At 45.5% G+C, this 65,203-nt stretch overlaps 3 protein-coding genes and 1 non-coding gene across 5 annotated transcripts; 2 read left to right on the forward strand and 2 right to left on the reverse strand.

Annotated features, from left to right (window-relative positions):
- Nucleotides 1–17,394: 17,394 nt before the first annotated feature.
- Nucleotides 17,395–22,266, forward strand: LAMTOR5 (late endosomal/lysosomal adaptor, MAPK and MTOR activator 5). The gene is made up of 4 exons (XM_038379692.2): nt 17,395–17,579; nt 18,826–18,887; nt 19,832–19,949; nt 21,377–22,266. The coding sequence occupies exons 1-4, from the start codon at nt 17,545–17,547 to the stop codon at nt 21,435–21,437; spliced, it is 276 nt and encodes a 91-aa protein (XP_038235620.1). The 5' UTR covers nt 17,395–17,544; the 3' UTR covers nt 21,438–22,266.
- LOC119846266 lies at nt 21,827–44,612 on the reverse strand. 2 transcript variants are annotated; one of them, XR_006276433.1, is made up of 4 exons: nt 44,111–44,612; nt 43,385–43,501; nt 24,929–24,970; nt 21,827–24,145 (listed from the first exon to the last, which is right to left on the reverse strand). It is a non-coding gene; the product is annotated as an uncharacterized LOC119846266 (transcript). The 2 variants fall into 2 exon arrangements; XR_006276432.1 differs by lacking the exons at nt 43,385–43,501; nt 44,111–44,612 and having other exon boundaries at nt 21,827–22,237; nt 24,092–24,142; nt 24,929–25,322.
- SLC16A4 (solute carrier family 16 member 4) lies at nt 24,139–38,194 on the forward strand. Its single transcript, XM_038379689.2, is given in 10 exon segments — nt 24,139–24,662; nt 25,310–25,425; nt 27,647–27,779; nt 28,606–28,729; nt 28,731–28,747; nt 29,368–29,529; nt 30,216–30,803; nt 31,789–32,000; nt 33,264–33,357; nt 37,239–38,194. Coding segments are annotated over 10 exon segments (1,614 nt in total). The 5' UTR covers nt 24,139–24,646; the 3' UTR covers nt 37,391–38,194.
- Nucleotides 44,613–50,570: 5,958 nt separating the features above from the next.
- Nucleotides 50,571–58,062, reverse strand: RBM15 (RNA binding motif protein 15). Its single transcript, XM_043500230.1, has one exon. The coding sequence runs from the start codon at nt 57,983–57,985 to the stop codon at nt 55,076–55,078; it is 2,910 nt and encodes a 969-aa protein (XP_043356165.1). The 5' UTR covers nt 57,986–58,062; the 3' UTR covers nt 50,571–55,075.
- Nucleotides 58,063–65,203: the final 7,141 nt, after the last annotated feature.

Consider the following 65,203-nt stretch of genomic DNA (forward strand, 5'->3'; position numbering starts at 1 on the left):
AATATTAAAGATGTGGTCGTACCGTGGATTTATATAGAGGCAACATGATATTTTCTGTCTTATTACTATCCCTTTCTTGACGATTCCCATTCTGGTCGCTTTTTTGACGGCTGCTGCACATTGAGTGGCTGTTTTCAGAGAACTCTCCACACTGACTCCAAGATCTTTCTTGAATGGTAACAGCTAATTTAGACCCCATCATTGTATATGTATACTTGGGATTATGTTTTCCAATGTGCATTACTTTGCATTTATCAACACTGAATTTCATCTGCCATTTTGTTGCCCAGTCACCTGGTTTTGTGAGATCCCTTTGTAGCTCTTCGCAGTCTGCTTTGGACTTAACTATCTTGAGTAGTTTTGTATCATCTGCAAATTCCAATCTCAATTTACATTGGTGTAAATCCAGAACAACCCTACGGAGTTCAACAGAATGACTCCTAATTTACAGCAGCGTGAGATAGGAATCTAGCCGAGGATCCACAATCCTTTGCAATCTCTGCTCCACTCCACTCTCTCCTCACTGTGTAAAGGCCTTTCTAATGCAACAGCATCTTTCTCCTTTAACCCCTTGCCTGCACTCGTCACTTGGACCCGCCTCCCATTGTCATTAATATTTATTGTTAGTATTGCAATAGGGCCTAGATGCCCCAGGCAGGTCCCATTGTGCTAGGTGCTGGAAAGACAGCCCTCTTGCCCCAAAAAGCTGACAGCTTGACACATCAGGGCTAATTATTTTCTGCGAGGGAGATTAAAAGGATGGGGCCAGATTCACCAGTATGCTCTGGCTGAAAACTGCTGTAATCCTAGTTTACCTGGCCAGTTCGGCCTGGTTGGAGTAGCACAAAGCAGGTGGAGTGGACCCAGTAAATCTGAATTATTGAGCCCAAGTCTTCCCCGGGGTAACTCAGTTCATACTGATGGAGGAACTTGGCCTAGGCTGTTGGAATGAAGAGTCAGATGGATGGACAAAGCAAGTGAAACAGAATATCACTGCAGCTCACTCGGTATATTTCAGCTGGATTTTTCCACTGGGAGCAGAACTCCTTCCTGTGAGACTATCAGCGAGATGCTGAATTGTCTGTCTGTCTATTTAGTCTGTGGTCTAAAAATACCCTAGCAGTTTTCTGCACTGGAGTTCAGTCCTTCCTTTTAAGCGGCAGCTGTTCTAACTCATCCTAGTGCTTCAATAAGGCCTAACTCACATGGACCCCAACTAATTACTTCCAACCACAAAGAAAACAAGGCAGTAATGGCCTGGCCCAGGGAATGACCTGAAATCAATCGCTCCGATTTCTCCCCTCAAGGATTCCTGTGGGGCTAAGAAGACCTGGGTCCTGAACCGAATCATGCAACTGAGATTTGTCAGTCTTTTTTGTTCCTCTTGTTTCTTTCAGCTATTTTCTGGTCCTAGATTCCAAGGCCAGAAAGGACCTTGGTGACTCTCTAGGCTGACCCTTATAACACAGGCCATTGAACTTCCCCCAAACTAATTCCTAGAGCAGATCTAGGTGCAGCGTCCTATGGAAAACCTACATAAGGGGACAAGTTGCTCAGAAAACTCAGCAGCTTTGAAGCCAGGAAGCTTCCAAGGCAACATATCACTGGAGAAGCCAGTCTTGCGTGCTCACAGAAACCATGGCCTTCCAGGTGCCTCTAGAGTGGCAGGGAAATCCCATGGACTTTGGGTCATGCTCTATGGTGCTACCCTCTTCCCACCCAGCCCTTTCCCCTTTGCAGCATGGCTCTCTCTCATGTTGCACTGATTTGCACTTCTACATTGAGTCACATATTCATGTTTTCCATGGCTCATGCAGTGACCTATTTCAACACATCATCATCTAAATATGAGACCAGCTGGGGTGACATTTCCCCAAAGGCTGACTGTCAAGCATTGCCTTTTCTCAGCGGGTGGGGAGGGATACTCAGAAGAGTGAAGGAGAGCCCGGACCTGCTGCTTCTTGTACTCCCCGGTGTAAATCAGGAGTAACCCCACTGAGGTCCATGGAGATGCATCATTTCAAATCAGTGTCAGTAAGATTAGGTTCAGGCCCGCTCTTTTCTATTGGAATAAATACTCACTTGGGTCCAGCTAGCGACAATTGTTAGAGAGAAGAAGAGGGCTTGCCAACCCTAAACATTCAAAACTCATGAGTCAAGACCCCCCGCCCCCCAAATCATGAGAGTCTTTAAAAGTAACGTTGGGTTCTTTTTATTTGCCTTCTGGTGTTTGGGGCCTTTAGGAATCATGTTTTTCCAGCTTTTTCCTCTGCAACCAGAAGAGCGAGAAACATTCATTTAAAAAACCCCAAATGGGAAGCTGAGATTCTCATGTAATCACAGGGCTCCAGGAGCTGGTGATTTTAAAAAAAACAATCAAACATTGTGAGACTTGCAATAAAATCATGAGAAGTGGCAACACTAGAACCTGGGAGGCTGATGGATTGAAACAGTAAACGTGGACAATGTGAAAGGAAACATGATTAAATTAGACACAAATGTGCATCTCCCCTGCTGCTGCTGCTCCTCCTCCATTTTTGCACTGGTTAAGCACTTGGTTTGACTCCCAATGAACTCAAGGGGAAGATTGCCCCAGAGTCTTCTTTCTGAGGATCTCAAAGTGCTTTACCCACATTTTGTTCCAGCCCATTCCATTTCTTAGGCAGCATCCATTACCGGGGTATCCGAGTGCTTTCCGGTGATATAACTAGCATCTGTCACATTAAAGTCCTTATTCTCAGCTGGGTTCAAAGCAGCATTGCGCCATTAAAATCAAGGACATATTGGCAGCGTCACTGAAGTCAGTGGACCTACACTATTGACACCAGCTGAGGCTCTGGTCCCTTAGCACTTAAACCGGAAAGTCCCAAAGAGGGAGGTAAGTTTTATCATAAGGAATTGAGTCACCAAGGATATGTCCGCATAGCAGGCGGGAGGTGTAATTCCCAGTGCAAGTAAACATACACAGGCTAGCTCTGCTCTAGCTAGTGCCTAAAAATAGCAACACGGCCATGGTAGCACAGGCCCCAGCTCCAGCTAGCCAGCCGGTACATACCCAGGGGGTTGTACTCAGCTGGCTAGCCCCAGCTGCAGCTTAGGCTCTGGCGGCCACGCTGCTATTTTGAGGTGCTATCTCGAGCGTGTCCTCTACCTGAGCGTGGCATCACGTCTCCCAGCCGCTACACAGACCCACCCAGAGAGGTTTAAGTGACTTGCCCAAGATCACCTAAGCAAATCGGTGCCAGAGCTGGAAACAGAACCCAGGAGTCCTGACTCCCCTTCCTTTGGCTCAGGACTTTCCAAGCGTTTTGCAGGCATCTCTTGCCTTAGAGATGGCACGAGACAAAGTGAGTCAGTTCTGCGATGTCTGCTGTTGGAAAGCAGTGCGAAAATTGCACCAGCTCTGCTGATGGATGGCATTTCTCAAAACCATTTTAAAAAATTCCTTAACTTCCCCTATAAATAACATTTTAATTTTCTCCTCCGACAAGCCAAGATCTATTGAAATGACTGTAGCAAACGCCTTATTTTGTATTTCTGAGGCTCTCTCTAGTACTCTCCATAAATCAGACTCTTACTTTCTTACAGTGGCTTTTTGAGAGGTTCCTGGTGGGCAGAGGGGAGCCTGATCCCTCATAGAGGTAAAACATTTCATGCTTAGCAATTGTTAGAGTGCATATTTCATGATGGGCTAAAACCCTCAGAACTCAAAGCCACAATAGTTGGATCTGAGACGCTTAGGGCTCACTTAGATTGTAGGCTTTTTGGGGCAGGGACTGTTCTTTTGTTATGTTCATACAGCGCCTTGCATAATGGTGCCCTGATCCATGGGAGGGGCTACTAAGTGCTACTGCACTACAAATAAATACTATTACTAAGAATGGTCACTCCAAATAAGACACCCTTCCCTGCTTGCTGAGAACAATGGGCCTGATTTTCAGGTCCTCTGTTCGGCGCCAGGATGGAGATGGAGTAGTAGAGGTAGCTTGTAGACTTTTTTTTTTTTTTTTTCATTCTAGAGCTATTAAGGGACTGCTCAAGTCCTTCAGCATAAGTCACGCAGCCTCAGGTCTGCTTTACCTTACACTCGGCTTCCCAGAAGACCTAAGGCTTCAGCCAGCACAGACGAGAATGGGGAGGAAAGAAATTACCATTATCCCATGTGGGGAGAGTCCCCCTCCCCTCACTCCTGATCTTCCTGCAGCTGCTCCAAGGGAGGAATGAAGAGGCTGGTTTTACTACAAGGTTTCCAACTGGAGTGACAATGTCCCATCACTCCCACCTGCTAGGCTCCATGCAACCTCTGGGGTGAAGAGAGACCCGCAAGGAGTCCCCACTCCTGCCTTTGAGCTGGGGGCAGTGCTTCATTTATGCCAGGGCTTGCCAGGGCTAAGCCCCGGTGCCTCTAGGCTTGGCGGTTCATAGCCCCAGCACCTCTGGGCTTGCTACATAAACAAATGAGAAAGGTGGGCTCATTTAACAATGCAATAAATGAGAGAGCAGCATCTCCAAGTTGGGCTTCTTGCAGAGATAAGTCACCTGTGCAGTGGATCAAATCAAAATAACTTACCACCATTTAAGGCCAATTTTCACAGCTACTGCTGCTCTAATGTTCTTTCATTAGAGATTATTAGCCTTTATTGGGCATGGTGGTTTCCTTTTTCCTTTTCATCTGAGGGCACAAACTCCCCTCTACTTCTTCCAGAGAGTTGTCTGCAAGTTGTCACAGCATCAGGAGGTGCAGATGGAAATAGGAAATGCTGTGAAACCAGCCATACCCTGTCCTGGTCTCTATACCCCATTGATATACATCCCCACAAGTGTCCACTTTCTTTAGGTTCTCTTACAGGGCCAGATCCTCTGCTGGTGTAAATTGGTACAGCTTCATTGACTTCTGTGGATCTCTGCCTGTTTACACCAGCTAAGGATCTGGCCCGTTGTTACAATTTTATGATGAATGTTATAGCTGCAACCACAGACCCCAACTGAAATCCAGGCCCCATTGTGCTAGGCGCTGTATAGACACACGAGGAGATGAGCCCCGACCTGGAGAACATACGATTTAAATAGAGAAAATGGACAGTGTCTTGTGTGGTCCAATATTTCACATGCTGGCCTGGGAGTCAGGGAGCCTGTGTTCTACTCCTAGCTCTGCCACCGGCCTGCTGTGTGACCTTGGGCAACTCACTTACTCTTTCTGTGTCTCAGTTTTCCCAGCTGTAAAATAGGGATAATGAGACTTCTAAAGTGCTTTCAGTTCTGTGGCGAAAGAGTAGGATATATGAGCTTGATATTGTTATGGGATATTGCATTTCACAAACGGCGAGCTGAAGCACAGATTGATTCAGTGACTTGCACAAGGTCACACAGGGAGTTTGTGGCAGAGCAAGGAATTGAACCCACGTCTCCTGAACACCATGCTAGTATTTCAACAAGATTAACCTGCATTGCATGCCCAGGTGCTCCAACTATTGACCTTTACCTGGACTACACATCACTGATATCTGAAAAACAAGAACAGAGGTTTGGGTCTCCAGTTGTGACTTCTTAAATCGAGGAGAGGCTGGTGCTGAGGGATGAACAATGATAATTCAGAGCACATGTCAAGTGCTTCTCTTCCTTGTTCTCCAGCTGCTATTAGCGTTCAGGCTCTTAAAGGATATTCCGGCTCTAGGACAAATGAAGGGACTTTCTCCAGGGTGATTGACAGAAACCAGCTTCTGAATGGCAGAAACATAGTGTCACAGTTACGCACGACTGCTCCCATGGAGTTCAGCACCATGACAGGAAAAGTGTAGCAGAGTTACCGGGGCTGTTCAGAAGACGAGAAAGCAAAGCTTGACCCTCACCCACCGCAACTGTCAATGGAGCCTTTGAAATAAAGACGCTCCCTGAACTGCCCTCGGGGAAATCTACAGCAATGGGAGGATTGTAACCCACACACAGCCCACCCCAGCAGTACTTGGCTGGAGACATTATCCGGCCTTTGATGGAACATGCTGATAAAAGTATGGAGCTTTTGTCCCGGCCACTGCTGATGGAATCACGTGGTTCTCCTCCGTAAGATGCTTGTCTGACTGGCTTCATAAAGCCATTCCCAGGATAAAAGAGAAGGTTTGTGTTTTGTTTGTATATATAGGGCTAAAGGCCTCAGCTGTGATCGGTGCCCATTGTGCCAGGCGCTGTACAAACACACAGTGAGAGACAGGGTCCTACCCGCAAAGAGTTTACAGTGGAAATAGACAAACAAGGCGAAGCAACATGACACAACAGTTTAGGACAGGAAGTGGAGAAAAATACTGTTTCCTACTGAAATTGCAAAGGGGTTTTAGGGCAGCAGGATATAATCATTTCAGTTATAATTTGGCGAGGATGGGGGATTGTTGGTGTGTACAGTGCAATCAGCCTAAAACACCAATTAGGACTGAGGTCCTATTGTGCTTGATGCTGTACAAACATGGGGACTCCTACTCTCACATAAAAGGCTCTGGGATCTTTAATGTCCCCCAACAGCTGTGCTAAGATTTTTGGTGCTCTAGCAGCTGGAGTTGGCCATGAATAGATAAGCCAGAAGCTGCAATTCCAATCACTATCCCCTGAGCCATCTGGTCCCTCTGGCTTCTCTTCCTGTGGAACGGAAGGTGATTGTTTGTTTTTGTGTTGTGTTGTTGTTTCTGACCAGTGCACTGCCAGGGTTCTTTTCTGTCTGGTGCACCTCAGCTGCCGTGGGATCTAATCGAAAGGTATGTCTTTGTTGCCTGAGGGTACAGAGTCTTCTTTGTTTCCGCCAGAAATATTTAGTCATGAGGCTTAGCCACATAGAAACAAACGAGCAAAAATTTGCAGCTGAAATATGATGATCTGGGGTTGATGCAACCTCCTCTTTGCCACCCCACCCTCAAGGGGAACTATTTGCCAGAAGGGGCCATTCAATTTCCTAATTGGAGCTCCTGCATAATACAGGTCCTTCAATTTCCCCCCTGCCCCCCGGATCCCCCAGCATTGAGCCCAATCACTTGTATTGGGCTAAAACATCTCTTCTGGAAAAACATCCAGCCTTGATCTGAAGCCTTCATGAGATGGAGAATCCACTGCTTCCCTTGGTAGTTTGTGCCAATGGGTAAATCACCCTGCCTGTTAAAAATTTGTGCCGTATTTCCGGATGGATTTTGTCTGGCTTCAGCATCCAGCCATTAGTTCTTTCTCCCTGTGCTGAATTGACTGATGGGCTCCTCCAGTTCAGTTTACCCTGTACTATTTAGCACATGAAACTGGCAGCTAGGGAATTGGGGTACAAAGCAAATAAAACCTCCCTCGTGCCTGGGTTGGGTGGTGTGAGGGGCGGCCCATCCTTAGGTGATGCTGACTGCGAATGGGGCATGCCCAACAATGTGCTGACCCGGAGCATCCCCTCAGCAGCCTTAGTGGCATCTCTGGAGCCCAGAGTGCAACCTGGAGCTCTCCTGCCACTCCAGCGGGGAACCCCCCCACACTCTCCTGCCTGGGAAGGTGGCAGAGAGTGCTAACACATCTTCACCCTCCCTTGGTGTGAATTCTCACGCTCACTGGGACACAGTGGAAAAGGCTGGTGATTGGGGTGGAAGGTCACCGCAGCTGCCGGCATAACCCCATAATGCAGCCTACACTGATAGAACGGGGGTTTTCAGTCAGTGAAGGAACAACATTTCCCTTGGACAACAGTAGCTACATGGATGGAAGCGTATAGCATAGACCAAGTCTGAATTAAAACATTTTAGTTAACACGTTTTTTATAAAGCCCACCTTTTAGCCCAGTGTAGACATGGCCTCAGGTCTGGTGTGTACAAGGCAGGGTTTGCTGGTACAACGATGCCGGAGTAACTATGCTCGTCTGCAGAGCAAGTAACAGGGCTGCAAGCCAGGGTGTGAATCTACAGCACATGAGCTTGCTGCACTGTATCATCCCCCGAGGGTGCTGCTACAGGGCACTGAAAGGACCAGAATGTAGCTTCCATTACAACTGCTTGAAAGTATAGATTCACACCCTGATACTGTATCCACCCTAGGGCTTTTGCTGGCATCGCTCTGTTGGTTAGGTGGGTGGTATTTTCCTCACACCTACCCAATGTAGTTAGCCTAAGCCAGCAAACTTTTAAGTGAAGATCAGGCCTTAGAGGGACACTTCTAAGGGTGGAAAACAACCTTCCCCTTTAACATCTTCATCTGGGACACGGCACGTAGTCATCGCCGGCCTGTCTGAAACAGCTATTTCCAGAGAGAGGGAGGGAGGAAGGAATATGGATCATTTGCAAGCATGAACCCTGATGAATTTGGCAGCAAACTGAATTGCTGAGGGGCCTGCTTGTTGTGTGACTTCAGAAGCAGCCACTCGCCCTGATTTCCCCTGGGGGAGGAGGGTAAGTAAGTCTCCCCTTAATCCTGGCCTTGTGAACATTCTGATTCTGACATTTCCAAATCAATAGATGTCGTCGCTGGAGTGACTCTCTATCCTTTGGTTGACTCGTGGGCTGTGCATTGTTTAGGCTTGCGGCAGGCAGGGCCTCTTTTGTGCTGCAACAGATCATCTCTCTCTGGGGCTGCATCTGTGCCAATGAAGTTTGCTCTGTTTTCCTTCTGTCTGGCGTTGTGCCTTGGGTAAGCTGAAAGCCAGAAGGTGAATGTTATAAAGCCAGAGGGGCTTGGGCACGGGAGCCATTGAAAATAGAGATGGGGGGCAAACTCTCACTGGTCATGTGTTCCCCACAACTTCTAAGCGTCTGGATTGGAGCTACCTCTAAACCTGAGCAACGAGGCTTTCCTGGAAATGCCCCTATGCTGTTGCTCATCTCTGACTGCTATGGAGCCAGGCGATCCAGGCTGCAGAACCGTGACAAATTCCCGAGCTCCTCAGTCAGGCACAGCTCACATTAAAATCAAAGGGCATTTGTGTGTGCGAAGGCTGGGTAGAACCGGAGCACCCAGGCTTTTGTTTGCTGTTGGTGTCACTCAGTTGACTTTAGGCCTGATTTACACTGGGATAAGCCAGAGGGGAACCAGGCCCCCCGTTTCTTTCCAGCTCTCTGCAGCCTGTGCATACTTTCTCTATGGAGCTTTAGGAGTAACGCTAAGCGCGCTCTTTTCCCCTCCTCCTTGAGGCTTGTTTCGCTTTTACCCTCCTTCCGTCTTCGTCGTCTTTTTCCTTTACCCTGCTTTCCCTGGTGAGGGTCTGGGTGGCAGCATTGAGAGGAGGGAGGACTAGACCTCCAGTTCCTCCTTCCCCAGCGTTCCCAGGCCAGCTGGGAGATGTAACCCCTGCAGAGTGTCCTGGGTCGGCCTCAAGGTATCCGCCCAGTGGGACGTGCCCGGTAGAGTTCCAAAGGAAGCCTCCCAGCGGGCATCCTTATCAGGTGCCCAAACCATCTCCTCTCGATCCAGAGTGGCTCTACTGTGAGGCCCTCCTGAATAGCCAAACTCCTCCCCCTGTCTCGGAGAGTAAGCCCAGCCAGCCTGCGGAGAAACCTCTTTTCCTTCGTTTGTACCCGCGATTCATAGATATTAAGGTCAGAAGGGATCATTATGATCATCTAGTCTGACCTCCTGCACAATGCAGGCCACAGAATCTCACCCACCCGCTCCTGCGATAAACCTCTCACCTATGTCTGAGCTATTGAAGTCCTCAAATCATGGTTTAGAGACTTCAGTCTCATTCTTTAGGTCTTTGTCAAGCCTGACCTTAAAAACTTCAAAGGAAGGAGATTCCACAACCTCCCTAGGTACTGCATTCCAGTGCTTAGCCATGTTAGTCTGTATTCGCAAAAAGAAAAGGAGGACTTGTGGCACCTTAGAGTCTAACAAATTTATTTGAGCATAAGTTTTCGTGAGCTACAGCTCACTTCATCAGATGCATTCGGTGGAAGTGAGCTGTAGCTCACAAAAGCTTATGCTCAAATAAATGTATTAGTCTCTAAGATGCCACTAGTACTCCTATCCTTTAGGTCGGTACCCAAAGTTCATGACCATCGGTGAGGATGGGGACGTAGATCAACCTGTAAACCGAGAGCTTTGTCCATGAACTCAACTCCCGCCTCACCACCACGGATTGGTACAGTGCCCGCATCACCGCCACACCCATCCGCCGGTCGATCTCATGCTCCCACTTGCCATTGCTCTTGAGCAAGACCCCTAGATACTTGAACTCTTCCATTAAGAGCAGCTGCTCCCCCCTCACCTGGAGCGAGCAGTCCACTTTTTTTCCGGGAGACAACCATGACCTCTGATGTGGAGGTGCTGACTCATCCCTGACGCTTCGAATGCAGCAGCGAAACGTTCGAGTGTGCGTTGGAGATCGCAGTCTGAAGAAGCAAGAAGGACAACATCTTCAAACAGCAGAGATGCCACCTCCAAGTCCCCGTACCAGATGCACTCCACAGCTCGGCTTCGCCTTGATATCCCAGCCATGAAAATCACAAACAGGAGTGGGGACAAGACACACCCTTGGCAAACTCCAATACCCACCTTAAATGAACTCGACTTAATGTCAAGAATGTGAACTCAACTCTCACTCCGAGAATAGAGGGACCGGATAGCATACAAAAGCCCAGTGCTCCGGTTCTACCCAGTCCTCTCACCAGCAAACTCCTGTTGATTTAAATGTGAGTTTTGCCTGGCTGAGGAGCTTGGAATTTGTCCCCATGAAGCCCTGCCTCCAGTGAGCTTAAAAGGCAGAGTCCTACTTGCTGTGAATGGTCGCCAATGAACCAGAAAATACAGGCATGCAAAATACCCCAAGAAAACAGCTACCAACCCCTGCTCTCACCGCCTCCAGCTGCCCAGCTCCAGGCCCTCCCTTCTGGGAGCTACCATGGGCCAGACAATGACTCAGGACTTGTTTCCTCAAATTAAAGAGCTGATGTCATTGGCCAACATGTGTATCTTCCTACATATCCTGTTTTCAGGCATGGGAGCCATACTCAGAGCTGGGGTGGCTAGAAGAGTTGTGAGGTGTAATGCCAGTTGGATAAGGGGTCTGAGTCCCAGTGCATCTAGAGAGTTTTATGGGTGTAACATACAATGAAAGGGGCTGGTCAACTCTACCTCCAGAGGGTCCCTCTTGACTGACTGCTGAATTTGACCTTGGATCGGCTCCTAGGGTGACCAGACAGCAAATGTGAAAAACCGGGACTGGGGATGAGGGATAATAGAAGCCTATATGAGAAAAAGACCCCAAAATCGGGACTGTCCTTATAAAATCGGAACATCTTGTCACCCTATTGGCTCCAGAAGGCATTTTCACACCTACTGTAAGTGAAAGTTCACCTCCTTACTAACAAAGCTCATGTCTCATGGGCTCCAGGGTGTGTATATTGGTCATTATAATACCTATAACGGCATCTTAGATTACAGCGTGCCTTCAGATGTCATAGATACAGTCAGTAATTGCTTTAAACCCTGAAATGCAGCCACCTCTGGGGTGGAATTTATAGCAACACAGCGCAAGAGTTGACGCCCCCCCATTGAAATCACAGGAGGAAGAGGATGCAGTTCAGCTGGTACGAATGGCCATAGCTCTGAAGTCATTGGAGCTGTGCCATTGATGCCAGCTGAAGAGTGGCCCAGCTGTGTACAAATAATGCTGTGGGATCTCCAATCCTAGGTGGTTCACATGAACACCACTAGTAGCAACTGAGTAGCTCAAATGACCACAAGTGGTCACGTCTCAGGTTTACCATCTCCTCGCTGTATTTGGCTTTAGCAATGTCCATGTGCAAATATTAAAGGGTATCGAAAGAGAAGCTCAAACAGATTGTGTGTTAGCACGGGAGGATTTGCTGCTATTTCATCATGGTTACAGCCAGGAGTCCCCTATCACTTACCGGCTATCTCAGAACAACCTCTCTGAGTTTTTGCTGCCCTTTGTGTAAACGAGTGATCAATATGGCCGGGGGCCCCAGTTCAGTTCCAACCTGACTAATGCCCAGTTTTTCTCCCAGAAAGCATCAAGTGCAGAATTCCTCCCACCCCCTCACAAACACCCATCACTGCAAAATATCTTTCTGCCAATGCCATCGTCAGTCGAAGACATCAGCTGCAAATTACCATGCAGAGGCTGTGCACCCATTTGCATAGATGTCGAGGGAGCATTAATTCAGACCGTCATTGGCCTTCAGGGCAAGATAACGCTTCAGAAGGTCTTCTGATGGCTGTAAGCAACCACTGATTAGATCTGGTCTTCTCAGATGGAGGCTTTGGGATGCCAGCCCCAGCACTACTTACTTGCATAGATTCATAGATACTAAGGTCGGAAAGGACCATTCTGATCATCTAGTCCGACCTCCTGCACAGCGCAGGCCACAGAATCTCACCCACCCACTCCTGTGAAAAACCTCACCTATGTCTGAACTATTGAAGTTCTTAAATCATGGTTTAAAGACTTCAAGGAGCAGAGAAGCCTCCCTCAAGTCAACCATGCCCCATGCTACAGAGGAAGGTGAAAAACCTCCAGGGCCTCTCCAATCTGCCCTGGAGGAAAATTCCTTCCTGACCCCAAATATGGCGATCAGCTAAACCCTGAGCATATGGGCAAGATTCACCAGTCAGATACTACAGAAAATTCTTTCCTGGGTAACTCAGATCCCATCCATCTAATATCCCATCTCAGGGGATTAGTCCTATTTACCCTGAATATTTAAAGATCAATTACTTACCAAAATCGCATTATCCCATCATACCATCTCCTCCATAAACTTATCCAGTAGAATCTTAAAGCCAGATAGATCTTTTGCCCCCACTGCTTCTCTTGGAAGGCTATTCCAAAACTTCACTCCTCTGATGGTTAGAAACCTTCGTCTAATTTCAAGTCTAAATAGGTAGCTAAGGTTTATGGGATGGAATAACTTTCCATATAGCATTTTACTGTGTAATTGCCTCGCTCAATTACCCAAGTAATGTAAGCAAAGGTAATTGCCAAATTGAGGCATGTAAGAAAGTACCTGACAGTGAACTGATGCCTCTGTAGTGTGAGCAGATGACTTTCCCACCCTGCTTAGGGTGACCAGATGTCCTGATTTTATAGGGACAGTCCCGATTTTTGGGTCCTTTTCTTATGTAGCCTCCTATTACCCCCCACCCCGTCCCAATTTTTCCCATTTGCTGTCTGGTCGCCCTGACCCTGCTCCAAATAAAGTCTACACCCATGCACAAGGTCAGACTTCCCCTCTTCCTGGATAATGCCAACAACAATGCACCGTAAGCTTTTGCCCCCAAATTTCCTGCAGGATCTCCTTCTCTGTCTTCCCTCTGACCAGACAGTCACAACAACTGCTGTTATGGCGAGAATCTCCAGTGTCCCGTTACACAGAACTGTACATGTTCTTTTCCTTAGCATGCGAGCAGTGTTCGGTCCTGGAATTTTCAATATTGTGTTCAGGGAAGTCTTAGAACAGCTAGCAAGGTTCTTCTCTGCCTTAAATTCGCCAACGAGCATCAATTCATGGGGAAGAGTTGCTTGTTGCTAACTGGACATCGATGGCTGGGCTGAGATTTCAGAAATAAGGGATTGCCTGTGTGCCCACCTCTGTTCCAGGTCTGCTGTCTTTGGCGTAAATAAACAAGTTACATTACAAATATGCCCAGACTTATCCCTGAGCTCTCCGCCAATGGGAAGCTACCCTGCTAGGCCCCCAACATGTGCTGCTGCTAGGCAGAGAAATGACTCTTTCCTGGTGGAATGAACACAATTGCACTGCGGGGCTGATTCAAATGCTTTCTTCAGGATTCTGGGTAGGCTGGTAGAGGAGAGTGTGCATTATTAGGTGTGTGTACGTGATGTGCATGGAGTACGAGTGCCTGGGGTGAGTTGCAAATGTAGGGTGAGCCGTGCAGGATTTAGGAGGGCGAGGGAATTGCCCCAGGGTGGCTGGATGCGCCGCTCCCTGGGATGATGGAGGAGATCTGGCTCTGTTTCATATCTCCATGTCCATTGAGTGATAAATCTTTATCTCCCCCAAGTAATTGACGCTGCCTGCTAGTGAGGGCCAGCGCCACTTTGACAGATGGGATATTTTGCTGCTGGCAATTGGAATTATCAAGAGAGGCATTATTCTCGCTGCCTCCGGCTTTCTCATCAGGGAGAGAGTGCTGAAGTGCCAGAATTAACATGCCATTTGATTTAATATGCAGCCCCCGACACTCAATTCAGATCATTACACAGGAAAGCTGGGACCGACCAACTAGGGCTGGCCAGAAAGGGGAGGCTGGAATATCATTTCTATTCCAGTCTGAGTTAGGGGGGACTGTAGTGTACAGGAATTGGGTAGCATTCCTTTAAATAAAATCAATGGCCCAAATGAGAAGATGCTGCCCCAATGTGGGAGGATTGACTAAGCCCTAGATCTGACCATCCCTTAATGGTCTAGTTTTTGACTTTGAGCTTCTGTCTTCTGAAGCACCTTGCCAGTGAGTGGCATGCCATTTAAACCAGTGGTACCCAAAGGTGGGTCAAACGCAGTTCACTTTGCCTCTGATCTCGATCACTCTTCTGTGGAGCAAACCCCTGAGCCTGCGTAAAACTCCAGTGTCCTTCATCTGTCACAGCTTGCAGGATTGGGCCCTCAGCTTAGATATGGACGTGGGGCAAGCCCTGACCAATGATTCTAAACTGCAAGTCTCAGGCAGGGGCAGAATTTGCCTCCCTCACGCAGGGCCCCATTGGCCTGGCAGGAGCTCCCTCGCCCCCCCAAATATTGAAGTCAGACTATGCCTATGGAGTAAGGGAGTCACAATGGAGCCCTAATGGAGGTTCTTGGGTCTCATCTGCATCTTCCAGGAGCTGAAATCCTATAATAGATGAGAGACTTCAGCACCAGCTGAATGGTCTTGAATAAATTTTCCATCAGCGACCTCTGTAATGAATTTTCCGTTCATTTCCAGCTTCTAAATTCCATTTGCTGTGGGGACGAGGTGACTAATGGCGATTTGATCTGATCTGCACTCCCACCCAGCCAGCGTCACGCTGCCCTGAAACGCGTCACCCTGCAGCCAAGGAGGTATTTACGCCAATGTCTCTTATGCAAGGCATCTTCCTTTCTATTCGTCATGTCCGCCCTGCGTCAATAGGGCAATAAAGGAGGGTGTCCGTTCACAGCGCCAGTAGCCCAGGCCACGTTTAGCTTCAGAGTCCAGGCTTAATAGAGAGGAAAAAATCCTAGCCCTATAGATTCCCTATAGACACCATTGTCCTGCTCCAGGGGTGGCTAACCTGAGCCTGAGGAGCCAGAATTTACCAATGTACATTGCCAAAGAGCCAAAGGAATACGTCAGCAGCCCCCCACCCCGCTCCTCCCACCCACCGGCAGCCCCGCACCTCCCAATCAGCTGTTTTGTGGCATGCAGGAGGCTCGGGGGGCGGGGAGGAGCGAGGGCATGGAAGACTCAGGGGAGGGGGCGGGAAGGAGTGGAGTGGGGGCAGGGCCCGTGGCAGAGCCAGGGGGTGAGTAGTGAGCACCTCCGGGCACATTGGAAAGTTGGCGCCTGTCGCTCCAGCCCCGGAATCGGTGCCTAGACAAGGAGTCATATATTAACGTCTGAAGAGCCGCATGTGGCTCCGGAGCTACAGGCTGGCCACCCCTGTCCTGCACTGTGGGTCATCACTTACATCAGAGGGCAGAAAACAAGACCATGCTGATCTGGGAGCCTTTTACCCCTGATTTCCAGCAGTATAAATGACAACACACAGTGCAAAGTACCAGAGTCCGGCTTGGTGCGGGGTAGCTGTCACCTCAGTGCCTCCTGTGGGGACAAGCTGGAAGCCTAGTAATTATGAACTCACCCCACCCCGCCCCCGCCCTCCATTCCCAGCAGCTGGGGAGGCTTGGATTGGAGTAGCCATGAACTCCCATGCGACCTGGAACACACTCTCTACGTAGCGCTTAGCTCGAGCATGCATATGCTTGTGCCAGATCCTGGTCAGATATTTTGTTTGGAAAGGCCTCTGTAAACCGGATTTAGGTGGGCGGGTTCCAGTCAGTGTGGTCTCCATTTGGATGCAAGTGTAATGCCCTCCAGTGGGGAATGAAGAGCCTCGCACCTCAGTAGATGGGCTCCTCTATTCTGTCACTTACTGAAAACAAGTACGTTGAAGTATTAAACACCTGCCATGTACTGGTGATAAAGATCTTACACATGAGCTCAATGACCTAGAGGAGGAGCAGGCAATGGAACAGGGCAGTGCCTAGACTGGGCATCGGCAGTGGGATTTTTCATTCCAAATCAGACTACTCATCAAGCCCTGTCTCTTGCAGTAACCAACAGCTGATACTTTAGAGAAGTGGCTCACCTGGGGGTACTCAGAGATCTTCCAGAAGGAACTCAACTCATCTAGATCAGTGTTTCTCAATTGAGGGGGTTGCAGCCCCTGGGGGGGGGGGGTCATGGGACAGGTTTAGGGAGGTTGCAAGTGCAGGGCTAGCAGTAGGGGGCAGCAAGCGGGGCAATTGCCTGAGGCCCCGTGCCATGGGGGCACTGCGAAGCTAAGTTACACGCTTGGGTGGTGGGACTCGGGCTTCAAACACGGCTCACGAGTGAAAAACAAGCTCCACTATCCCACTGAAATGCAAGAACAATCGATTTATTTGATAATTGTATGGTTAAAAATGAGAAATACCTAATTTTTCAGCACTAGTGGCGGTGCCACTTTTATATTTTGATGGCTGATTTTGTAAGCGAGGTGTTTCTAAGTGAGGGGGATCTTGGGTTATGTCAGACAAATCAGATGCCCGGAAGGAGTACGGCAGGGAGGAAAAGGTGGGAGTCACGGCGCTCCAACCAGCGGGGGGAGTAGGGTCCTGGGTTCGAGCCCTCCCGGGGCCTGGTGAGAAGGGAAGCTGAAGAGGGGCAGGGCTGAGGCTTTCACGGGGAAGAGGTTCCACTTTAATGATCGGCGCGTTGGGCCAAAGCGAGCGTGCAGCAGGCGAAGCCCTCGCGCGGGCAGCGGATGGGGTAGTTAGTTGGGAGGCCGAATCCCCCGTCCTCTTGTATTGCCAAGCCGCGACCCTTCCAACCGAGCGAGTCGGACCCAAAAGCATCCTGGGACCGGCCCCGGGGGGCTCCTCGGTGGTTTGGGTCCCAGGCCGGGGGGGGGGGGGGGCGTTGCTGGGTGCTGTTACACCCGCCCGGGGGTTCGCCCTAGAGGTGGCCGCACTTCGGGAGGGAGAAGCGGCTGCCCAGGTAACCCCGCGCCCTGCAGGGCACGAAGCTGGGCCCAGGCCAAGCCCCCTGCCCGGCGCAGGGCCTGCAGCAGCACGAAGCCCCTTGCACGAGGCAGGCTGAGGCCGGGCGCTGGCTCGAGCTGCCCTGGGCCCCGCCAAGGGCACGGGCGGGGCGCCCCGCCAGGGGGCGCTGAGAGCCCCGGGCACGCGCCTTAGGAAGTTTGGCCCTCCTGAGCCGCCGTCCGGGAGCGCGGCTCGCGCCTGGCACGTGGGTGGGGCTGCACAGGAAGGGCGGGCGGAAGAGGGAGAGACCGAGACCCCCCCCGTCACCCCCCCCCCCGGGACAGCGCAGCCGAGCAGCATGGAGGGGACGTTGGAGCAGCACCTGGAGGACACGTACGTGCCAGGGACCCCGGGGAGCCCTGGGGGCGGGGGTGCATTGGCGGGGGAGGGGGGACCGGGGAGCCCTGGGGGAGGGGGAACGCTGGGGTGGGGGGGGAATCGGGGAGCCCTGGGGGCGGGGGTGCATTGGCGGGGGAGGGGGGACCGGGGAGCCCTGGGGGAGGGGGAACGCTGGGGTGGGGGGGGAATCGGGGAGCCCTGGGGGCGGGGGTGCATTGGCGGGGGAGGGGGGACCGGGGAGCCCTGGGGGAGGGGGAACGCTGGGGTGGGGGGGGAATCGGGGAGCCCTGGGGGCGGGGGTGCATTGGCGGGGGAGCCCTGGGGGCGGGGGAGGGGGAACGCTGGGGTGGGGGGGGATCGGGGTGCATTGGCGGGGGAGGGGGAACGCTGGGGTGGGGGGAGCCCTGGGGGCGGGGGAGGGGGGCATTGGTAGGGGCGAGGGAGAGCCCTGGGGATGCCGGGGGCACTGGTGAGGGGAACGGGGACTGTCGGAGGAGGGCTGGTGACACCTGATTGGTCCTGGGAGGGGGGGTTGGCAGAGGGTTTTTGGGGACACCAGGGGTGGGGTGGATGCTAGGGCGGGGAGGGCGGAGCACTGGGGTTCCTTGGATTGGGGGCATGTATTGGGTAAGTGGGCACTGGCATAGGAAGGATCTGCAATGGGCATACCTGGGTAGGTATGAAGAGGGAGTGGTGGGGTGAGAATGATTTCTGGCTGGTAGGAATTGGGGATGATGATTTTATGGGGTACAGAGAGTAGGAATTTTTCACGGGACTGGCAAGTGTTGCTCTTTTCTCCCCAGTAATTGAGAACCCTCTCTTCTTCCTCATCTCTCTCTTTTTTTTTTCTCTCTCCTGCTTCCATGGAGCAGGGTTTCCTGTTGACAAAAATGCTTGAGCTTTTCTGCTCTCTTGCTCTGATGGAAGCAAACCCCCCACTCTGAACAGGGGAGTCTCAGTGAAGCTTACCCCAGTGCGCCTAACTGAGCTGTCATCAAATTAATCAGCATTTCTAAATAATGCAATGCATTTTGCAGTTATGGAAGTTCCTGCTTTCTCTCCACCCTGAACTGTTTTGACACCCTTTCAAAGGGAGCTGTCATCCTGTTATTGGGCTGAAAAGATGGCACTTCTTAAATTGTTTCAGATTTATGTGAGGCTCACACTGCAGTCTTGACTTCTCTGTTTCTTTCCCCTCTAATACTTAAAAATTGCTGATCTCAGGTTTTGTCTTTATTAGAATGAAGAATCCCTCAATCGTTGGAGTCCTGTGCACAGATTCACAGGGCCTGAACCTTGGCTGTAAGTAACAAAGCAGCTGATTTGCTTGAGAAAATGTGCCCCTTTCCACTTTTGTGTTGTACCAGGAACGTTTTAATGTTGAAATATTGTACATGCTTTAAAATACACCCTAGAAAAATACATCTTCTGTCTGCCAGCATTGGGCAGATCCCTGCAGTTTCTGTTTAAAAACTCTCCATTCCTTATTCCTTTAAAATCCTGTGTTTTATTCTTGCTTTCTCATGTCCCAATACTTGAAATATCAAAGTATACATGGTCGGTCTGCCTCTCTTTACCAGTGGTTGCCAACTAACTCATTTAAAAAAAACAAAAAACCAAACCACTAATCTATATAGGGGGAACAACTAGCCTTTGTTTCAATAACAAAATTATTTGTATTGCTGTAGCTAGGGCTCCTTGGTGCTATGGACCAAGTTCCAGTTTGTCCTAGCACACACAACTATCTAAGTACAAGACTCAGCTGTTGCTGATTTGGTAACAGTGATCATCTGATCACTGGCCATTTAATTAAAAGGATGAGGATTTGGAATGAGGACCCCAAGAATGAATTGTAATTGTAAAGATTGCTGTTGACATAGGTATCTTGATGGGCTTATAGATAAAAAGATTAGCCTCTTATCTGAGTTAAATTTAAAAGAATGGGTTTGCCTGAAATAAGGCAACATTGGAAACTGAACATTAGGGTATGCTGCAAATATGACTCTGTAAATCCACCAAAATCACAGTTGTGATTACCATATTTATCTGGGAAGGGTACTGATAACATAGTGGTGTACACTGGCAGGGAAAACTCCTTCGAATGCTTTAGCAATTATTGGGATAACCTGACAAATGAGTTAAATTAGGGCACACAGTTCAACTAAATTCTTGGGCTGGCTGGTTATGTAATTACTGCAAAGTAATGAGGGCTTTTAAACTTACATAAAGATTTGTGTATTTTATAGGTCGTGGAACCCTTTCAGATGAACATGCAGGTGTGATCTCGGTTCTAGCCCAGCAGGCAGCCAAACTAACTTCAGATCCTACTGATGTTCCTGTTGTGTGTCTGGAGTCAGATAATGGGTGAGCATCTGGAGTTGTATGTCTATTATTCCCTTTTCTTTTTGGTTTGCCCTGTATCCTATCATTAGGAGCTCTGGGAATATTAGATCTTTAGAACAGCCTCCTTCACTTCAAGTTCTGCTCACATGCCCCTGATTACAATGACAGATATAAGGCTAGAAAGCTTCACCGCCAGTGGCACATATGGCAGCAACTCTAGGAAGGCCATTCTTGCCTTTCTCTGGAGCTTGAATGTGGATTACTTATTAAAATTGGGGACCTAGCACTGGTGAATGTAACCTTGTTTCTATATACGCTGCATGCTTCAAAAAGCAGAGAGGCTGCTGCCAGATATAAGGATACAATGCTACCTATTAGTCATTCCTGCATCATGTTTATAATGGCTACTTAGACCTTATGATCCTATTTTAATCCTCCTGAAAACTTTTCACAAAAGGGAGACCTGATTCCTAGGAATCTCCCCTACTTCAAGCTTTTGGAGTATGTGGAGGTGTTGGAGTTAGGTGGGAAGATTTGAGCCCAAACGTTTTCAGAGTAGGCAGAGATGGAAAACGAAGTCCTAGTCCTGTGTGTGCAGGATCTAGTCCAGGGATCTTGGCAACAATTTTTTTGGTGGCCTCAGTGTGGCCACCAACTCTTGCTGGTGGCTGCTATGACTTTTCCTAAAATTCCTAATTAGCATTAGGAAAAACAATCATCATGTACGTATACATGTCCAAATTGTAGTAATTTACGTATATAGGTATTTTTATTATTCAGTCTGTGGAAAAACCATGTACAGCTGTCTGTATTCTTTACTGGACCTAAACAGAAAAGAAAGAAATAATGTGCTTTGCATGTTCTTGGGGTTTTTTTTTTTTGTTTCTTTTGCTTTTTTGGCTGCATTTTCTTTTCAGACTTGCTAGCTAGTAAGTCTGCATCTGTGAAAAGTAATATTTGTATGTTTATCATCACTTTTCACAACAGCAGCCTTGTTAGCTAGGAGGCAGTGAAAAGTGATATTAAACATGCAAATATTGCTTTTCACAACAGATTTACTCAGCCCTGATGGGGGTGGGGGGAGGCAAATGAAGCTGTGGATAGGGAGATAGTGGGGATCCAGGGAGGCAGCAGAGGCCAGGGTGTTAAGGGGGATGGAGCCTGCTGCCCCTGGGAAGGTGGGGAACACATACTGGCTGGCTTCAGAGGGGGGCAGGACCCAATCCCTGCCAGCAGCCCTGTGGGAAAGGCTGTGGCTGAAAAAAAGCCCCTGGTGGTGACATTTCAGAAATGCTGATCTAGTCAGTGCTTCCTTTCTGACAGCATGCAGCAGATACTAAACTTCTGCTACATCTCTGCTAGTGACCTGCAGATTAGTTGCAGTGTGAGAACTCTTGAGGACTGTAGTAGCTATAACTATCTTAAACAATGGTTTCTGTTTATTTCAGGAACATCATGATCCAGAAGCATGACAGCATCACTGTGGCTGTACACAAAATGGCATCTTGACCTTTCATCTATCAGCTTGATTCTTTTCCACCCTTGGACCAACTCCTTGTTGTTGGACTGATCTATTTCCTCTGCTGATCTAATACAGAAAGTGCTTGCAGAACTAAATTTGAGCCAATCTTAAATATGTGGTAGCTTCCCTCCTTATTTAAACTGGTACTGTACTTCAGTCAGGGTTCCAGCACAGCCCAGAACTTACTGTCAAGCATGGAATGTGGTTTAACTCACCTTGCTTGTGTAATGATCAGATACCCTAATCTGTGGCCTTACTTGTTGAATTCAATAAATTATAAAACACACAGCTGACTCTGTAAACTTCAGTTGAATGCTGGTTTGTCTGAAGCTCAGTGACTAACTATAGAGAGACTTTTTTTTTTTTTTTTAAAAACAGATTCATCATCCTCCCCCTCCAACTAAGGTGGTCATCTTACAATAAAGACCCCTTGGACTTCCCAATGTCTCAAAAACATCAGGCAAGCTCTGATTTTTTTTTCTAAGGTAAACAAGCAGAAAAAAGTTTACTCATGCAGCTTGCATGTATACATCAAAGAAAGAGCCAAGCTCCATTAAGATTCTTTGTAGACACCTTTAATCCCATTGACTAAAAATACATACATTTTATAAAGTTTCCTTGTCTCTTACAAATGTCTTCGTTTTAAAACTGAAGTTTTAAATTTAAACTTCACTACTTACGGGGTTTTGCTTCTTGGGTTACTGTTTTGACACTGGAAATGGATTTGCCAAGCTGTCTATTTCACATCAGGAGTCTCACACTTTAGCCTCTAATGATACTGTTAAAACTGCAAACGCTGCAGGGGAAACATTGTTTTAAAAGCCCCTCCCTTAGTGTTCAAATGGAAACGTTTTATGTATTTACTTACAAAACCCATATTTGAGGCCAAATTTGACCTGACTGTGTCCCAATTACTGAAACCATGGAGGTACACATCTTTGCTGCATGATTTTAAATCAGTATAAGAAAGGTGGCTTTAGTTTCTCTTTAGTACTGATAGACAGGTAGTGGTGGCCTCGGAGTGGATAATGTCAACATCAATAGACAATACTAGACCCAGTGATTCTTAGCCAGAAAATGGTGCAACCGTTAGTCCTAAATCTCAGAGCAATAAATCCCTGACAGGGACATGGCCAAAAGGATCCCTACTTTTCAAACTTCCTGTTTGACTGTTCCTTTTGCATTTGGTACCCTCAGACCTCCTGTAGTGCCAATGGGGACTAAGTAGTACTCTTACAGCTCTGTTGATTATGGTCTTTCTCCCTTATAGCTTTGACCAATACTTCATCTCAAGTCTTTTGTAAGGAAGTGAAATGTACAGTAGTTTAATTTTTCAAGCGATCAATCATAGTTGCAAAACAATGCATCAAAGAAAGTACAGTATATTCCTAAAGTGTCCAGGATGCATTAAGATCCTCTTAGTTTCATTCTTATTTGGAATGAATACATAGTTCAGTGCCACATTTAGCTACATAGTTACTTAAGGGGAAAAGTTACATTCGCTGAGGAGCGGACACAGACAGATTTGTATTCTCTTCCCCAGCCCTTCCATCAAACAAAACATACTGAGAAAAGCTGTCAACTATCTGCTAGTAAGGTAAGTTGTCAAATTATTCTTTAAATTCATTTTCATGTTTATAGGCTCTTTGCCCTTTCTACATGTTGCTCTTAGCTGAGTGAGGGCTGTGGTATTTTGGAGGGGGTTTAAACACATTAATGATAGTGAAACAGTTGAGGCTGCTTTGCCAAATCTGAGATCTGACAGGCTCTGTGCTGGGGATCACAAGCTTTTGGTGTTCCAATTAAAATAGGGTGGGGCACCGAATCTTTACACAGCATAGTGGATAACTGCGTAAGGTAGAGGAATAAGGCAGGCTGAGCATAGAGGAGATTGGGTAACACAGGAATACTACAGTCTAGGATTGTGGGGGCTGGTAAGCTTGCTCCCATTGTGTTTCTGTTCTCATGTAGCAGATTTCCTAAGCCACTTCCAATGGGAGCCTCTACAGCCAGAAGAACCTCCATGCTGCTGCACTCAAGCTTATGCCACTCTTTCTGAAGTGACCTGAGCTACTGCAGGAGAGCCTAGGATTGCAGATGAGGGCAGCAGGTCTCACCTGTGGCCACTGCTAATTAATAATCTCACTCACTGAGCTCTCCTCCCCTGTTTACAGCACAAATCTGTCTGCGTATAAGTCTCCACTGCAAAAAAGATGTTTTCCTTTGTTTAATAGTATGACATGTAATATCATAGCTAGTCTACTGTAAAATCCTAGGAGACAAAGCATTACAAGATAACCAAGTGACATCAACATTTTTTATTATAAAAAATAAGAAAAAAATATGAATATTCTGATAAGATCAACCACTGATATAAAATCAGTGGTTGACCTTATCTGAATACTACAGTGCATTGCCTCCACTAGGGTTTTACAGCAGGCTAGCTAATGCATGTTAGTTTCCCTGCAGTTAAAAACGCACCATTTTTGGCAGTGAAGACATTGCTTTAGCCTGGAAGCATTGGGGCAGGTGCCAAGCACCATGCCTCACAAGGGTCTCTAGGCAGTCCTTGTGTCAGGACTATACAAACATTCAATAACAGTGAATTAAGAAATAAAGAATGTGATCTTCCTTATGCTACCTGATATACAGCAGGGAGGGAATCCTTCTGTCGCCGGTTCCCCATCTCTACCTGCTGTGATAGACAAACACAAATTCAGATGCGGCTCCTGTACTGGAAGCTGGTTTTGTACACTGATGCCACCTACTGGACAGCATGGTGACTAACAAGCAAAACCTCATACCCACCCTCAAACCTTCCCTTGCAGTTTTTGGGCAGCACTTTAAGGAATCAAATTTCCTCCAAGCAGGATACTTTTTAGCAAAGAGCTTCATTTTCCCCACTCTCAGTCTTGGGTAAGAGGTGGGGCTGAAATACCTTGAATATGCTAATTACTTCCTGAGCGGAGGGATAAAGTCCAAAAGGCCCCGCACTTAAGGGGGCTTTTTTTTTTTTTTTTTTGCTAGCTCTGCCTCCTTTTGCTTCGTGGCTTCTTTTAGAAGAATGAGCCCTGTGTTTCCTAGTACAGAGAGGAATTAAGGAACAGACTTGAACTAACTCAGGAGGCTGTAACTAGCCGCAACAAATGAAGACAGATTATTTTTCTTAAATCTTATTTTTGCAGCATCTTATGCTATGCATCATCCAGACGGTAAGAGAAAAGCTTTGGGTTACAATCCCGCTAACCCCCTTGTAGGTCTCAGCTGTACTATGAGGCAAAACTCCTAGAGCAAACTCAGTAATGGACAGAAACCTCACAGATAAATGGTGAAGGAATAAAACGGCATAGAGGCAATGGGGTTGGGAAGAAGTTCAGAGGGGCACTGAGCAGGGTATAGTCACAGGGCAGATGGTGAAGCAGGCTCCCTAGTTCTGGCACAGATTCCATTATGTATACCTACGCCAAAGGAAACTTACCTGAACCTGCAGGAGTCTTCTTTACTTGGGGACAGCTACAGTCTAGAAATGAGTAAAAGGGTGGGAGTTAGAAGACCCGAGTTCCATCTCCAGCGCTGCCACAGTGTGACTGTGCAAACCTAAGTGCCTCTTTCCCAAAGGTGTAACAATGCCTGACCAGCTTTAAAAGGCTACTTGTGATCTGACCAAATGCAAAATATTGTCTCCCATGGTAGCAGCAGCAGAGGCTGGTGAACAGGAGGAAGGATAGATGGAAGCAAGTATCAGCTTTTGTTTTTAAAGTAGGTCAATCCTGCAAAGTGAATTTTGAGTCTTTGTTTACCTAAAAGAGCCTGGTCAGTAAGGTGAAATGTGACTATTTCCTGAAATTCTCATTTTCAGGAGAAAGGAAGGGGGCAGAGAATCAGCCAACAGCAATGAAGGAGGAGGAGGAGGAACAGCAACCCATAACTCCTGATGGAGGATGGGGATGGATGATAGTGCTTCACTTCTTTCTGGTAAGTAGAGAGAACTTTGTGGGACCCTCGGGAGTTAAGTCCTGGAGGAAAGAGATGCTGTCACAGGTTGCGTTATCACACAGAATGCTTTTTAGACAACAAAACCAGCATATGATGTACACAGGGTTGATTCTAACATGTTCATGGCAGAGACTAACATTGCGAAGGAGGGCTGGAGTCCTACTTTAATAAGTCTAGCACACTGGTCTCTAACTTTACAGGTAGAGATTATGCTCACAGTGAAATGGGTAACTAGTTCTGAGAAAGGACTGATCTCTGTCCTTCATTAAAAAGCAGTTGGACTTGGTACTCTTTGCTTGTAACAGTTCCTCCCCCACCCCCCAAAGTCTCCAGAGGTACACATTGTCACTGTAAAGATCATACAGCTTTCCTATTACTTCTGGTAGCTTGATAACCATAGAGGAACCCAACTCCGGTCTCCTTCATGAGGCTCTGAGGGGAAAAAGGCTGCAGATCCTCAGCTAGTGTAAATGCAGTTGCACCAATTTACAGCAGCTGAGAATCTGGCAGGGATGGCATTTACCAGAGCTGTTTTTTAACCCAGTAAAATCACAGTTTTTACCAACTAGTTAGCCCCAGTTCAGAGTATTTTCTATTTTAAAAAACTGTTTCATTAATGTACACCACATTGCTTAACCTTAGTTACATATTCAAAGTGTGGTTCCATAAGGCAGAAGATTCTGAGATTAATTTAGGTTGTACAAATACAAATTAAAACTGCAGTATACATAATACTGAACTTCAGAATGTCTGTCTGTATACATTCTGGTTTGGTATTTTCACAAGGTAGTTATAGATGTCATGACTCATTTATTTTCATATTATGTAAACAATATATTTAGCAATTTGATAAGTTTTTTTTTGCAATCTATATTTTTTTTCAGTAATTTTCATTAGTATTCTAACAACAACTTTATTTTTCCCAGTTTACACTGGAGTATTTACCAGAGCTCTGTCCTAAACTAGTTTTTCCCAGGAAATTGCCAACCCTGGAATCTGGCTCACAGTCTGTATACAAGAATCAATTTCTAAGTGGCTGCAAAACAACAACGCATTTACCTGCAATTTGGATGTTAACATCAAGTAGTACATGTAGTTATTTCTATAAGCACGTTTTGACTATGGATGTCAAAGCACTTGACAAGCTTGTTTAGCTAAGCCTCCAAGGTAGGGAGCCTTATATTACCCATATTTCAGAACATCACAGCTCAAAACAGCAATGGTATGAATAGGAGCCACGCATCCTGACTCAAGTGTGTTCAGTATATTCTACTACCTGCTTATTTACCAGTCAGCTACTGAAAAAGAAAATTAGGCAGCGTGGCAGTTTGACTGGGAAATCTTTCCAATGCTCATGCCAAAAAGCCAATCAGTTCTGATCTGTCAATGACTAGTGAGATTTCCAAGAATTAAAAAACACCCCAGTACTTATTAAATTACTGACAATAAGTGTTAAGATTTTTTTCAGTCTCTAGTTTTTATAAGAACTAGTTACAGAAATATGCCAAATAGAGTTCAAAGGAATCTGAATTTTTAAACACATCTCAAGTGCAATGCCATTCTGGTCTCTTGTTGGACAAATGCCCATATTGTGTAGGCTTTGCTCCAGTTAGAATGTGGGCACCACTGAGACCTAGTCACTGAAAGTCTCTCTCACAATCCTACCAGACAAATGTCCAAACTTCTGCCACTAAGCAATGCTACTAGATGGCTTAGAAAGCAGCAACACTGTCCCATCCCAATATTGCACCTACTTGCAATAATGGGGGGGCGGGGGGGAGAGTGTGTGTGTGTGTGTGTGTGTGTGTGTGTGTGTGTGTGTGTGTGTGTGTGTGTGTGTACACACACAGCCATGCTGCCTAATTTTCTTTTTCCAATAGCTGACTGGTAAATAAGCAGGTAGTAGAATATACTGAACACGCTTGAATCAGGATGCCTGGCTCCTATTCATACCATTGCTGTTTTGAGCTGTGATGTTCTGAAATATGGGTAATATAAGGCTCCCTACCTTGGAGGCTTAGCTAATATAAATAAATATATATAGGGGAGGAAAGGGGATTTTTTTCCTGACTAACTTATCAGCTTTTCTCCCAATACGTAAAGATTCATCACAGCCCTGAGGAACAGGGAGAGAATATTGTGGCCAGGAATCTATTTCCAACTATGTGCAGCATTTCACTTGTATCTGCTTTGGGTTTAGGTAAATGTGCTTGTGATGGGAATGCTGAAAACCTTTGGAATTTTCTTTGTGGTCTTTCAAGAAGAGGTGGGAGGCTCTTCAGAACAAATCAGTTGGATTGGCTCCATCATGTCCTCTCTCCGCTTCTCAGCAGGTCAGCAGGGATACGCAAGTTCAGAAAGTAGCAGAGGCCGGTCTACAGTCTTTGAATTTTACGCCCATTTGATCGCACTAAATAGCTGACATTAAATGACCTGCCAAACTCATAGTGTCTACATGACAAACTAGTGCAATTGGCACATTTGTTGGCACTCCTAGAGAGTCCAAAAATTAATTGGGCTTGGATGCTGAACAACCTTCCAGGGCTAGACGGCAATCACTCCAAAGCAGGGTTCAATAGCACTAAAAGAAGCTATCAGTAGTACTATCATACCTGTTCTTTGAAGACTTCCATCTGAAGGGCTGTGACCCTTGGCTGACTATGAGGAAGTGCTCTTGTCTACACCAGCACTCTAGGGGAGCTGAACTGGTGGTGGTAGCACAGGGAAATCTTTAAAGAAGAGGGTTTGCATAAACGCAGCCTTTGACAAGTTACTGTGCTTCTCTGTACAGGATTGGCTATGCTAAACTGATCCATTTAGCACAGCGTCCTACCTCTAATACCTAGTCTTTCAAAGTAAAGTAGTCTCTCTCCCACCACTAAATAATCCACCAATTTAACTGAGCAATGCTGTCTAAAGGAGGCAGGTTAAGGAAATCCTTCCTGACCATCTCCAAACAGGAGACTTGATTACCTTTCTCTCCACTATCCTACTTCATAGATCATAGCATGAGCACTCCTTGCAGCTCTGATGAAATTCTCAGAGCAGGATCAGAGAATATCAAGAATACTATCCTAGATGATGTACCTTGAGCTATTTTTACATGTTTTTTTCTCTAGATCCTCCAACTACTTACCTCACTACTGACTTATCTTCCAGGTCCACTGGTCACTATAGCCTGTGGGAAGCTGGGGGACCAGCTGACCTCCATCATTGGGGCAGGCCTAGTTAGCAGTGGTTGTCTGATCAGCACACAGGCCACTAGTATCTCCTTCCTGTGTGTCTATGGGACTGCTATTGGGTGAGTAACTTCTTACAGCTCACAAGTTTCGCTCTAGCTGCCTTTTTGCCACTTTCCTAAGTGATGAAAGCATTTACAAAAGCGTATCAGCAGATCCAGACAACTGTTAATCGATGTGGCTGCTTGATTATCCTATTGATATTAGTGTATCACCCAAAGGCTGCAAAAAGAAGACAATTTCTTCCCTGCAGGCTTTACATTCAGGAATGCCTAATGACAGTTTTTTTGACTTACTACAGCCACTGTGTGAAGTTCAGGGTTTTATTTTTAAATCCCCTACGTGTAGCAAAGCTTGGCTTTTTAAAACACCATGGGTGAAATCCTTATTACTAGGGCCAGGATTTTGCCCCACACACCTTGGGGAGCCTTGCCAGTCACCAATCCCTGCTACTCTTCATTGTTTCTAAACAGGCACAGCTTGGGCATTTCCTTGTGTGCGTCACATCCACTCTCCTGCCACATATAACAAGGACTCTTATCTTTACAATACAGCTGTTAGTTGAGGTGACTCATTGAGGATAGGTCTTGAATTAAAAGTTCTGCTCCTCACTTGCATGAGATGAAAATTCCACTCCACAAGAGTCACTGCTTGGGCACTGACCTTCTTTCTTCTATTTCAGGGCTGGGCTTTGCTTGCTTGTATCAAGCAGCTGCTGTGATGACTGCCAGGTACTTTAAAAAGAGACTGGCTCTATCCAATGCAATTGCACGCTCAGGAATGGGATTGACATTTGTACTAGCACCTTTCACTCAACTTCTGATAGATTTTTATGGTTGGCAAGGTAAATCGGTTTTACTTTTTCCACATTTCACCATCAGCAGCAGGTAACTATCACTCAAGGTGACCTAGAAGGGATTGTTGTTTTAAAGATTGTGGGGTTGTTGTTTTTTGGCACCTTCTGATAAAGGAGCTGAGCTACTTTGACATCTCAGGAATGGCAACTCCGGTCTTCTTAAATCTTTAAGATATCCTTCTTCCAAAATGTAATTAGTCACTGAAGTTACATTGGTGTTAAACGGTGACTCTAAATTCCTTTCTCATTTGCTAAACTTTCTTGCAATGTTGTACTTTCGCTGCTCATTGTGGAGTCTGCCAAATGAGACAAACTAAGAATAGTAGAGGAGGAGAAAAAAAAAACCTTTAAACATATTTAGTTCTTTCCTTCCCCTTGTCTTAATTTATTAGGCAGGCAATGGGATGGAGAGTAGCTATCTGCTTCCCAGCTAGAGTCTGCTTTCTCTGTTTGACATAACAGGTTATTCACAAGCAGGAAGGTGACTTCACCTTGGGAAGAAGTCTCACAGAAAGACTGATGCAAGACAAATACTGTTTTTCTTGAAGCAGATAATTCCATGTGTTCAGAATGAAAAAGAGCCAATGCTAAACATAAAATGTTTGAGTGTATTGATCACAGCATTATGGTGGGGAGAAAAACTACTTATCTTCCTTCCCCCTCTCTTCTCTCAGGTACCCTACTGATCTTTGGAGGGATCACGTTAAACCTTGTGCCTTCTAGTATGTTACTGCGACCTATTATCATCAAGAATCTCCAGGACTTTTCTGGTAGAAATGTAGACAGTGGATCATTAACACAAAGTAAACATCCAGGAACTCTTACAAGCCACCTAGATGAAATCAGTACCACAGAAACACAGTTTAATACTAGACTGGATTCTCCTATGCAAGATTCCACTGTCACAAACAGGCTCCAGTCAGCTGGAACGTTAGAGTTCACTGGAACTAGTGATCCTGCTGGTCTGGAAGGGCCTGAGAGAGAAACCTCCAACCGCTACTCTCCTGATGGAGCTAGTGACAGGGACTGCGGCTATAACAACCTTCCACTGCAAAAGGAATGGAATTCCCACTTATGGCCAGTTCCCAGCAGGCAGCCTCTTCTTGATTTCTCACTGCTGAAAGATCCCTTCTTCTGTATTTTTGCCTGGTCATTTTTGTTCAGCCAACTGGCCTACTTCATTCCCACCTTTCACCTGGCAGCAAGAGCCAAAACCTTGGGCATAGACAGCATGGATGCCTCTTACCTCATTTCAGTGGCTGGTAGGCAAGTCTAACCATTTTAAAAATATATTTATATTTACACAGTGATACAGAGTAGGAAAAAAAAATAACCCCAAGATCAAAAAAAGTGTTGCAGTCGGCCAATCCTGGCTTCTGTTGTGAAACACTTTGTAGTGTGCCATTGTGACCTCTCCAACTGTTACATAAATGCAAACAAAGAATTTTACAGGCCTGCCTCTTAAGTACAGCTGTTGTGCATGAAGGCTGTCTACCTCAAAAATCAAACTTTTCTAGTTTGTGGTGTGAGTGAAGATATTAAACTTTGAAACATGCAAGTAAGATAACATTAAGGAAAGTAGCTTCACTCTCAATCATTAAAGAGCCCTTTCTTTGTACAAAGAAAGTTTAAAGTGAAATCAACATCCTTGGAATGTTATTTAGGGGCTATTTTTGCTAAAGAGGCAACTGATATAGATTAAGAACACAATGGTTAATTTGCAGATGACACTGGCAGGAATACAGGTAATGAATAGTCAGTGGTAATCAGCACTTTCCTGAATTTGAGACTAGTTCATTAATATATCCAGAAGATAATTTTATTAAAAGTGGCCCTGCCCTTTTAAAAAAGTGTTCAATTTATGCCTGTTTTTGCTTCATGATGGATTAAGGTGGGGTTTGGTCATCTCTGATTTTGCTGGATGTCTTTGTACATGTCAGGTTTACTGTAACTCTCTCACCCCTTAATTTAATTAACAGAGCAGCCTCTCTCAACTCCAGATACCTACTGGATGCTTACCATGCACTGAATGGAAAAAAAAAAAAAAAAACACATACATTTAAGAATCCCATCCTCATCTCTTTTGATGTCGTATCCTAAATGTAAAATATAAGCAGAATTTTCTTGACAAACACTTCAGGCAAATGCTTTTGTAGATTATGAAGAATCAAGAGCACAAAACCACTCCTGAACAATTTCTAAAAGATTTGGCTAGAGCTTTCACAAGGATTTTCTGTTTCTCTCTAGGGATTACAGAGACAGTCAGCCAATTGCTTTCTGGTTGGATTGCTGATCAGAACTGGATCAAGAAGTATCATTACCATAAGACTTACCTTATTCTGTGTGGCATCACTAACCTGCTGGGTCCTCTTGCCACATCCTTCCCATTACTTATGGTCTACACCATAAGCTTTGCCATATTCTGTGGTGGATACCTGGCTCTGCTGCTCCCTGTACTGGTGAGTAAAGGATCTCATCAAGAGGTAATACAGTAATGCTTTGCACTTCCAGTTGAATCTCTCAAACACCTGAAATCCTGTGGCTTGATTCAGAAGAGTTCTGAGCACCCACAGCTGCCACAGATTTCAGCCTGAGGGTTGTGGGCTCAGAACTCTCAATATCAAACCACTGGGGACCTTGTTAGTTTACTGGTTTTAGGATTACACAGTCATTTGCAGGCCAGACACAGAGGCACAGTATTGGGCACTTCAATGTATTTCCAGTGACCTAATGCAATCACTTTGCTTCCCAAGTCCTGTCTCTCAATGCCATTGTTCCAACTTGGGTATTGCACTCTGTCCAGTAAAGACCATAAGAACACTAAACTTAGTTCATTTGTAACCTAAATCAATATTGGTAAGGTGAAGGGCCTGCACTATGCAGGAGGTCAGACTAGACCATCATAATGGTCCCTTTTGGCCTTAGTCTATGATTCTATGAATGCTTATGACCAGTTAAGGCAAACTGCAGTATAACATTGCACAAGATTTGTAAAGGTATATAGCTACATGAAAATGCAGCATCACATCCCAGAAGAGAGTGAGTTTTAAAATTATCTTCAAAGACAAAGATTATTAATTTCAAAATGTTTGTACAGCCAAGGGCTAGAAATGCATCAAGCATCCTAATGTCAATTTTGGGTTTAATTCTGTATGGACAAACTTTTCAAACTTTAACAGAGTGAAGAGGAGACTCCCCAGAGAAACTTTTCATTCTAATGTGTCTACATTATATAAAGTACACCTCTAATGCAACCTGATATAACGCGGGTTCACATACAGCACAGTAAAGCTCCGACATGCTGCTCAGAGCAGCACGTTAAGAGGGTGGTCAGGGGCTCTCCGCCCACCTCTCCAGGGTCTGGGAGGCAGGAGCTGTGGGGGGGACTTTTGGGGGTCCCACAGTGGCCTGGGGGATTAGCAGGTGCCAGGTGCAGCCTGCTCTGCTTCCCTTGCCCCAGCTGTGTCGCTCAGGGGAGGGGGCTTGAAGGAAGGGATCCCACCTCACTTGCCAGCAGCAGTGGAAGCAGAGCAGCCCAGCTCCAGCTAGGGGGTTGGGTAGGGGTCCTGGGGGTGATGAGACAGAGGCGGTCAGGGAACAAGGGGGGGCCAAAGCAAGTTCGATATAATGCGGTCTCACCTATAACATGGTGAGATTTGTCTCCCGAAGGCTGTGTTATATCAGGGTAGAGGTATAATTATTATTTCTGGTTCCATGAACAGGTAGATCTTGTAGGTGTCCCCAGACTCCACAGTTCTTTAGGATTTGCCTCATTCTTTGCTGGAATAGCAGCCATCGCTGGACCTCCAATAGCAGGTAACATAAGCAATAGATAGAAGATACTTAGTTCTTCTCTAGCATCAAAGTACTTACTAGGAAACATTTGAGAGCCAAGGTGAAAGGTAGTTAAGATATTTTTCTTCAAAAGATAAAACTAATTCCTAACAAAAGCTGTAACTTGCACGTGAATGAGTTAATGGTGGTAAAGCACAGAGCATTTTTTTAGCTCTGACCCTCCCTTCAGGGGAAGAACTGTATGCATCTAAAGAAGAGTCAAAAACTATGACTTTACCAGACTCAAACTGTTTTCAGTTTAACTTGATGCTGAAGGGATCTGAAGAGGTGACAACGTGGTCCCAGCAGCATGAGGGGTAGGTGCTATATTTGCAATGCTTTGCATAGAGCAGAGGGGACCGAAGTGGTTCCAGTTGTCATCTCCTGACTTGACTAAGGATTCAAAATCTTCTCTGCTAAACAGCTTACGTAGGCTCAAATATAAGCCTTCCCCCTCCCCTCCCACAAAATAGCATCTTATTCTATATATAGTGTGGGGCACATTTTGGGTGCTATATTGAATATTTTTATTCAAGTCATATTTCTTTATCCACTTGAATTGAGGGGGAATTGGCATGTTTCATGAACCTCTGCCCAAAGCAAAGCCTGTCCTTCACTGAACCTTTCACCTTACCTTCATATCTGGATGTGGGATCAGCATCTTCAGCTATCCCCAGGCTAGTGTGTATGGATAAAACTGCCAGGTCAAATACCAGTGAGTGAATGGCATTAGGCAATCTATCTTGTTCCTTGTATGTATCCCCACCCAATGATCTGCTTCTTTCCAAGTCTGCCTAAAGCACCCTATGTTGTGAATTACTTCACTTTGTATTTTCTTTTGTCTATGCATCATACATGGCGATTGCACTTTCAGCTGCTTGTAACATATATCCACTAATTGGTGAGATCTCCTTTATTTCTAACAATAGAATTTTTTTTATTAAACTAACCATTAATAGTTTATTTTGGGGGGCAGGGGAGCGCGTGAGGAGGGTGTAGGCTATTCGTATTTGTCTGGCAGGTCCTGGCCGTCCAAGTCCTGGCAATACAGCTGAGATGGGAAAGGGCCAGCAATAGGAGGGAGAGGGAACCAGGCAGAGGAATGAAGCAATCTAATTTTTCCAGCCCCCTCAACTGTGTGCGCCAGTTTGTCCCATAAAGGGGAAGGGAAGATAGCTCAGTGGTTTGAGCTTTGGCCTGCTAAACCCAGGGTTGAGTGTTCAATCCTTGAGGAGGCCATTTAGGGATCTGGGGCAAAAATTGGGGCTTGGTCCTGCTTTGAGCAGGAGGTTGGACTAGATGACCTCCTGAGGCCCCTTCCAACCCTGATTTTCTTTCTATAGGATCAAGCACATGATTGTATGTTCAGGGTACAATCCTATGATCCAAGATTTTTCCCCTGAAATCAAGCCACCTAAGGCTGCATAAGCTTAAATTTGCTCCTTGCACTTCACACTGAAAGTTAATTCTGGTGAAAATGAATGAGGCTTGTTACCGCTATTAAAGATGGTTCTATGGTTTCTCTTCCTTTGACGGAGATTAAATGAATTATTCCGAACTTATCTACAGTACTGAAGTTAAGGTTAATTTAAAAATTTCCATAAACTCACAACATTTTCTACTCCTAGTACAATATACACCGTACACAAACACATTCTACACAACAAAGAAATTATCAAAACAAATACTAGAAAAAGAGCTACTTACCTGAAAGACTTGTTTCCCAATTCTTACTTCTAGGTCCAAAATCAAAAGCAGTGGCTGAACACCCAGAGCTAAAAAGTCTGAAGCCACATCAGCAAGTAGGGACCACTTACCTGCTCATCATCCAAGGGACACCTGTTTAAGCGGTGAAAACTTCTGACATTCTAGAAACGAAATTAAAGATAACACAGGAGAACAAAACAGGCTGATTCTTAGAGGCATAACAAGCATAGGAAGAGAATCATGTTACGCTTCACAGGAACAATACAAACCAACTACCATGCTTTTAACAAAAAACAGTTACGATTCAAAGCAAAGAGGTAATTTGCAGAAAAAGAGCATAGCAGGCACCTCCAGCTCCATGACTAGTGATAAAAGGAATGATAGCTATACTTAAACATAGAGCAAAGGCATATGCTATGAGGGGTTAGAGTGTTAAGTTACAGAGGAAGGATTTATCAGCACTACTTACGTTTACAGCAAAGATGCTTTTCTAGATTTCCACAGGAAACTTTGCATCCCCTTTAGTTTCTCTCCAGTTCATAGCCTAATCTTTCTGTAACACTGAGTGGTTACCTGCAATCTGCTTTCTCCAGCCAGCAAGAAAAAAGAGAAGCCATTAAGATAGCTCTCTATGATCAAAGTCTCTCAGGTGTGTGGGCTGCAGAATGTACAGTAATGCCAGCTGGATAGAGGTGGTAGGCAGGCACCCCCTACTGATGATTTTGAAAATAGCTGAGTTGAAGGAAAAACATGAATGCGTGTTCTTTCCTTTATGTTAGGAGGGTATTTTTCAGTAAGCTCTACACATAATGGGTTTAAAAACTGGAGCTCGTATCATTTCATTCTGGACATCTTAATCCTGTGATTACAGAGCTTAAGTAACCCACCCATCTAACAGGTTTCAGAGCAGCAGCCATGTTAATCTGTATCTGCAGAAAGAAAAGGAGTACTTGTGACACCTTAGAGACTCAAATTTATTTGAGAGTCTAAGGTGCCACAAGTACTCCTTTTCTTTCCACCAATCAAAAACACAGCAAACATCCTGTGAAATAAAGCATTTACCTCATCCAATTAGATTACAGATACTTTATTTAAAACCTACAAGTTCAGGAAGGGCCCAAACAATATCCCTGAGAAAATGAGACTAGCTGTCACTGTAGTGAAGTGATGATGGAGGGAATTGAAATATCCCAATTATTTAACTTGAGTTCAGAGCAGCAGTTAGTGAGATGCAACTACTGGCTCATAAGTGGCTATAAGCCTTCATCTCTTAACATGGCCATTAAAAGCCTTAATTACATTTAAAAATGATTTTTCCCCCTCTTCATATTTTCATTCACATCTAAATTTGAGAAATTATTTTTCTGTTACTGTCTAGGCTCTCCCCACACAGACAGAACCACCGATTAAAACAGCCATGTGGCTAAGGAAAAGTAGGGGCTGTTACATATTTCTTCCAGATTGGAGACTAGTTTTAGAACCTCTGATGTTCTGGGCCATATCCTGAACTGGGGTAACTCCACTGGCTTCCATGGATCTGGCTCATCAAGTCTTCATGTCAACATGCCTTGTATATCCAAGTGTTTGTCTACACTGCAATCGGAGGTGTGACTGCAGCACATGCAGACATAGCTTGAACAGTGGCAACACAAGGATGTCATGTATTCACCAGCAGTGACTTTTACCAAGTTAAATGTTTTTTTTCCCCACCTGTGGAAAAAACTAGTTAGTCCTATTTAAAAGTATTCTCTATTTTAAAAACCTCTTTCGTTAATACACACCACATTCCACTTAGTTTTAGTTACATATTCAAATGATGATTCAGTAGACTCAGATTGATTTAGGGTTGTACAAATAAAACAAAACTGCAGTAGGCATAATGCTAATAGATGTAATCTAATACTGAACATTGGAATGTCTGGAATGCATCCAATGAAGTGAGCTGTAGCTCACGAAAGCTTATGTTCAAATAAATTTGTTAGTCTCTAAGGTGCCACAAGTACTCTTTTTCTCTTTGTACGCATTATGGTTCAGTATTTTCTCAATGAAGTTGAGTCATAGCTCATTTCAGTTTTCAATGTTAGTAAACCTTCCAGGGTTTAATAATATGTGGGAAAGTCCAGCAGCTTTAATAACTGAACCCTCATCCATTGCAGGTTGGCTGTATGACTACACTCAGACATATGCCTGCTCCTTTTTCTTTGCTGGAACCTGTTATCTCATCGCACCCATTTCCTTCTTCTTTGAGCCTTCAGCCCATAAGTGGAAGCTACGGAAAGAAGCGGAGTTGAACAAAGTGAGCACTTAGCGGCAAGGCTCTGCTGCAGTTGGAAGAAAAGAAGCCTGACTTCAGAAGGTGATAATTAGGACAGACTTTTCACTAATTAATAAAAAGATGGCAGAAAAATGAACACAGACATTTGTCGCAACAAAAGACTCAAATGATCTATCTTATTGTCCATAAATGTTACTTCATGAGCAAGTGGTGTTTAAGATCAAGATGAGCCCAGCAAGATATGCATTTTGGCTAAGACTTTTTGTTCCTACAAATATCCTCAGTTTGCCATGAAGTCTAGTCATCTCTTAAAACAACTTCACTGTTTCTGTTCTTCCCCCAATGTACATTATCTCATATGTTTAACGTGATTAGTAAGAGCCTCTGTATTAGGTAATTCATTTCTGCTTTTCCAGCTTGCTTAGCCAGGATCCTTAGCCTGAAGGGTTATCTAAACCCAATCAGCCTAACATATGAAGTTAAAAAACTGACTCACCTTTCAACATAAAGCAGATGAGACCCTCAAAAGTGCTAAAACATAGAGGATCTTGTTAATTAGGTTAAAAATAACGATTAAATTTAAGCTTCAGAGAAACAAAGAGGGAGTCCACAAAAACAGTTTTTTCTGCACCCAGAAAACAACATTGTGACTGCTAAAAGTTCTCCTGACCATTGGCATGGTACATCTTTGTTAACACACAGGATGGAACCAAAAGTAATTTAATTAATGATAAAGTTAAATTCAATCCCCTTTTCGTACAATATAACCAATTGTTATTTGATGTGCTGGGTATATTTTCATTAAAAATTTAGCAGCACAACTGAAATTCCTGAGTTTGGGAAAAAAAAAAAACCTAGAAAAGGAACAGGACTAGAAAAGAGACCCTTTTGATACAGAAAATGGGGAAACCAGCAACTCACTTCTATCCCCATAAGTTATCATACTCCCATATAATGCAAAAGGGAACGTATATTGGGTCAGATGGTCTTTTCCTGTTATTTGTATAATAGTACCCTGAGGCTCAACCCAGACTGTACTTGACACTAGGCAAATGACTTTTTGGTCCAAAGATTTTACTATTGAAACAGAAAAAAATGGGTGGGAGGTACAGAGGTGAACACATTTGCTCAACGTTACACAGAAGGTAAGCAGCAAGCTACAACCAGAACCCAGGTCTCTGGGCTACCCAGTCGGGTACACTGTGTACCAGGCCACACTGCCTAATGTGTCATACAATAGGAGGTTTAAAGGACTGCAAGGCAGATATCAAAGGCTCCTCCGATCTCCACATCCCTCCAAGTGACTGGGGCACACACACACACACTACATGCAGCTGTCAGAGCCAAGGCAAAAAAACTTTAGCTTAACCTTATCTGGTTGGGCCTATGTATTAAATGAGTCTCCAGACAGTCTTATTTTACATTCCATACAGAAATAGAAAAAAAAACTGGAAGAGATGTGTGCGCATTGCAGGGAATATATTCCTACTTTCTCCTAATAATGGAGCCTCTGAATATTCCCAGAAAGGCAAAAAACTCTAGATATCTGTGTATGTGCTCTAAGGGGGGGGGAGTGTGGTGGGGGATTTCTCCTGACTCATAGCAATCAGTGCAGCTCTTTCCACACAAGCAAGCATCACTATCGTTAAACATCTAATTCCATTTATGCCCCAAAATATCATTAGTATTCTTAAATATTTGGGCATATTGTATTTCTGTTCTCAGTTAGCCTCCATTCTTTGTGTTTATCTAGACACTTCACACCAGTTTGAAGATAGCAAAACGAGAATGTTTAAAGTGATCTCTGAAGGGCAAGACCTAATACAGCAGCTTTAGCTTTCTTCACACTACAGTGACTTCAAGCTTTGCAATATCTATCACCAGCTATTTGAATACTATTAATTCATCTGGAATCGGCAGTATTTTAAAATGAAAACTATTTTGGTCAATGGCACAATCCACTTTCTACCATTAAAAGAATTTTCCATTACAGAAATCTCTTTAACATGTAATTTCAAGTATGAAAGCAAGTGGCGTATATTTAACAAAAAAAACTACTGAACATTACAAGTTTATTAAGGATCTAAGACATTGCTGAAGGCAAGCAGATTCACTTAAGGATAATGGGCCAAATTCAGCCCTCATCTAACTCCACTGATTTCAAAGAAAATCTGTGCCTGCTTATAGCAGGGAAAAATTTGACTTTAAATCTGCAATATTTGTCAAGTATAAATATTAAGGTGCCTGATTTTTCAAAGATTCAGAGCATTCAGTTTCAAATAATTTCAGTGGAAAATGAGGCAATGAACACCTCCCATAGTCAGTCCATTAATCTCTAACTGTAGCATCAAATGTTACCCTATGATTTGGTTGTGTAAACTAACTCTTAAATCCATGACACAAGAAATATGTACTAGACAGGGATTTCAAAGGGTCCTCTTTCAACTCAACGTGGTTCTAGAACATGTTCAAGGCAAGGAAATTCTCTTAAAGATAGTGGGTCAAATTCAGCTCTCAACTAACTCCACTGATTTCAAAGAAACTGTGTGTGCTGAAAGAGAACACCTTAATGGGTTAAATATGCTTCAAAATCTTTTTTAAAGACAAGAGCAGGTATTTTGTGGGTTACTCCTAGGTTATGTCTATACTAGCAGCACTCTAATGGTATAACTACACTGGTAGATTATACCAGCAAAGCCCTCTTAGTGAGGATCCAGTTTATAACAGCAGAACTGCCCTTTTGCTAGTATAGCTTATTCCAGCCCCCTTGAGGAAAATAATTTATAATCAGCAAGAATTCAGTTTGCCAGTGTAACTGCGTCTACACTAGGGGCTTTTGCCAGCACAGCTATGTTGGTAACAAATCACTCCTCATCAAATCCCTGACCAGCACAGCTATGCCATCAAGATTTTGTTGTGTAGACCTGACCTCAGATTAACATTTTGGGACAGATGCTTTTGTCTCAATTTTCAAAGTGCCTGAGATTATATGTCTATAAAATTGCATGTTAGAAATGCGTTAAACCAGAGCTAACTGTCGTGGACAGGGCTGAAGACTTTTTAACACCTACTCATCTGAGGCCCAAGCACACTAGTCTGGATGAAGAACACCTAGACTGCCATGTACCTTTATCTTTAATCTTGCCTGGCGTTCATAGAATCATAGTAGTGTGGCTGCTGTGTAGCAGCATTCACTAATGCCAGTGGGAGAAGTGGTAGATACGCTGGAGGGTAGGGATAAGATACAGAGGGACCTAGACAAATTAGAGGATTGGGCCAAAAGAAATCTGATGAGGTTCAACAAGGACAAGTGCAGAGTCCTGCACTTAGGATGGAAGACTCCCATGTGCTGCTACAGACTAGGGTTCGAATGGCTAGGCAGCAGTACTGCAGAAAAGGACCTACGGGTTACAGTGGACGAGAAGCTGGATATGAGTCAACAGTGTGTCCTTCTTGCCAAGAATGCCAACAGCATTTTGGGCTGTATAAAATAGGGGCATTGCCAGCGGATCGAGGGATGTGATCATTCCCCTATTTGAGATTAGTGAGGCCTCATCTGGAGTACTGCGTCCAGTTTTGGGCCCCACACTATAAGAAAGATGTGGGAAAATTGGAAAGTGTCCCACGGAGGGCAACAAAAATGATCAGAGGATGGAACACGTGACTTATGAGGAGAGGCTGAGGGAACTGGGATTATTTAGTCTGCAAAAGAGAAGAATGAGGGGGGGATCTGATAGCTGCTTTCAACTACCTGAAAGGGGGTTCCAAAGAGGATGGATCTAGACTGTTCTCAGTGGTAGCAGATGACAGAACAAGGAATAATGGTCTCAAGTTACAGTGGGGGAGGTTTAGGTTGGATATTAGGAAAAACTTTTTCACTAGGAGGGTGGTGAAGCACTGGAATGTGTTACCTAGGGAGGTGGTGGAATCTCCTTCCTTAGAAGTTTTTAAGGTCAGGCTTGACAAAGCCCTGGCTGGGATGATTTAGTTGGGGATTGGTCCTGCTTTGAGCAGGGGTTGAGACTAAATGACCTCCTGAGGTCCCTTCCAACTCTGATATTCTATGAATGCAGGATCGGGTTCCCAGGTGCTCCATCTTGCTTTTTACTTTTAAGTGGTCATTACACTGCACCTGCACTGTGTATGATCAAACAGATATCAATAGGCCACTGAACACCTTTCAGGGAATAACTGCTTCCATTAACAATGGTTGAACCAATGACAAAGGCTCTATCTCCTCATTATCCTGAGCCATAAAATTCATTTCTTCCTCTCCCAAGCCTACCTTTTGCATGTTCTTAGGCTCCCCTTAGATGCTTTCATGAGGAAGAGCAAAATACAATTCTTATAAGCAATGAGACTTATAGGAGTTGATTCATATTGTTGTTCCTATACTCGAGAATCTGTCTAACAGCAGCTTTTGGGAGATGGTGAAGTGAAAGACCAAAAGGATAAATACCACATGCTAAGGTACAACCAGACTCAGAATGGCAACAAGACTACCTGGGGTGATAAATCATTCCTTCAGCCTGGGATATTCAAAGGTGCCTAATTGAGTTGAGTGCTTACTTCCTTTAGTTTCAATGAAAGTAGCACCCCGAGTTCCCTTAGCCTTCACTGAAAAGCCTAGTTCTATTAATACAAGCTCCTCCTCAAAAAAAGGTCCAAAGAGGAAGGTCTTTAGTTGGTATTTTTCATCAGCACAAGATTTGGAAAGAGTGATCAAAATATGAACTCAGGATTTGTTCAATGGAATAATCACAGTATTATTCTCCTGAATAAGAATTACTGCTGGGTTTTGGGGTACTCAAATGTGCCATAAATCATTAAAATAGATCCCAGCCAATTTAACCATTGTGTGACTATAACCCATTTTGCAAGTTACAGTAAAAAAAAAAAAATTTCCTTGTCATTGAGTCTGATGGGCCATTTTAGTGTGAAAGAACATGTAGTGCTCAGGAAGAATTCCTGTTAGACAGCTCTAGATGCTATTGACCCAGTGATCAGGCTGAGATACTGGGAGTTCCCTTATTCCTCCTTGGCTGCTTGCACCTCACTGCTTGCCCCGACCCAAAGGGGCCATCTCTAAGTGTGAAAGGAGAGCTCATCATCATTGCCCACTGAAATCCTTGCCCTTGCTGCTGAAATTGCCAGTGAGGGTCAGTTAGGGCTATTTAGTGTCAAATGTGGTTGTAGTTTGTTATATGGACCTGTCGAAGATGGACTAAGACCCTATTGATTTCATAGGTCATGCTTAAAGATTTGTCAAAGGGGTGAGAATGTCATGGACACCATAACTTCTTTCTCAGTGATTTCAATGTGGGAAGGCTCTAGGTGGGTCACACCCCATTGGTCCAGACAAGAGGTAGTGTCAGAGAGTAAGCCAGCCCCACACTCACCACACAGCAGGGGTACGGCCAGAAATTTGAGTGAGTGGTACCGTGGCCTGACATATGGAGTTGCAGCAACACTCACTGCTGCCCATGCCTGGAGTGAGTGCAGGTTGGGCTCAAACTCAACTCCCAGACCTAGACCCATGGGATGAGAACTGCTGTCATCTGGGGTGAGCGTGGTCAGGCTCACTCACTCTCCAACACAACCTCCCCTCCCATTTGGGCCATCCCCTTTCACCATGCCAGGATTAGTGTTTAGTGCCAGGGCAGAGGGTGCTGCTGTGGGTTGTCAGGGCATGGAGGCAGGAGCAGAGGAGAAGGATGCTGGCCTATGATTATAGCAAGGTACAGCTGAATTTCATTTGTCACAAAATTTTTTAATCAATCAGCACAAAATCCTTGACTTTTACTAAATTTACTATGACTGCTCTAATTTTTAATAAAAATGCAGTGACAAATCTGAAACCTTAGTCATGGTGAACAGCCAAGATTAAAAAAAAATTGTTAAATTCTCTCATCTTGGTGGCTTTTTTGATTTTTTCTGTAGAAAAAAAGAGGTCAAATTTGCAAAAAAAAGAAAAGAAAAAAAAAAAAGAGTTAAAATAAGAGTTTATACAGTATTTTAAATCCTTACCTTATATATCTGAAGATCCAGTACCTGTTTCCACAAAAGCAGAAATCATTGTAAGTTTGTTAGTACTCTGGATCTCAGTTGCGGGGTTTCAGTTCCTGCTTCCATATCTGTGGAAACCTACATTGGATCATCAAAAGTCAAGGTAAAGGTTTAAAATATAGCTTTAGACAACTCAAGGCTACACAAAACAAGTCTTATCCCTGCCTTATAGTTTGCACAGCAACCTTTTCAACCAAAAGAGTTTAGATAACAGCCAAACATAAGACCATATAAAGAAAAGGAGTACTTGTGGCACCTTAGAGACTAACATTTATTTGAGCATAAGCTGAAGTGAGCTGTATTTCACTTCAGCTTATGCTCAAATAAATGTGTTAGTCTCTAAGGTGCCACAAGTCCTCCTTTTCTTTTTGCGAATACAGACTAACCGGCTGCTACTCTGAAATAAGACCATATGTTGTCAATGTCAGCTGCTAACTGCTTGCTAAGGTAAGGCCTTGTCTATGCACGAAAACTGACTGGAATATTTATTGTGGAATAAGCACAGTGATTATTCCAGCATCAAGTGGCTTATTCTAGAAGAGCGTGTCCACATGGGGAGCTATTTCGGAACAGCTTATTCCAGTCAATCCCCCTGTGTAGACAAGGCCTAAGTGACAATTTCCAAAGCCAACTGAAGAATTAAAACCCACTTAACGTTTAAAAAAAGTTGACGGCAGCATGACCAACCAGTTTTGAGCACAAGGACTCCTCACTTCAATCGTAGCTCTGCCGCTGGCCTCCTGTGACCTTAGGCAAGTTACATCACCACTGTGCCTCCATTTCCCTATGTACAAAAAGGGGGTAATGCTATTCGTTGCCTATAGGGATACTGTGAGAATAAATATTTGTACAGTTGTTTCAAAATGTAAAGCATGTATAGTGAGTATTAGTTATGGGAAATAAAAAGTTTTACAACTTTTTAATAAGAACTCATGCTTTTTAGCGGCTACATTGGACATCCACTTTTTTTTGGCTGATTTATGGTACACACCAATACACCCAAGGTTGAGTACTTGGCATAACTACACCCCTTAAGTTGCTGCTTACTTGCGCCCTAATTGAGAAGAACATGATGTGAAAAATAATTTAAAAAAACACCCAGAAAAAGATGCGACAATATGGCTTCTCATCACACAGGCACTGGGAAGCAGGATGGTTTTCCCCTCCTCAGTTTGGCAAACGCTTTGTATGGTTGTGACTTGATTTGTCCCCATACACAAGCACTGATAACAGGAATGCTCAGAGCTCTAGGAACAACATTCCCTAAACAACATGAATGTGCATTTGTGTTCACCATTGGTTTAGATGAAGAAAAAAGTTTCCCCAACAAAGTTCTGCAGAGCAAAAATGGGAAAGTTTTTCTTTTAAAAACAAAACTCCATAGTTTACAGCATGCTTCAAAACCTGAGAAAACAGGAGGTGAGCTTTTCAAGAGTGCTCACAGTGTTGGCTTAACTCTATTTCCACGGAAGTCAATGGGAGTTTTACCATCGACCTCAGTGGGAACAGAATTCGGCCAACAAAGTACTTTTGAAAGTCCCGCCCAGGAGTTTTCACTTAGGTTAAAGTCTAGGTTTTAAAAGATTGACATTTGTCCCTTTAAAATAATTCTGAACTAGTTGGTGAACTATTGGTGTAACACATGGACGACAAAAAATTCTGTCTGTCTAATCTATGGGTAAAGTTTTCAAAAGCATCTAAGTGCCTCAGGAGCCAAAGTCCCTATGTAACGTGGATTGAGGCCACCTCCTGAGTCACTTAGGCTCTTCTGAAAATTTTACCCTACACCAGTGATACTCAGACTGAGGCTTGCTAGCTGCAAGTGACTCTAATGTGTCTCTTGTGGCTCTCTACAGCTTTTTCTATATGTTATTAACCAATTGTAGTTGATAAGATAATACTTGGTCAGTCATTTTGCAGTGAGAATACATACACACACGATATTTCCTGACATACTGTTTAAATATGAATACATAGTACCATAATAAATGAAACAATGAATTCATAATACTGTGGTGCCTTTAGCTAATGCCGATCACTAATTTGGCTCTTGAACCACTGAGGAGTGAGTATCACTGCCCTAGACTATTTTTTCATCTGGGCCAGCAGGGACTAGGATCATAGCCTGGGCTAAGAGAGGCAAAGAAGAGCGTCTATGTTGCTCAATAGCAACTCCTTCTCAGTGTTACTGAGTGCCCCCCACCAAAGAGGGGGGGAAATCCATCTAGTCCAAGTATTGTTGAGGCAATGAGATGAAGCTGAGGCAAAGAACAGCTGCAACTGGGAAAATCTTCATGGATATAGAGGATCTAGTTTTAGATGCTAGAGTTCAGTAACATTCTAGAGCCAACTGCTTTCATGTGTTTAGAGAGCTATATCTATAAAAGCCGTGTGTGTGTGTGTGTGTGTGGAATCAGCACAGTGCAGTTAGGGTAGATTCCTGGTCATGCCAGGCCCTTCTAGTCTAGTTCAGTTTGAAATGAGAAAGACCAAAAGGCATTTATTAAGGAATATTTGACAGTTAGGAAGCATGCTGATAAATTCATTTGAAATGAGGATGGATGTTAGTGTTGATGAACATATATGGGATTGACAGACAGGGAGAATGAAATCTTTCATTCATCCATGAAAGAGTGGCAGTTCAGGAAACACATTAGCTTCCTTATATTGCCCCACCAATGTGCCTCAACCCTGACCCAGAGTGGTTATCTTTTAGGGTCAAAAGGAAAGTTCATTTTCAATTCCTTCTCCACTGAGATTGACAAGGAGTTCATAGCACTGAATGGAGACTCGTTTCACATATGCTGAGCTGGGCTGAGTTTAAATAACTGACTAAGAGCAATTCCTTGGCCACAATGAGCTAGAGACCCCACCACCACCCACAACACAATAGCCCACTGTATGAGGACTTAGGAGTCCTGAAGCACTATCAAATCCAGATCTTCACAATAGCTTTTGGAAGCACTAGCCCATGGAAGGATAGGTGTTTCACACATCAGAAGTCCACCTGGCACCCTAAATCTAGTCAAGAAGAACAATTTAGGGTAGTCATGACTAGGTTTGATGGGATTCAAACGTGTGACTTGGAGATTAGAAAGAAGGTGCAGCCTAAACATGAAATGCCTAAAAGCTCATTTGTTGCATACTGTAGAACCCCCACAAGGAAATAACCAATACAAGGTTGCTTCCAAGACTAAACATCATTGTCACATGCTGCAGAGATTCTGCCCTGAATAGGACAGCACATGTATCTCTTAGTATTAATTTAGATAATGCTGCCTACATGCTAGATACTTTAGTCATCATCATTAAATAGTCAAAGAATCACACCGAGAACGCAGCAACTCTGAACCAAAGTTAAAATCTGAAGCCAGACTTATCTTCAGTTCAGGATGTAAAACTAATATGAATGTAACTGATTCTCCAGTCAAGTTTGTTTTTTGGATTTAAGTAACACATCACTCGGGTAAGCACTTCACGGGAGGCAAGACAAGGACTAGCCAATGAAAGGAATCCAGACTGTTTCCCATATAATTAGTGCTCTGTTCCTGCTTGAGATGCCCTGACTTAAATGAGAATGTCGTCAATTAATATCCAAACATCTCAGGTCCTTCATACAGGGCCCAAGCTCCCATTAAAAAAGTCAATGGAAAGAATCCTTTATGCTCAAAATGAAGTTAGATTAGGTCCTCCTTTGATTTATGGTTTACTGGAGTGAGAGCTGAATAGTATCTTATCATCAAGTGAGCAATAACACAGTTCAAGTGAATGTCTGGCAGACTCCTTCAGTTATTAAGTAGTCGGCCCAAAACATTCCCGTCTTCTCAAAGTATTTGTCCAAACTACTCAGTCTGAAAACCACCACACATTGTTTTTTCAGTTCTCTGGGAGAGTGCATCTCCAAGATCTAATTTCTTGCCATTTTGCAATAAAATGTTAGTTGTATGGTGTTAAGTGTTACACAAATCTTACTGTGAATGTTAGCAGCTGTTCAGTAAGAGTAGACTGAACTTTTTTTTTTTTTTTAAACTTATTTACAACACAGCTGCAGCAGATAAAGAACACAGTTCCAAAGAAACATGGATGTGAATTCAAATAGCCAGTTCCCCTCTTGTTTGGCTAGAATCAGTTTACACAGCAGTGCAGTTAAATGGGTCATCTTATAAATCCATTTTCCCATTGAACTTGTTTACCTGAAGTCCCACTAGCCAAATTAATTCAACGAATAAGCACTGTTAACCTTTAAAATTATTAATTTTAACAAAAGTGTGCAGTTACCTGGCACGTTAAGGCGTCCCTCTAACCAATCCAGAGGGGCTGAACAATCCTGTGAAGAAATAACTCACTATTACAGAACTGCCATTAGAGAATCACCCTGCGCCACATGCCAACACTAATTAAAATCACTGGGGTATAAGTATCTACTAATACAGGGAGAGTAGAAATAATCTCATAATTAAGGAGATTCATACTGATGTTGAATACAGCTAGAGACCTCTTATGGATTAGCCTCCAGGGGCATCATATTGCGTTTGCAGGAAGTTGAATTTCCAGCTTCTCACATCAAAAGGACAAGAAAATCTGACAGTAAATGCGAGATCGCTGATCCACCCACCCAGATTGCCTGTCTCCATTATCCATCTTCTTGAAGATGTCCCAATTATTTGGATTATATGAATAAAACTCCATCACCCCGGCTGGGACTGATAACCCAGGCATGTCAATGCTGAAAATGTTCAATCACACCTCTGATTCATAGTACTACTACAGGCCCAAAGTCAACATACCTTTTGTAAATGGAATTAAAATTATTGTACCAAATTTAAGATTTAGATGGCATATCTGAGCAAGGTGAGAGAAGAAACACTGAGTAAAAAATGTCTTATTTCGGACTATGATGAATACACAAACTCCATATGAAGTTGGAGTTTTCTAGTTATTACACATCTAGAACAGCTCCAGACCATTTGTGTTATGCAGCTTAATCTTATACTTACACCAGCATATCACAAACAGAGGAGCAGTTTTGTTGAATCACTGGCCAGTCCTCAGTGTACCCATATACACAAACACACACTCTCCATGCCAGTGTTAGCCCATTGGGGGCCCTAAGCAGGAATATTTCCCACCTGGTCACAACATATACTAAAAATTAATAGGAGGCCCCTTGAGCTGCTTGGAGCCCTAAGCAATTGCTTAGTCTGCTTATTCCTAGTGCCAGCTCCACTCCCCCCCTCCCCCAAATTAAGTAGCACTGTGGGTTAAGTTAGTGTTTTCATTCAAGCATTAGGTGAAGGATAAGAGGTAGGTCTATGCTGCAAAAAAAGACCCATGATAGCAAGTCTCAGAGCCTGGGTCTACGGACCTGGGTTCACACTACAGGGTGCACATGTTCCCCCTCGGACACTGAAACCCATCACCCCCCACCAGGTTTCAGAGGCCAAACTCTAGGAAAAACAGGAACAGCCACACTGCTATTTTTAGCCCTGTAGTAAAAGCCCCAGTCTGCGGACCTGGGCTCCAAAACTCATTGCCACAGGTTTTATTTTTGAGGTGTAGACATACACTACGTTGCCAGAAAACTGAAGGTTTTATTCACGAGACCAGTGTCTTGCACCTCCAGTTGCTAGAGGTGCTTTGCATCCTTTAACATGAACTCCCAGGATCAAACTAAAAAGTAGCATTGAGTGGTACTGAAGAGTACAGTCCAGGCCCCAAAGATTGGTGGTCATGGCTCTTTGACCTGGAGTGAACACGTTAGTAAAAATTAGTAGGTATCCTCAGGGGTGGAGGATAAACCAAAAAAAAAAAAAACCCCACTTAAATCAACAAAACCTTCTCCCTATAAATCACAATTCAGTTTGACCTTTAAAACTCCCTTACCTGTTTATAAGAGATTTATACAGCTGTTTGCCACGGGAACGGACACCTTGCAGAACAAAATCATGGCATCCTTTGTTGATAAGCACCTGTTGCCTAGCAATCATCCTGCATGGATGAAGGACAGGACTAGGGTTCTTTATCCACAGTAGATTACGATTTCAAGGCAACCAGAGCAAGCTCGCATCTCAAGGTGTCTTCATCTGCATGTCACACAGCGACTAGTTAATTCTAACAAAGACTGGCAAATATAACACGAGAGGTTTCTGAAGCCAACGATGCAGCAGTGTTAGCTTCCTCTTGAGCTCTGGTGTTGTCAAATGCCCCGAAGTCTCCTGCAGCAAACACGGAGTTGTACTCCTGTACTGGAACAGCCTTCCAAAGCTCAGGAGCCCCCGTACAGGATAATGCAGGAACTACAGCATACAATTTTTTCAAAGGTGCCTCCATATTTTCCTCTCAATCTGTACTACAAACTGAGGTGACTGCAAGCAAATGTGCAGACGTACCTATGAAACGATCAGGGTGCATGCACATCCGAGGCGTGTGGAACATTTGCTTCAAAACCGGCCAAAATAAGGCACTGATACCAATGCAAACGTTTTAATTACAAACTCTAGCTCTCTGGAATTCTTCATCCATTCAGAACTAAACCCATCACTGCATAACTCTGGTGACAAGCCCCTGGAGATGGAGGAGCTCCTCAAAGTGTGTCAGGAAAGGGTTTATTAACATCATTTAACACTTTTTAATGAGACTCATTTTTCTTTTCTTTTGGCAATTTGGTGCAAAGGTTTACGTGCATGATTCAAAGCAATTTCAAACTTTTTCTTCAAATTAAAAAAAAAAAAAATCAAAACTAAAGCCAAACAAGTTGGGTGAACAAATAAATCAGAAACTTAAAATTCAGGAACTCCAGCTCTTCAAACCAGCGAAGCCCCAGACTTGCACACTGTTCTGAGGCTTTTATGGTGTTTTCCCTGCTTCTTGCATGCCCGCATCAGCACCGTTTCCTCGTAAAGATGAGGAGTTAGCAGCAAATGACCCCCTTCATTGCAATCAAAGGGAGGTGCCACAGCAACACAATGAACTAGATTCTTCAGATCTGATACAACAGGCTGGTCAATATGAAAGTGATGGTCTCCCTGCTTCTTGCTCAAGACCCACAACTATCAGATCAACAACTGAGCAGCAGCAGCAAGTACCCCTTCGCTGCAAACAAAGGGGTCAAAGGTTTGTCGTCAATTCACTTCCAGGCAGAAAAACATTTTCCTCAAAAGAAACAATTTATTTAGAATGAAACAAAATCAGCTCAACTGTGAGCGCATGTTTGAGTGACAGCTACTTTTAAGCTGTGTGAGCCATAAAAAGGGTATTCCTTTACTTTTCCAGAAATCTTGTGTACACAGCACAAAGCAAAGAGGTCATTTTTCCACTTTAAAACACGGGCATTGGCATCACAATAGCAGATACACAACTTTTTTTTTTTTTTAAAGCTGCCATTTTAGTAAAATGCACAAATAACTAAACAGATAAGCTTTCTTCCATCAAGAGGCCCATGTAAATTCCACACGAGCAACAACTTCTCTTCGCAAAGGTCCATTAGAGCTTGGAATCCCAAGTTATCTTCCGCAGTCCGCCAGCTTTGCTTGCAGGAGGAAAGAAAAGGTAAACATTTGTACTGAAACAACAACAGGTTTTTCCCCTCCCCACACTATACATATGAACATAAAGAACTACAAGGCCTTTCTAAGTATTCTACTTGGACTTCGAAAAGCACCAATACCACCCACCGGCACAAAACCTTGAAATGAAGTCACTTTCTATGTATAAATGCATAACAAGTAGTGCAGGTTTTTTGGACTGCTGTTAAACTAGGTTTACAGGATTGAAGATATACAGGATTGAAGATATTCAACAGGTTTCTAACAGGTAACGCAACATGTCAAAAATCAGCTATGAGGAAAACCAACTGAATGGTTTATAATTCACTTGATTTTCCTCAAAGGACATTTCCTGAAGGCAACGTCTCAATAAAAACATGAAATGTAGTGTTACAGGTTGATATCTTCTCATTTTGCTGCATCATTCCAACAGCAGGATGCAACTCCATTACTGTAGCAAAGACGTCATATTAAGGATGCACCTAATAAACAAAACTTAAGATGTTACTATTCAAGTAGTATTTCTAATCCATCATTTTCATACAATCAGAACTGCATGAAATTAAATTCATTTAACATTTTCAAAACAATATGGTTTGCTTTGCTTAAGTCCATACAAAGATTACTTTTATGTCAAGTTTAATGATTCATTGGAGTAGCTGTCCTTGGTTTTTATTTGTAGAAAGTCATTAAGAATGGGAGGCAGGGGGAAAGAATCCCAAATCCTCTAGTTACATGGCAATGATTTCTTCAAGTCTGGTTTCTTTTCATAGTAGGCTCTTAGTAGGCTACCAATAAGCACTGCTGTCAACACTGAATTGGGAAAGGATGTCCCCAGCAGCCTTCACTCAAAACCTCAGCAGTCTTCTGGCCCTCACCCCACCATTTTGTTCTCCACTCCCCACTAATACTCAAGGCCCTACACACCACAGCTAACATCAGCTAGATGGTTCCTTAAGCTCCCAAAGAACTTGTGTTCTCTCTTCTTTGCCCTCTATAGGAGGCTGCCTCCAAAATACCTTCAACCACTATTGGCAAGAAGAGACCTCTAACTGAACTGATGCTTCTTTAAAAAGGTTTAAGACCTATTTGTCTGTGTTGCCTGTACTTCTCGTCTCCCCTCTGCGATCCTTGCAAGGGTGACATCACTGTCTAAACCACAGGAGTCTATACCTTGCAATAGTTTGAGATAGCCTTGAGATTCACACCACAGCTGCCAGCAAACAGACTGTACACTAGATTCAAGCAAACAAAGCCGTTGGCTAACAGCCAAGAGAGTTGTATAAAGTTCGCGATTTGTAAAAATCGCAAATATTAATAAAAGTATGAGTCACTTGAAGTTCTTTCCCCCAAAGCATAAAGCACACTATGAAATGATGATTCAGGAAAGGGACATCCCTTTTCCACGCTAATTCAGTACATTGTAACTAATGAAATATAGGAACATCAGCTGCACACAGCATTAGAAGAGATACTGAGTTCTTACTAGAGCCACATAATGACAAATATAACCAGAAAATGTAACTCTGCTAAATCTGTTTTGCTCTATACAGAAGTGGCATTAAATATGGACTTCTGCTAGCAGTCAGCCCTCACAAAGGAGGTTTAAGTGGACAGTTACTCCAATGCTGTGTGCTTCTATAGCATAAGGGAAAATACAGCCAAAAGAGCTGTATTAGAATCGATGCAGCCTGTGGCTAAGTGCTGGGTCAAAATGTTGCCAGTTACTTGTTTTGACTTTATGTATCCACAAAGGGTGTTCAAATCCTTGTTTGCAAAACAGAACAGCAAATAAATCAGATTTAACAGAAGCAGATACCTTATTAAATAAGAAACCAAAAAACCTGGAGTTTGAAGTACAGTCTTGTCTAGTCCATATTAATATTCAGCATAGCACATCTCAAGCTCATAGAAGCCAGAGATAATGAACATGACTGCATAATTTTCAAGAAAAAATGACAGTACATCTAGATTGCTCTTTCCTAGGAGGACTTCCCTAAGTGTTAGTTGTCAGAGATTTGCTGATAAGTGTACTTTGACCCCAAGTTTTGTTGGTTTCTTTAAAAAAAACAAACACCAAACAAACAACCCACACTAACAGGTGTTTGTTGCATATGACAGTAACAAACACTGCTCTTGGCAAGTTTAAATGTTGTAAAATACTAGCAGTAAGCTTGTTTGTATTCATTTTTGAATTCCCAGTGGTAAAGTTGGATAGGTGATCTTTAAAACACTAAGAGTAATTAGCCCAGTACTTTAAAAGTGATTCTAACTTCCTCCTGCATCACAAATACGAGGAAACTCACTGTAAATGCAACAAATGCTTAAAATACAGTGAAATAGGTAACAGCATCTGTGATGAATTACATGATAATATGCAATATAGACACCTACTAAATAAAACATTCTTTGTCACAATGTGGTGAATATGCTGTATTACCTAAAAATGTATGGAGCATCCTTTATGTAATTGGTGCCATTTCCAAAAATGCCACAATTTTCATTGTTAATAGCAAGACAAACAGCTGCCTTCTATAAACCTATTACGTTCATGCTGAAGGACAATCCAGAAGTCCTGGAGTATTAAATTAGGTTTGTAATTTTAGTTTAGAAAAAAGTAAGGAGTAGCTAAAACTTGTTTTAGTCAGTAGTGAACAATGAATACACTACAGGGTCCGAGTAAGACAGTGTCACTTTTACACAGCCACATTTCAAAAACCATAGTATAAACCTAGGCAAAAAAAGTGAAAGATCATGTTCTTGTTTCTACAAAGAGGTTTGTATAGTGTAAATAAGTATATTCATATTTACACTTCATTTGGGGACTAGCTAAGTTGGGGGCTTTAAAATGTTTTGATACCTGTTTTTTTTCTAGGTTATCAAGATAATAAGGGAGAAAAGCATAGAGAAAAATGTATATGAAATGAACTAGGTTGGCTGAACAAGGTGAACTGCTTTTTCAACATTTTGGAGAACTTTTAATACTCTGCCAAGATGCTAAAAAACACTGCATTCCCAATGACTATGAAACCTCACATAAGGCCCACTGTACAGTACCTAAAAAAAGTCCTCAGAAGACAGACAGCAGTTTCTTTCTATTAACAAAGAGATAAAATGGTGATGAAAACTTTACATAGTTTAATTTTCACAGAATTAAAAGCCCTCTCTGAAGAGTATACTTGTTTGGAGTCTGCATTGTGGAATCCACTGTACCTGCAGCTCTGAAAAAGGCAGTAAAAACAACAACAAAAACCCATCAAATGATTAGTTGTTCTTAAAGCACCTACTTGTTTCTTGCATACTATAGTAAGTACAAGACATTCAAGGTTTGTAACAAAGTCCTCACCTATTTACCAAAATGCTGTTACTGCTACAAACCCAAAGTGCACATATGGGATACAATGGAACTCAGAACAGCAGGAACACACCTGTTAAAAGCACACGGTCTGGGCATGCATTTCTGTGGACTGGCTGAAATCCTCAAATCAATACCTACTAAGGAATTCAATGTTCGAGCTCCAGTGTACCACAAGATGAGGTGCTAGTCACCTAAAAGAAATCAACCTTGAGTCAGTCAACTCAAAGTGAAACCATTCAGGTTGCTGATAAAGGACTTATTTAACTTAGGGCTACTGGTCTAAGGCCTTCGCACAATTTCAAAGACTCAGAATGAGTCAATGCCAGTCCACTATCTGGTCTGTTTAAACGACTTAGTGCTTTAAATCTGGTCTTTTAAGTTTGTAATTCTAGAGGAGCTTTTAAACCTGCTTTAAAAAAAAAAATCAAATGAAAAAGAACAAAAGTTAAAATAAAAAAAGAAGTGGGAATTTTTCATTTTTAGTTGAAGCAGGCTTAACCTCCCTGCCTCCCTCACTGATCAGGGATCCTCAAAATATCCTACTCAGGCTAAAAGCTAAACCTTCTTGGCTTCTAACTATAGAAAAATGTAGTTACAGAAAAACAGGCGGGGAAAATTGGCTACAAATAAAGATCTAATTAAAAATAATTGTGGGGCTTGCTAAGGCTGTATCCCATAGCACCTGGCACACACTGCAGGGGCTGTGTGGAGGAGAAATAGGCAGGGTTGGGTACAGAAAACACAAGGGCTTTAGGATGCACCACGGACAATGATCATGACCAGATAGTCGTCCTCTGATTTGGCCAGGGCCTTGGCTGTGGAGTCCAGGAACTGCTGGGAGAAGTCGCAGGGTGGGAAGGCGTGCAGGACCCCGCTGTTCTCCTTGTCTTTGTTGCCCCCCACAGGGAGGCTGATCACTCCGGCAGCCTGCTTTTGCTTTAGATAGGACACGAGGTTCCTGAGCGGCCTCTGGGTGGAGGTGGTGGCAGCATCACTGGCCCCAGATGAGGAGCGGTTGTCCGAGGTGCCAGGCACAGCCAAGAGGATGGCATAACCATTGGGGCCCGCCACTTTAATACGGCGGGTGACCTCATCCAGCTTGGGCTGGTCCAGGCGGAGACGCTGGGTGATCTTGAGCTGGGCTACTTTGCCACCAGTTGCTCCCTCCACCAGGAGGCTGCTAGCTACAGTGAGGTCCCCCTGAAGCAGGTGCATGTTGGACGGGAAGTTGCTATTCTTCAGCAGGAGCATCCCCTGCCAAGCCAGGCATAGTTTGGGGGACCCGCCAGCCTGTGACGTTCCATCTTGCTGCTGCTGCTTCTGGGGTGGAGGTTTAAGCCTGGACCCTCCACCACTGCCCCCTTCTGTGGTACGCTCGTCCTTTTTGGCTGGGCTCTTGCATTCCTGGGCAGCAGCTGCTGTGGAAGTGCGGTGCTTCCTCTCTCTTTCAGCAGAGTTTTTGCGGTCACGCTTTTCATTCGGACCTCGTTCAAGACTGCCCCTGCGTGGCTCCCGGACAGGTGACGGCCGCTCAAGCAGGAGCAAACGGGAGGATAAGCGTTCTGTGTCGCTAGCATAGCGCTCCCTGCTCCCACCAAGGTCAGGACTGCGGTCTTGGGGAGAGGCCGTGGCCAAACAATGTCGCTTACGGGACACAGATGAACGCTCGCTATCTGGAGAGCGGTCTAAGTGCCGGCCACCATCTTCTGCCAATCTTCGCTTCCTGGGTTGGTCCCTGCTGCTGCTGCCGCCGCCGCCGCCCAGCTCCCTCTCTCCTCGGTCCCGCTCCAGGGACCAGCCATCCCGCCGGCGCTCCAGACTTTCCAGTGGGTCGTAGGCAGCTGCTCGATTGCTTCTGTCCCGTACAGGAGGTGGTGGTGGCACCCACTCTGCCTCAGGATAGAGATCTCTGTCGCGGTCTCTATAGAGCAGTGGTGGTGTCCTGTCCCGTGCCCCCCGAAGTGGGTCTGGGGGAGCCCCACGGTGAGCCCCAAAGGCAGCTGCCTCTGCTACTAGCTCATAGTGGGCAGGTGGCGGTAGGGTTAGCGGTTGCAAGTAGGGTTGCTGGTAGCGATGCTCAGTGTCAGCAAAGTCCACGCGAAGGCGCCTGTCTGGCCCGCCCAAAGGGAAGCCGCGCATATGGGCACAAGCGGCCTGTGCCGCGTCCAGGCTCTCATACTGGATGTACGCCCACGAGTCACCTTTACGATAGTCAATAGTGCGAATGGTGCCAAACCGGTCAAACTCCCTCGCCAGGGCAGCCAGTGGCACCCAGGGCCCAAGGCCACCCACCCAAAGCCTGGTGGTAGGAGTGGCTTTGCCATAACCAATTTTGATAGGGTTGCGCAGCAGCACCTTTCCAGACATGGCTAGCTTGGCCCGGTGTGCCATATCCAGATTCTCAAATTTGAGGAAGCCATAGGTGCTGGTCTGGCCACGACCCGGACGCTTGATGTCCACTTCTGTGATGACCCCGAAGCGGTCAAAGGCCCGGCGCAGGTCCGACTCGCTCACCGTGATGTCCAGGTTGCCCAGGAACAAAGTGCGGTTGGCTCTCTGATCATCCTCAGGACTGATCTCCTCCTCGCCAGCAACTCCAGCACCTCCTCCTCCTCCACGGAAGCCCCCAGCCGCCGCCACTCCAGCCACTCGCTCCAGCCCATAGGCTGGCCGCACACGGGTATCGTAGAAAGCCCCGTAGTCCCGCTCCCTCTCCAGCTCCCGAGGCAGGGGAGGCGGCGGGGGCAGGCGGCCCAGAGCGAGTTGCTGTAGCCGGTAGTCTCTGTAGCCCAGGCCCCCTCCTCCACCCGCCGGCGACAGCGCCCTCTGGGTTGCACCGGCCGGGGGGTGCCTGACGGCCGCGGCCGCCGCAGCCGCCACGCCCACGGCCGCGGCCCCGTAGGGCGAATGGGAATCCTTGTCCAGCAGGGCCGGGGAGCGGCTGCTGCGGCGCCGGCTGCTGCCCCCGACGTAGACGGCTTCGATCTTGAGCGGCCGGTCGTAGAGCACCAGGCGGCCGCGGGCGTGCTTGGCGGCGCGGGCGTCCTCCGGCCGGCGGAAGTTGACGAACGCCACCCGCTCGTCGCTGGCGCCGGTGCCCGGCGGGAGGCGGCTGATCTTGACGCTCACGTCGCCGAAGCGCTTGAACTCGTGGAAAAGCCCGTCCTCCACCGCCTCGTCGCTCAGCGCCGAGCCCAGCTCGCTGATCTTCAGCGTCTTGTACTCGCCGCTCCCGCCGCCGCCTCCCGCCCCGGCCGACTCCGCCGAGGAGGAGGGGGCGGGCGGCGCCCGGGACTCACCCCCGCCGCCCCGGCTGCCGCCGCCGCTGCGGGACGACTCCGCGTTCTTGCTGCTGCTGCTGCCGCCGCCGCCGCTGTAGCCGTGGCGGCCGCCGCCGGAGCTGGCCGCCGCCGCCCCCGACTCGTACTCGCGGCTGCCGCCCCGGCTGGCCTTGTCCAGGTGCAGGCCCCGCCGGCTGCTGCTGCTGCTGCTCTCGCCGGAGCCGCCCGCCGCTTTCCCCCCGTTGCTGCCGCCCGCGCCGGAGCCGCCGGGCTTCTTGCTGCTCCGCTCGGCCCGGGCCGAAGAAGAGGAGGAGGCCGAGTCCTCGCCGCCGCCCCGGGACCGTTTGGCCTTGGCCGGGGAGCGCTCCTTGCCCTTCATGGCGGCAAGCAGCTCCGGGACGGGTTCCCTGACCAACCGCCGTGCTCACACACCCGCCGCCATCTTGGTCCCCGCCGCGGAAGTGGACCCCGCCCACCTCTCCCCCATTGGGCAGTTAAATCATCACCCGCCCCCCTCATTGGCGAGCCAGTCTGTCAGCAAAACGCGGCCCTGGCGTTCCCAAGGTTCGCCAGCGGAAGGCCCACCCTGCAGCAACACGCTGAGGTTGTGATTGGCAGGGAGGTCTGTCTGTCGTGGCAGAATCTCGCGCTCTCAGGGCTCACTGGCGGACGACCCACCTCGAAGGCTCTTATTGGACAGCTGTGGAATCGCAGCGTTCTGCTTAGACCGTGTATCTGTCAATCCCAACGGTTCTCGCGCTCTCGCGGCCCGACTCTTTGACACGCCTTGGTCACGTGGCATCGTCTCTTTTCTATGATTGGTGGAGCTATCTGACATTTCTAACGGTTCTGCTTGTGGCACCGACATCCCGCCTCGCCATTTCCCATTGGTCAGAGACCCTTCACCCTTTACTTTTAATTAGATGAGGGTTCCCTCAATCTTAACGATTCGTCGCGAGCCACAGTGATCCCGCCCCCCCCCGCTCTCATTGGTCACGGAAAGCCTTGCCCTAGCGATATGGTAGGATGAAGTCCACGTCTCTCCCGTCTAAGCGCGGTTCGCGGCTTGTCCCGCCCCAAGGTTATCATTGGTCGGTTGAAATCTTCCCTCCCCATCTGATTGGATGGGAACGACTAACCCGCCCCACGGATAGGCTGTGGGAGATGTCAGTCACGCTAAGGCTGGCCGTCCGGAAGGGGAGCGCACGCACGTGTTGCTTGCTGAGCCCGGCCCCGCCGGCTGCCCCATGCCCGCTGGAGCTGGGCGGGGCGGGAACTGGGTGTCTGCCTCCCACCCCCGCCCCCGGGCACAGTTCGAGATTTTCACATTTTTCTCCCAATCAGACGAAAAGTCAAAATCTCGAAAAGGTTCACGAGCCGGGGGAGGGGGAGAGCCCAGGATCGGGCCCGGTAATGCGGGGGGGGGGGGGGACCAGGATCGGGACCGGTAATCCGGGAAGAAATCCTGGCACCAGATGCAGTAATGTGCGAGAGCCTGGGATCAGGCCCATTAACCTAGGAATAAGAAGATCATGTCTGATAATTGGCGGGGTGCAGGATCCATCTGATAATATGGGGGGGGGCCCAAATTCGGGTCTCATAATCCTTGGGAACACCTGGGCTCAGGTCCGATAATCTGGGGACAAAATGCATTTGGGTCCTATAATTCAGTGATAGCCCAAGATTGGGTCTGATAATATGGGGGGGGGGGGCAGGAAACAGGATCGGTCTGATAATCTGAGGAAAACATCTGGATTGGATCCAATAATACACCCATATTGGGTGTGATAATCTGTGAAAAAACCCAGATCACGTTCCTATACTCTGTGGGGAAAAAACCCAGATTGGGTTTTTGCCTGCTATTCTCCTGTGCTGGGGACTGCATCTCCTGCATGCAACACATACGAATATCTAAAAAGAACAGGAGTCCTTGTGGCACTTTAGAGATGAACAAATTTATTTGAGCATAAGCTTTCTTGGGCTACAGCTCACTTCATCGGATGCATAGAATGGAACATAAAGTAAGAAGATATATATATACACACAGAGAGAAGGCTAATGTAGTGCCCATCTTTAAAAAAGGGAAGAAGGAGGATCCGGGGAACTACAGGCCAGTCAGCCTCAACTCAGTCCCTGGAAAAATCATGGAGCAGGTCCTCAAGGAATCAATTCTGAAGCACTTAGAGGAGAGGAAAGTGATCAGGAACAGTCAGCATGGATTCACCAAGGGCAAGTCATGCCTGACTAATCTAATTGCCTTCTATGATGAGATAACTGGCTCTGTGGATGAGGGAAAGCAGTGGACGTGTTATTCCTTCACTTTAGCAAAGCTTTTGTCACCGTCTCCCACAATATTCTTGCCAGCAAGTTAAAGAAGTATGGGCTGGATGAATGGACTACAAGGTGGATAGAAAGTTGGCTAGATTGTCGGGCTCAACAGGTAGTGATAAATGGCTCCATGTCTAGTTGGCAGTCAGTATCAAGTGGAGTGCCCCAAGGGACGGTCCTCGAGCTGGTTTTGTTCAATATCTTCATAAATGATCTAGAGGATGGCGTGGATTGCACCCTCAGCAAGTTTGCAGATGACACTAAACTGGGAGGAGAGGTAGATATGCTGGAAGGTAGGGATAGGATACAGAGGGCCCTAGACAAATTAGAGGATTGGGCCAAAAGAAATATGATGAGGTTCAACAAAGACAAGTGCAGAGTCCTGCACTTAGGACAGAAGAATCCCATGCACCGCTACAGACTAGGGACCGAATGGCTAGGCAGCAGGTCTGCAGAAAAGGACCCAGGGGTTACGGTGGACGAGAAGCTGGATATGAGTCAGCAGTGTGCCTTTGTTGCCAAGAAGGCCAATGGCATTTTGGGCTGTATAAGAAGGGCATTGCCAGCAGATTGAGGGACGTGATCGTTCCCTTCTATTTGACATTGGTGAGGAGATGACAGAATGAGGAGTACTGATCTCAAGTTGGAGTGGATGTCTGATTTGTGTCCATTTATTCATTTCATCCAGACCACACCACACGATCCATTGTCTACAGCCAAGCTCTACGATACAACCACATTTGTTCCAACCCCTCAGACAGACACAAACACCTACAAGAACTCAATCAAGCATTCTTACAACTACAATACCCACCTGTTGAAGTGAAGAAACAGATTGACAGAGCCAGAAAAATACCCAGAAGTCACCTACTACAGGACAGGCCCAACAAAGAAAATAACAGAACGCCACTAGCCATCACCTTCAGCCCCCAACTAAAACCTCTCCAACGCATCATCAGGGACCTACAACCTATCCTGAAGGACGACCCATCACTCTCACAGATCTTGGGAGACAGGCCAGTCCTTGCTTACAGACAGCCCCCCAACCTGAAGCAAATACTCACCAGCAACCGCACACCACACAACAGAACCACTAACCCAGGAACCTATCCTTGCAACAAAGCCCGTTGCCAACTCTGTCCACATATCTATTCAGGGGACACCATCATAGGGCCTAATCACATCAGTCACACTATCAGAGGCTCCTTCACCTGCGCATCTACCAATGTGATATATGCCATCATGTGCCAGCAATGCCCCTCTGCCATGTACATTGGTCATACTGGACAGTCTCTAGGTAAAAGAATAAATGGACACAAATCAGAAGTCAAGAATTATAACATTCAAAATCCAGTTGGAGAACACTTCAATCTCTTTGGTCACTCAATTACAGACCTAAAAGTTGCAATTCTTCAACAACAAAACTTCAAAAACAGACTCCAACGAGAGACTGCTGAATAGGAATTAATTTGCAAACTGGATACAATTAATTTAGGCTTGAATAGAGACTGGGAGTGGATGGGTAAAACTACTTCCCCATGTTTATTCCCCACTCCCCGCTGTTCCTCAGACATTCTTGTCAACTCCTGGAAGTGGCCCACCTTGATTATCACTACAAAAGGTTCCCCCCCGCCCCCGCTCTCCTGCTGGTAATAGCTCACCTTAAGTGATAACTCTTGTTACAGTGTGTATGGTAACCCCCATTGTTTCATGTTCTCTATGTGTATAAATTTCCCCACTGTATTTTCCACTGAATGCATCCGATGAAGTGAGCTGTAGCTCACGAAAGCTTATGCTCAAATAAATTTGTTAGTCTCTAAGGTGCCACAAGTACTCCTTTTTATGATTAAGGTGGAATTTGCCATACAAACTGTCAGAGGCTAATTAATTAAGATGAGCTATTATCAGCAGGAGAAAAAAAACTTTTGTAGTGATAATCAAGATGACCCATTTAGACAGTTGACAAGAAGGTGTGAGGATACTTAACATGGGGAAATAGATTGAATATGTGTAATGACCCGGACACTCCCAGTCTCAATTCAAACCCAAGTTAATGGTATCTAGTTTGCATATTAATTCAAGCTCAGCAGTTTCTCATTGGAGTCTGTTTTTGAAGCTTTTCTGTTGCAAAATTGCCACCCTTAAGTCTTTTACTGAGTGGCCAGAGAGGTTCAAGTGTTCTCCTACTGGTTTTTGAATGTTATGATTCCTGATGTCAGATTTGTGTCCATTTATTCTTTTGTGTAGAGACTGTCCGGTTTGGCCAATGTATGGCAGAGGGCATTGCTGGCACATGATGGCATATATCACATTGGTAGATGTGCAGGTGAACGAGCCCCTGATGGTGTGACTAATGTGATTAGGTTCTATGATGATGTCACTTGAATAAATATGTGGGAGAGTTGGCATCAGGCTTTGTTGCAAGGATAGGTTCCTGATTTAGTGTTTTTGTTGTGTGGTGTGTGGTTGCTGGAGACTGTTTGCTTCAGGTTGGGGGGGCTGTCTGTAAGCAAGGACTGGCCTGTCTCCCAAGATCTGTGAGAGTGATGGGTCATCCTTCAGGATAGGTTGTAGATCCTTGATGATGCGTTGGAGAGGTTTTAGTTGGGGGCTGAAGGTGATAGCTAGTGGTGTTCTGTTATTTTCTTTGTTGGGCCTGTCCTGTAGTAGGTGACTTCTGGGTACTCTTCTGGCTCTGTCAATATGTTCCATTCAATGCATCCGAAGTGGGCTGTAGCCCACGAAAGCTTATGCTCTAATAAATTTGTTAGTCTCTAAGGTGCCACAAGTACTCCTGGTTTTTTTTTGCTGATACAGACTAACACGGTTGCTACTCTGATACCAATACCTTGCACTGAAATAGCATTTTTCATCAATAGAACTCAAAATGCTTCACAGACTTTAATGCATTAATCATCACAATACCCCTGTGAGCTGGACAATGCTGTTAGCCCCACTGTACAGATAGGAAAACAGAGAGGCTAAATGACTTGTCTGAGTTCACACAGGAAATCAGTGGCAGAACAGGGAATTGAACGTGGGTCTTCTATGGTTCTTCAGGCATCAGCCAGGCTCTGAGGAAAAGCAATAACCATGGCAGTAGAATCCACAAACTTATAAATGAGGCATAGAATTGCTTGAACTGGCTGGCACTTTGCACCAACATGAGCAATGAGGTTCTCCCAGAAGATGAGATGGAACTCATCTTGGAGAAACCTCAGACATTCAGAGAAGCATTTGGAGCTGTGGAGAAGGCAGACAGAGAAAAGCGAAAGGAAGCACAGAATGGGCAGGCAGATTTCATGAGTAGTGCCCAATCACTGCACCATTACTTGCTAGAGCTTGTATAGCGCTCTTCTCACCCTGCACCTTCCCCTCCCCCTGCAGGAGCATGGGGGAAAGGGGAGCTCCAGAATGTCTCTCACGCCCATTTGGGCACCCAGGCTCAGGGCTCTGTGCCTAGGGCATGCAGTGAGGCTGCTTGTTCTCAGTTCCCCACCCTGGTTTGGGGAGTGAGGCTCTGGTGCGCACTGAAGGTGCCTATTCTGCATTCCTCACCCTGATCTCAGTGCTTGTGTTATGAACTGAACAACCTCTCTTTGGTCTCAGGGCTGTTTGCCTGAGTCATGTCCATTTTCAGTCCCCTTACAGTCGCAGTACTGCCTGCCTGTAATACGGACCAAGTAGACCCAGTCTCAGCTCCCCTCTGTCTCAGCACACGGGGATTTAGGTGTGGCAATATGTAGTGTTACCAGCCCCCACTTTTAGATGGTTAGAACATCATTGGAAGAACAATGGGATCCCCTAAGCCTGAGTTAGGTGCTTAGGCTCCCTCTTCAGTGAATGGGGAGAGACAGGCACCTCAGAATGGGATCTGTTGGAGATGCTGCCGAGGGGGAGGGGGGCCATGCTAAGCCCTACCCTTCACAGAGTTTGATCCCTATCTCTGCTTGCAACTCTACCTCTGCCGCCAACAGCTCTGTGAATACATTGCTGCTGCTTGGTTATATGAGGTAAAGCTGTCTTTTGCTCTGTATATTCTAGAAATGGGTGAAGGGATATAAATGTACCAGTTTGCGTGCGCTCCAACTTCCCTTGTGTAGCTAAGTAGTGCGGCGGAAGAGTGTGTTAATGCACACAGAGATTTCATGGGAATTCTTCAGCGAGATCTCTAGGAAACTTTCCTGCAGGTACTTGCCAATCCTCTGCTGAAGGTACCTTGGCAGAGCTGCTTTGTTCCTTCCTCCTTTGTAGGAAACTTTCCCTTACCAATCAGCAATCATTTGTGCTGGGACCAAAGCCGCACACAGGAGAGCAGCATAGGGACTGAAGCCGCATGATGCGTCCTTGCTTACCCTCAGGAATGAGATATTGGCTTCAATGACCCCCGCCCGTGGAAAATGGTGGCAGAATTTACAATATTGTCCCTAGTTGCTTCCAGAGATCCCCTTAAAAAACCACCAGTGGTTCTCAAACTTTAGCAACCCAAGGACCCCCATTTTGATTTTAAAATTTTTCATGGACCCCCAAGCCCCCTGCTTAGCCTCAGGCCCCACCCCCACTCCATCCCTTCCCCCAAGGCCCCACCTCTTCCCGCTCCCACTCCACCCCTGCCCTTCCCCTTCCCCACCTCTTCCCCTGAGCGCACTCCATCCCCACCCCTCCTCCTCCCTCCCAGTGCCTCTTGCACGCTGCTGAACAGCTGTTCCCCAGTGTCTAGGAGGCACTGGGTGGAAGGGGGAGGAGTTGATCAACGAGGCATGCAGACCCCCAGGAGTGTGCAGACCCCAGTTTGAGAAACTTTGCCCCATCTTGAACGCTAAACATCCCTGCGCCCTGGCCACATTTAGGGTGTTCACCAAGATGTGTGATTGCTAAGGGACAGTGAGAAAGCGATTCGTATGTAAAAAGAGGTATATTTTACTATAACGATTCAATGCTGTGCGTGAACTAACAATCATGCTTCTGTTTCTTGTGCTTCTGCAGATGTGGCCTTCGGGGAACCCCCTATACGCTGGTGGAGTGCCTCTGCTAGATAAGGAAGCGACCAAGGTGCAACAAGGAGGACAGGTGCAGGGTGCTATGACCATGGGGATATTTTCCTCATTTAGGTCTAACTAGCCATAAAGGCAGCACCAGCTCACTTTTAATCTGCCAAAGGCACATTCTATAGTCATTCTTCACCTGCTCAGCCTATTGTTGAAGCACTCCTTGCTGCTGTCCAGGTTTCCTGCGTAAGGCTTCATGAGCCATGGGAGTAAGGGGTATG

The sequence above is a fragment of the Dermochelys coriacea genome, chromosome 21 (assembly GCF_009764565.3).
Source record: "Dermochelys coriacea isolate rDerCor1 chromosome 21, rDerCor1.pri.v4, whole genome shotgun sequence".
NCBI lineage: Eukaryota > Metazoa > Chordata > Testudines > Dermochelyidae > Dermochelys > Dermochelys coriacea.

Coding starts and splice junctions, on each gene's coding strand:
- RBM15 (XM_043500230.1), bottom strand. CDS start 57,985: ATGAAGGGCAAGGAGCGCTCCCCGGCCAAGGCCAAACGGTCCCGGGGC.
- LAMTOR5 (XM_038379692.2), top strand. CDS start 17,545: ATGGAGGGGACGTTGGAGCAGCACCTGGAGGACAC. Junction 17,580..18,825: donor GAGCAGCACCTGGAGGACAC/GTACGTGCCAGG, acceptor TGTCTTTATTAG/AATGAAGAATCCCTCAATCG. Junction 18,888..19,831: donor ACAGGGCCTGAACCTTGGCT/GTAAGTAACAAA, acceptor TGTATTTTATAG/GTCGTGGAACCCTTTCAGAT.